This window comes from Mauremys mutica, chromosome 9, assembly GCF_020497125.1.
Source record: "Mauremys mutica isolate MM-2020 ecotype Southern chromosome 9, ASM2049712v1, whole genome shotgun sequence".
NCBI classification, from domain to species: Eukaryota; Metazoa; Chordata; order Testudines; family Geoemydidae; genus Mauremys; species Mauremys mutica.
The window spans coordinates 52699403-52770722 of NC_059080.1; the positions used below are offsets into that span (position 1 = coordinate 52699403).

The window sequence follows — 71320 nt, forward strand, 5'->3', positions numbered from 1 at the left end:
CCCAGGTTCCCATCCACTTTTGCTTCCTCTACTAATTTTTCCCTGTTTGTGAGCAGCAGGTCAAGAAGAACTCTGCCCCTAGTTGGTTCCTCCAGCACTTACACCAGGAAATTGTCCCCTACATTTTCCAAAAACTTCCTGGATCATTTGTGCACCACTGTATTGCTCTCCTAGCAGATATCAGGGTGATTGAAGTCCCCTATGAGAACCAGGGCCTGCGATATAGTAACTTCTGTTAGTTGCCAGAAGAAAGCGTCATCCACCTCATCCCCCTGGTCTGGTGGTCTAAAGCAGACTCCCACCACAACATCACCCTTGTTGCTCACACTTCTAAACTTAATCTAGAGACTCTCAGATTTTTCTGTAGTTTCATACTGGAGCTTTGAGCAGTCATACTGCTCTCTTACATACAATGCAACTCCCCTACCTTTTATGCCCTGCCTATCCTTCCTGAACAGTTTATATCCATCCATGACAGTACTCCAGTCATGTGAGTTATCCCACCAAGTCTCTGTTACTCCAATCACATCATAATTCCCTGACTGTGCCAGGACTTCCAGTTCTCCCTACTTGTTTCCCAGGGTTCCTGCATTTGTGTATAGGCACTTAAGATAACTCGCTGATTGTCCCGCTTTCTCAGTATGAGACAGGAGTTCTCCCCTCTTGCGCTCTCCCACTCATGCATCCTATTTCCCCAGTTACCTCAGGGCTTTGGTCTCCTTCCCCCGGTGAACCTAGTTTAAAGCCCTCCCCACTAGGTTAGCCAGCCTGCTTGCAAAGATGCTCTTCCCTCTCTTCCTTAGGTGCTCTTCCCTCTCTTCCCTCTCTTCCTTCCAGAGCCCATCTCTGCCTAGCAATCCTTCTTCTTGGAACACCATCCCATGGTCAAAGAATCCAAAGCCTTCTCTCCAACACCACCTGCGTAGCCATTCACTGACTTCCACGATTTGATGGTCTCTACCCAGGCCTTTTCCTTGCACAGGGAAGATGGACGAGAACACCACTAGCACCTCAAACTCCTTTATCCTTCTTCCTAGAGCCACGTAGTCTGCAGTGATCTGCTCAAGGTCATTCTTGGCAGTATCACTGGTGCCTCCATGGAGAAGCAGGAAGGGGTAGCGATCTGAGGACGTGATGAGTCTCGGCAGTCTCTCCATCACATCGTGAATCCTAGCTCCTGGCAAGCAGCACCCTTCTCAGTTTTCCCAGTTGGGATGGCAGATAGATGACTCAGTCCCCCTGAGGACGGAGTCCCTGACCACCACCACCCACCTCCTTCTCTTGGGAGCAGTGATCATGGAACCCACATCCCTAGGACCCCATTTCATGCCTTCCAATTGGTGGAATCTCCTTCTGCTCCCTTCCCTCAGATATATCATCTAGGTCACTCTCCGCATTAGTACCAGTGGAAAACTACAGCCTCTGTCAGTGATGGACAGCCACCCTTCACTGTCTCCATTCTTCTCTGCACCAGAGGACTCACTGGGTACTGTTCGGTAATTGTTGTGTGCCCCTGTCCTATGTGGAGCACCAGAGAGTTCTACTTTGTTGTCCCATTCTGTCCAGCATGTAAATGAGGCTGGCTGGTAGGGAGGATAGCACAGCTGTTTCCAGATGTGATGTCTCTAATCAAAACAAATAAACAATATGCCAATGACACTCACTTCTCTGTCTGTTTCACTGGGCCAGGCTTATGCAGTTGATTACCAGTTGAACCTGTCTTGCTGGGATTGGGCATGGCTGAGGGCAATCTTATCCAGACAGAGGCTGATGTTATGATGGCCCTAAAGTGTTAGCAGATGAATCCAGATCTGAACATACTACTTCTGGAATGTGGCCTTTAAACTGTTAATACACTGTTTGAAAGATAAAATCATAAGAGCCTTTCACATCTTTCTTAACAACATGGCAATTACTGGATTGTGACAAGTCACCTGCTGATTTTCTCATTGAAACAATTTAATTCATTTAAAGTGTGACCAGATACATATAGTGATGGGTGCCTTACAAATACATGTAATAACAATAACAATAATACATTTTTCTGGGACATCATATCTGGGCCATATTTCCCCTGTTTGAGATTGAACATGATAAGGCTGCAAGAGAACCTCCCATACATGTACAGATGGAAAAGGAAAAACAAGGACAAGAAAAAGTTACTTGACAAACCCTCTTTATAACTCAGGGAATATAGCCCTGGAGAATTCATTGCAACTTGGAGCAATGGCACGTAAGGAGGTAGGGCTGAATCTTTACATAAAATTTCCCCAAAAGTATGAGAGCTCAAAACAGAAAGAGGACTTTAGTTAGTAGAAAATGCAAGCATTTCTAGCCTGTTATAACAGATTAACCTGACTGCTTGGGCACTGAAGAATTTACCTGTGAACTCACTTATATGATAAACTATGGATGTAGCTGTGACCATGGCAGTGTATTAGATAGGATCCAATCTGCTGTGACCCCAAAGGATTTGGCTTTACCTGACACAGGACAAGTGGACTCTGGTGTACTCAACACATCACCAACAATGCAAGAAGAGAGCGCAGTTGCTTGTTTAAGACTTCCTGCTGATAGGACTGTCCCAAGTCCAACTTCTGTAAAAATGAGTAGTGGCAAAACTTGCAAGGAAAATCCAGAGACTTATGGGAATATGTAGACTTACTCTTTGTGAAACTATATGGATTGCTTTTCCTACAATAAAGCCTTTGTGGATTATATAAAAAAGGATGATGAGCAGCTCACATTTGTATATGCTGGTAAACTGGTGCATATGCACGTGGGATTAACTACAGAAGCTTTCATTTTAGACTGTAAACACACCCAGGAACTGTCTCATCAGGGTAAATAAATTACCCTGTCAAGTGGTTGTTTTTTCTTGTGCATCAAACAAGATGCCAACTTCCTGGCCCTCCTTGACAAGATATTTCTTTTTCTCTTGGTTGTTTCAATATTTCAAACACAATATGGAAAAGGGGATGAGGCTGTGAGAAAGACTATGAAGAATGCCAGCTTGTTAAAGTACTGGCAACGTTGTGTGATAATTCCCTCAACTCAGTCTGTGAAATACTTATTAAAGTAAGGTACAGTCTCATCACCAGTAAATCATAGAATCATAGGACTGGAAGGGACCTCGAGAGGTCATCTAGTCCAGTCCTCTGCACTCATGGTAGGACTAAGCATTATTTAGAGTATACCAGCCCTGATAGGTGTTTGTCTAACCTGTTCTTAAAAAATCCTAGTGATGGAGATTCCACAACCTCCCTGAGTAATTTATTCCAGTGCTTAACCACCCAGAGAGTTAGGAAGTTTTTCCTAATGTCGAACTTAAACTGCCGTCGCTGCAATTTAAGCTCATTGCTTCTTGTCCTATTCTCAGAGCTTAACAAGAACAATTTTACTCCAATCCGCTTGTAACAACATTTTATGTACTTGAAAACAGTTACCATGTCCCCTTTCAGTCTTCTCTTCTCCAGACTAAACAAACCAATTTTTTTCAATCTTCCCTCATAGGTCATGTTTCAAAGTAGCAGCTGTGTTAGTCTGTATCCGCAAAAAGAACAGGAGTACTTGTGGCACCTTAGAGACTAGAGATCTTAGTCTCTAAGGTGCCACAAGTACTCCTGTTCTCATAGGTCATGTTATCTAGCCTTTAATAATTTTGGTTATTCTTCTCTGGACTTTCTCCAGTTTGTCCACATCTTTACTGAAATGTGGTGCCCAGAACTGGACACAATATTCCAGTTGAGGCCTAATCAGAGGTTAAAGTAAGCCAGTACAGTCCGGTATGGCGTACCGGCAAGAGCCAGTACGCCATGCCGGACTGGACCGGCTTCCGTGGCGGTGATTTTAAGGGCCCAGGGCTCCAGCCACTGTGGGGAGCCCCGGGCCCTTTAAAGCGCTGTCGGAGCTCCAGCAGCCACGCTCAGGCAGGGATTTAAAGGACCCAGTGCTCCTGCCGCTGCGGGGACCCCCAGGCCCTTTAAAGCACTGCTGGAGCTCCGGCATCTGGGCTCGTGTGGGGATTTAAAGGGCCCGGTGCTCCGGCCGCTGCGAGGAGCCCCGGACCCTTTAAAGCACCACCAGGGCTCTGGCAGCTGGGCTTGGGTGGGGATTTATATGGCCTGGTGCTCCAGCCACTATGGGGAGCCCTGGGCCCTTTAATTTAAGCTGAAGCATGTAGGAATTAGCACCAGGATGAACCACAAGACTGTGGGGACTCAGACTCTGGGAGAGAGGGTGCTGGGGGACTCACTGGAGAAGATGAAGCAGCTGCAGGGGAGACTGCTAGCTACAGAGCAGGCCTTTCAGGCGGCTGTGCATCACCTGGAAACCTAGTGGAAGAAATTAAGAGATGACATGGGGGGTGTTTCTCATGAAGGGTGATATAAAGCAGGAGAGGGACGGTCTGTGTGCTTACTATGTAAGCAGCAGGGGAGATGATACTTGTTCCCTTCCCTCCCATGGGTAGCAATCTTGAGTGGGAGAGTATGTGATGGGGTGTCCACCCCACACAGACTGGAGGGAGGTAGGCCTATTAACTCCACAGCCGGCACCTGGAGGAAGACTAAGAGCCATGGAGCAGGGAACTGATTGCAAGCAGGTTCACCTGGGCAGGAACAGGCGGGGCCCATAAAGCCAAGGAGCTGGCAACAGAGGGGCTGCTGCTAGGAAAGGGCAGTCACGCCTTGGGAAGAGGGAGGAGTGGCTGGAACTGATCTACCCAGAGAAAGGAGGGGAACCAGGAGTTGTAGGAAGTAGTCCAGGGAAGGAGCAGTGAGGGCTGAAAGAGGAAAGCCCAGAACTGCTGGGTTGAGGGTCCCTGGACTGGAACCTACCCGGGTTCCCCTACCTGCCCTGTGGCACCGGCAGGGCAGTGAATAGGAAGACTGCCTGAATCACTGCGGAAGTGACAGTGATTTGCAGGACTGTACCCTGGCAGTGGGGGAATGCTGTTCGACCCGGCTGGAAGCCAAGTCACGAAGAGGACACTGCGGTTCCTGGAATGAGAGAGGGGCTGCAGGCCAGAGAGAGAGAGATGGTGTGACAGCATGCAAACTGTGGAAGGGGGCATTGACCTCAAGCACTAATCTCCAGAGTGATCAGCAGGAGGTGCCAGACAGGAGGTGAGTGGCGCACCCTGTGACACCCACCTTGGTCAGTGCCAGATGCTTCAAAAGGAATGAACAGAACAAAGTAATTTTGAGTGATCCATCCCCTGTCATCCCCTCTCAGCTTTTGGCAGTCTGTGCGTCCCTAAACCTCTGATCATGGGGTTGCATTCTTGATCATCTTGGCCAATAGCCAGTGATGGACCTCTCCTCTCTGAACTTATCTAATTCTTTTTTAAAACCAGTTATATTTTTGGCCTTTACAACATCCCCTGGCAACGAGTTCCACAGGTTGACTGTGTATTGTAGGAAAAAGTGCTCCCTTTTGTTTGTTTTAAACCTGTTGCCTACTGTATTCAATTCATTGGGTGACCCCTGATTCTTATATTATGTGGAGGATTAAATAACATTCCTCTATTCACTTTCTTCACATGTTCATGATTAGATACTACTTTATTTTATTCCCCATTTGTTGTCTCATTTCTAAGCTGAGCAGTCCTGGTCTTTGTAATCTCTCCTCATATTGCAGCTGTTCCATACCCCTAATCATTTTTGTTGCCCTTCTCTGTATTTTTTGCAACTCTAAAATATCTTTTTTTGAGATGGGGCAAACAGAACTGCCTGCAGTATTCAAGGTGTGGGCATATCATGGATTTATATAGTGGCACTATGATATTTGATGTCTTATCTATCCTTTTCCTAATGCTTCGTAGCATTCTGTTCGCTTTTTTGACTGCTGCTTCACATTGAGCAGATGTTTAGGGGACTATCCACAATGACTCCAAGATCTTTTTTGAGTGGTAACAGCTAATTTAGACTCCAACATATTGTATGTATAGTTGAGATTATGTCTGCCAATGTGCATTACTTTGCATTTATCAACATTGAATTTCATCTGCCGTTTTCTTGCCCAGTCACCCAATTTTGTGAGATCCCTTTGTAACATTTCGCAGTCAGGTTTGGACTTAACTATCTTGATTAATTTTGTATCACTTGCAAACTTTTCCATCTCATTGTTTACCCCCTTTTCCAGATCACTTATGAATATGTTGAACAACACCAATATCAGTACTGATCCTTCACCGGGTCCCTGATATTTACTTCTCTCCGCTGTGAAAACTGGCCATTTATTCCTACCCTTTGTTTCCTATCTTTTAACAAAGTACTAATCCATGAGAAGACCTTCCCTCTTATCCCACAGTTGCTCACTTTATTTAAGAGCTTTTGGTGAGGGACCTTGTCACAGGCTTTCTGAAAGCCTAAGTACACAATATCAACTGGATCACCCTTGTCCATATACTTGTTGACCTCCTCAAAGAATTCTAATAGTTCAGTGAGGCATGATTTCCCTTTACAAAAAGCCATGTTGACTCTTCCCCAACATATCATCTTCATCTGTGTCTGATAATTGATGCGCAGTACATGGTACTTTGTCTATATTCTGATCTGTTTAATTAGTTAATAAAAGAAGTTACCAGATAAATAAATGTGGGTGTATCTCCTAACTTTACCTGCCTCGCATGCAGCAACTTCTGATCTACTGGGATTGGGCAGGAATGCTGAATTTGGCCTATGCATTTATTTTTCACTTTATGCAGCCAAAATAAAATAGAGGGTGAATGGATAATAACCCTGGGTTCCACAGGGACTGCACAGCCAAGTAGACTGAGTTTCTTCTAATATTACTAATGACCTGCAGTGAGAATATACATACAAAAATACACTACCCCCTTCCTTTGGGATTTCATATGATCTGAAAGGTGTGAGTGACTGACTCTTCTGCTCCCTTATATGGAGCTCCCAAGACAAGAGAGAAGGTTGTTCATCAGGGCCTTTAACTGGGTCTTCTTCAAACACCCACTACCTTAGCTCAGGAGGGTCCGTTGCTTGTGTGCAGCATGCTGCTCAACTAGAGTCCAGGCAGTTTCTCCTTCCTGTTATGATCTAGGGCCCTTTTCGTTGCCACTGAATTCCATTAAGTTCAGTAAGCACATCTCTGGTTTGAGGACTGCAAACTTCAGAGCTCCAACCCATAGACAGTTGACAAGTCATTTTCATAAACTGCAGCCTGAGTCAAAGAGGCTGATGCCAGCTCAGGAACGTGATTGGTTTAACACTTGATTCCCCAGTTTTGTAATATGCTGTCAATCGCATAAGAAATAATCCAAGGTAATAATAATTTTGGAAATCCTGTCCTGAAACATTTTTCTCCCAGCGATAAAGAATGAACCACTGACATTGACTTTGTTTGTTTTTTATTAAAAGACAGATGTCCAAGGAAAAGCAAGAATGTTGAAGGAGACTCAAATAGTGCTCTGGTTCCTTTTTGTCTTTGTCTTAGCCATTGTCTATAAACTCTCCCTGCAGTCTGGCTGCATCTTCTCTTGCATGCCTATTACTAAGCGATTCCTGACACAAGAGGATGTTATGAGCCAGAGCAGAAGCATCATCTTTGTGGAGATCACAGATCGCCTTGAGCCTCCTCCACTGGTTTCATGTTCTGTGGAATCTGCTGCCAGGATCTACCACGACAGACCTGTTGTTTTCTTCATGAAAGGGCTGAACAATAGCACATGGCTGGATTCAAATTCCACTTACACAGCCTTCTCACTTTTATCTGCTATGAAGAATGTCTTCATTTTTCCTTTACAGATGGAAACTTTGTTCCAGGAGACACCTCTGCTCCCATGGTATCATAAGGTGAGAGGAAATGTTTTTGAACAAGATTTAAAATAGAGGTGGTGGAAAATGAAGCTGTTGTCGTTTTGTTGCACCCAATATGGACCCCTTGTTTATGACAGTTTGCCAGGCATTAGTCAAAATATTTATTGCAATTGTTATGGACATTTACCATCTCCTGATGACAGGAGTTAATGTAAATGGCATATTTCAATAATGATTTTGATTAACCATTTTGATAAAATATGGTTAATCACCATCTTTTAAAAAAAGGCAATGTATTGATAAAAAATGTTGTATTTGAAAAATTTCAGTCAGCATGAATTTAAAGTGAGCTTTTACTGTTTGCAAAAATGATTTCAGTGCTTCTTAAAGGTGTCAGAAACAGCAATGAAATGTCTGTGGACAAGCTCTAGAAGTGAGCGGGTCATTCAGAGGTCAGTTTTGGGGGCAAAAGGCAGTGATGCTCTTCCAAGCTCCACCCATGCTTCTCAGCACTGTGGTTCAGGGAGTTCACACTCCTTTGAGTTCTTGTTCCGAGTCCTTTGAGTCCTGTCTGAAAACTCAGGCAGGCATCACTGCATTAGTCTGCACTTGCTTCATGAGTCTATTGGCAACCATTACAGCTAAGGACATCTTTATTTTAATTATTTTTAAATGAAACTGGAGAATCTGGAGAATAAACAGGGAGCTGGCTGCTATACTGGTTCTCCAGCCCTCCGTGCACCAGCATAACCCAAGGCCTAAATTTCTCTCTCACTTTTTATCCTCTTTAGAGATTGCCAGGAGGGGCCTATTCCAAAACCTACTGAAGTCAATGAGAATCTTTCAATTGAATCTCACGGGCTTTGGATCAGACAGTGAGTGTGTAAAGTGAGATGAGGCAGGGTTGTTTTTGTGGAAATAACAGTTTGATTCATATTCTCATTATTTCATAAACACTGCATGTTTCCTTGGAGTTTACTGCACCTTGGAAACACTTGTAGAATCATGTTGAACAAAATCTACATCTGCTTTTGCCTTTTTCCAGCAAAGTTTCATAGCTAGAAAAGAAAAATGGCCATTAATTTTTAAAGGGATTAAAGTGAGGCTAGACACTGCTGAGAGTTTTATAGAATATATAGCTAATGGGATCAGGTGTTTAGAAATTTCGAAGTGGAGTCCATTGCATCTCTGTGATCCCTTTCCATCTCTGCAGGTAAAAGCAACCCAGGAAAAGCACTGGGTTCATATCAGCTCTGATGCCTGCAGACTTGCACTGATCTGGAAATACGGTGGGATCTACATGGACACAGATGTCATCTCCATCAGGCCTATTACACTGGCAAACTTCCTATCAGCTGAGGCTTCCAAGGTCTCCAGCAGTGGGGTTTTTGGCTTTCTTCACCATCACTGGTTCATTTGGGATTGCATGAAAGATTTTGTTCGAAACTACAATGGACGCATTTGGGGAAACCAAGGACCCATCTTAATGACGAGAAGGCTGCGAGCCTTGTGTAACCTGACCAATTTCCATAATGTGGAGGATCAGAGCTGTCAGAACTTTTCCTTCTTACATCCTCAGCGTTTCTACCCCATCCCTTACCCAGCATGGAGGCAGTACTACAAGGTTTGGAAGAGAAGCCCTGACTTCAACAACTCCTATGCTTTGCACCTGTGGAATTTCATGAACAAGGAACACAAGACTGTGGTTGCAGGAAGTAACACGTTAGTGGAAAATCTGTACAAAACATACTGCCCCACCACTTATAAGGACCTTATTCAAGGCACAGAAGGCAGTGGTCATATGCAACAAAACAAGACTGAATGACTGGATCTAGCAGAACGAGGTGTTCTTTCCAGCCCTGATAGTCTTTTGACTAAAATAAACTGCACAACGTGTATCTCCTCTTAGTCAGTGACGCTCAGCCATTTTCTGTCTGCAGACCACTTTGTAGGAGAGAACCTCTCAGAAACCACTTCTTTTCCCAAGTTTCCCCAGGACCTAATGAAATGTGTAGGAAGGTGTGTGTGTGTGGGGGGGGGTGTAAATATCATGTCATCACCAATGGTAAGTATATTTTGTCCTTTAGAGTAAAAGTTTCCAAAGCAGCTAAGTGATCTAGGAGCCTGAGTCCCACTTTCAAGTCATGTTGGCTTTGGGAGCCAAAGATCCACTGAAAATCAGTGGGACCTAGGAACCCAAGGGTCACATTTTCCAAGGTATTTGGTGCCTGCAGATGCAGATAAGTGCTTTTGCAAATCCCATTAGGCATCTATCTGCATCTTTAGGGGCCTAAATGCCTTCAACAATCTGGCCTCTTAGATGCTTTTGGAAATTTTGCCCTGTCATTTGCTGTGTGATTGTACAGCACTTTGCGCAATGAAGCCCCAAACTGGCTGAGGCCTCTTGGTGCTACTGTAATATCAATGTTCAGTAATAATGAATATAATGACAATCAATTGTAGCCCAAATTTTCCCCACTCCAAGTGTTCATTAGTGTTGTTTATTTTTCCTCTCTTTTTTGCTTCAGCTATGTACCCTACCTTGTGGCCAGTGACATTTTTAAATGCACATGTAAATAAAATATCTAACCCACTCCAATGGCACTGAATTTGTATTCCCTTCTAAGGGCCTCCTTCAAGCTTTTGAGATGGAGTGAAGAGAAAAGGGAGTTGTGTTTATTCATTGTTTCTTATGGCCCTATTCTTACAGCATTTGGGCAGCTCACTTAAATTATTGAATTTCGTCTCCCAACAACTTGTGAGGATGGGAAGTGCTATTCTCCCCATTGTACAGCTGGAGAACCAAGGCCTGGAGATGAAGGCCTAGATCCACAAAGGAACCAGGCACCTAAAGCCCAGTTTTAGGCACTACCACAATCCACAAAACCCCCATTCAGCTACTGCCTAACCCTGTAGATTCTGAACTCATGATTTAAGTTCCCTTGGCACTTAAGTTTCTTCCTCTAATCACATGCGCTGCCTGCAGGGCCCAGCCTGGTAGGTTTTTCTCTGAGTATACCTAACAAAATGGGTAGGGGAAGAAGCCTCCCTTATAACCTTTAGCCCCGTGGTTAGGGAACTCACACCAAGTGAAGAGGACACCAGTTCAATTCTCCCCTCTGCCTGCAAGGGGAAGGAATTGTAACCTGGGCTTCCCACCTCTCAGGGGACTGACCAAGCCTCTGAACTATGGGTATTCTGATGTGAGAGTCTCTCTTGCTCCACTTTTTATGAATAATTAAATATGCATTGTGGCAGAGAAAGCACGACCCTTGGTACATCCTCAGGCAGTTAGCATCTGCCAGGCTGTGGCTACATTGCTATTTTTAGCATGTTAGCTCAATCAGAGGTAGCACATGTATATTACATAATGTAAGAGACCAAGGCACAGGCAGTGTGGCCAAGCAGTAACAGCCAGATTGGGATCCACATGACAGGGACAGTGGTCAGCAGAATTGCTAGATCCAGGTTCAATAAACAAGATTTGGGATCAAAGTCAGCCAGGGTCAGAGACCAGAGATAGCGTCAGGATGCAGTCAGAAGTCAACTACCTGGGGCACAATCAATCAAAGGCCACAGGGTATTGTCACTCTGGGTCACTTCCTGCAGCTCCTACTCTCCACCGTGCTCCCTGGCTGTGACTTTGCATGGGCTCTGGATGGTGATGTCCCAGGCTCTGCAGACCTGGGTCCTCATCCCTAAATTCTTACACCTGTCCTGGAAATGACACCTCCAGCTGCAGTGTAGCTGCACCTTAGGAGAAGAATGACAAGATCTTTCACCCTCATCCCTTGTAATTCACCATGCTGTTTACCTCCACTTTGTGGTACAAACAAACCCTCCTCCTGTCTTCCATGTGGTATGATTTGCAAGCCAGGACAGCAGAAAGTCTTCCCAGCTTTTAGTCTCTTGGCCTTTTATTAGCAGGTTACATTTACTTAGAAAGAAATGTAAACTGGATTCTTTCCCAGTGTTAATTCAAGTCCTTTCAAGCCTAGACCTTGAACAAGTCTAAATAGCAAATCCCTTTCTGCTCTGCTAGAAAGGCTCTTTAGAAATCCAAAGCCCAGGGGATGGCAGTTTAATAACCCATTATCAAATGTTTGCCATCTGTGATATGGTGTCTTTTGTAAACACAGCCGCTAACAAGCAGACTGCAATCTGTAGCCTTTTCTATCCTGCAGCAAGTTACAGTAGAATTTACTAGCAGGAGTATGTACGCGTATACACACGCACACGCATAGTGAACCCTGAGCTCTGTTCCCTTAAATCATGGGGCCAGATTCTCCTCTCACTCACCACAGTCAATCAGGAGTAACTGCACCAAAGTCCCTACAACTACACCAGTGTCAAGAGGCTACATGGCAGAGGAGAGTCAAACCGAGTGTTTCCAGTTGCCAGAGCAACAGCTTGGCTTTGGGGAGCATTTTAACATTTGGTTTTCCCTGGAGAAGCCCTTTCGGGGGAGCGGGGGCGGCGCAGGCTGCTTTCATCAGCACATAGGCTGGGCTGTATTTTTCTCCTTGTGCTGAGACAAGGGAACTGGGATTTTGCTTGAGCTCAGCACTGACAGCTGCTTTTCCTGGGTGGTTTTGAATTTCCCGGTGGGAGATGCAGGGAGGGGTGTAGTGTTACAGCACAGGAAACCCTCCCTATTTTCCACGCAGCTTTGCATGGCCCCTCTGTGTTAGGAACCACTTTTTAACCCTCTGCATTCATCGCTCCAAGCCGACCTTTCTAGACTCTTTCCAAACTCTTCCTCTCTGGGGACAGGTAAGGATTTGCTTTTCTTGTGTCCTAGGGCTGGGATTTGCAGTCTCTCCTGCCCGGTTGAGTAATAAATACTGTATGTAAAAGTCTGGCTCGGAAGAGGACTCTAGGCCAATGTTTCTCAACCTTTTTGATACCAGGGACCAGCTTGCTGCCTTCCTAAACTGTGTCAGGGAGATCTCAGGGACTGGTGCCGTGCACGGACTGATCCTTGAGAAACACTGTGTCTAGTTGGAAAGAGCTTCTGTTTGCTCTCATGCACTGGAAAAGGAAATATTGCAGAGGTTCCGCTTGGTTAAGTATTAGCTGCTGTGTCATGTCTCTAGCAGGCAAAGGTACATCCCCCTCCCCCTCCACTTGGCTGTGTGCTAAGTTTGCAGACGATGGGGGATTTTTTACAACCAGCCCATGAGACCTGGGATCTGCACACAGAATCCTTGCCTTGCTCCAGCAGTTAGAGGGTGTTCCTGCTGCATCCATCCAGGAGAAAGAGAGTTGTGTGTGTGCGCCAGTGGCTTCCCCAGGAAGGGAGGTCTGAAGCAGGCATGCAATAGAGGACCCTCCCAAGAAAGGAGGCGACCCCGGCACACTGCTGTCACTCACTCCAGGTCTTGGGGAGGGCTGTTAGTCTGCTAAGCTGTTTCTGAACCAGGGCCCAAATCCTGAAGTCCACAATCTGGTTCTGAAGCCAGTGGGAGATTTGCCTGAATGAGGTGGGGTCACCACCTTTGAAATGCAAAAAACCCAGCACCCTTATAGCAAGCCTGCTGCAACCGCAACCCCCAAGGCAACTCTACAACACCCCCCCCCCCCCCAACAGCCATTTATAGTATCTGGAGAGAGAGAGCACATATAGATAAGATTGATAACATCACAAGTCTCCTCACTCTCCTGTGACTCAAACCCTCTCTCACACATATCGTTCGCTTGTGTGTTGGTGGGCAGACAGCTGCTCTCTTTTCAACAGTTTTGATCTGTTATCACTTAAACTGGGGAAGTGGGAACACTGCAGCATCTCTAGCTGGACACAGACACTTTTACATATCCCAGTGTATTGTCAGAATAATGCAAATCTTTAGACCCACGTAAAAAAAACCCAGCAGATTAAATTATTTTTCTGTCAATTGGCAAATCCATTTAAAAAAATGGCCAGGCTGGTCAAATACTGGCCAGGTAATAGGCCTAGAGCAGGGGCAGGCAACCTATGGCACGGGTGCTGAAGGCGGCACGTGAGCTGATTTTCAGTGGCACTCACACTGCCTGGGTCCTGGTCACTGGTCCGGGGGTGGGGGGGGGCTCTGCATTTTATTTAATTTTAAATGACGCTTCTTAAACATTTTAAAAACCTTATTTACTTTACATACAACAGAAGTTTAGTTATATATTATAGACTTATAGAAAGAGCCCTTCTAAGAACGTTAAAATGTGTTACTGGCATGTGAAACCTTAAATCAGAGTGAATAAATGAAGACTCGGCACACCACTTCTGAAAGGTTGCTGACCTCTGGCCTAGAGTGAGGGTTGAGAATTGAGAATACAACTGCCAGCATTTGGGAACTTTTTTCCAAGGGACAAATTTCCAAATGGGGTTCGGGTGGGGATGGAGGGAGAGGCTACTGTCTCCTCTGTGTGAATGGGGTGCATTAGTCTTCCCCACAGCTCAAGTGCCTTTCAGAAGGGAAAAAAAGGGCCATCAAAATAACCAGGACGTCCCTAGAATGCTCAGATAGCAGGGGAAGGATGAGGGGTGGGAATGGGAATGGAGGGGTAGGAAACAATGCTGGTGGAAGATTCGATAATAATTGATCATTCTTAACACTTACCTACACCCTTTGCATGTTCAAAGCGCTTTACACGCCTTAACTAAATAATCTGTGTATTGTAAATGCCCTAGTGCAGGGACTGCCTTTTCCTTGTGGGTTTGTAAAGGACCTAGCGCTGTGGGTGCCTAGGTGCTTTGGTAATACAAATAAGTGAGAGGATGGGGGAAGGCCCTCAGCCCCTCCAATAACCTTCCCCTAGTTTTCTAATCGTTAAAACAAACTGTCAAACCTCATATCACTATATACAACGTAAATATTATTAAATCAGAGCCTAAGAAGTTCTCAAGAAGCATTTCTCTTCCTTTTCCTTCCTGCATATTTTGATTATTATCTGTGGAAATATTTTTGTTGGTTTGTATGTGTACAGTGAAATGAACATTTGCTGACATTTACCGATAAAAATCAAATTCTTCCAAATCTAGTTGTAGACTTACAGTTAACCTCTTTTCAGAATAATACACTGGAGAGGCTGAATTTATCAGCTACTCCATCTCTCACAACGACTAGGTGGGGAGTGGTTTCTCAAAGTGCACAAGGAAACTACTCATTCAATTTCTAAAAGTCAGGGCCTTTTCTTAGCCTCATTTTATACTAACCTATGACCAGGTTTGTCCTTGAAATTTGAGGATGAACTCAAAACATTAACCCTGACTTAATGCTATGGAAGCCAAAATGATGGAACTTTTGTGGGGTTCAGATTTACACAATGGAGAGTTAATATCACTGTGCTGAGTTGCACAACACTCTAACATGCTTGGACGCAGGTGAGGACAAATAGTGAAGTCCTGACTCCATTGTAGTCCATTGGGGAAGGATTTCATGCAGAGATCCTCAGCTGGTGTAAATCACTACAGTGCCCTGGAAATCAAGGGAGTTGTGTTGATTTACACCAGCTGAGGATCTGGCCCCGATCTAGTGGCCTCAGTACCTGCCCCAGCAGCTGGGGTGGCTCTCCTTGGGTGAGGACAACCTTGCAGTGCCTTGTCCCTCCTGCCATTTAGAGTCCTCACCTGGAGTTGGGGTGTTGGACCATCAGTGGGCTCCCTTAGCTCAGCCTGACACGATGGGAAATAGAGTTTGATGGTACAAAACAAAGTTGTATTGAAATTTTGTTTGAGCCACCCACCAACGCCCTTCCATGCAGTGCTGTATATCAAGGAGCCTGCAGAAAACGACGGCAAAGGCAAACAGTTCACTGTCACCCAGATACATACTTACGGTAAGCAACAGCATGCTTAGAGCTGTATTGCCAGGCACCAAGTTCATGATGAAAATCAGGTTAAACACCATTCCCTTGGAGCACAAGGATACTATTAATATTAATGAGGTTGCACAACAGCACCTGCCTCCATTGTCATGGAGCAGCTCATTAGTGGCTTCTAATTAGTGCTCTGACAATACACAGGAAGTGCCCCCGGGCTGAGGGAACCTGGAGAGGTTCAGACTGTGTTGCTGGCTACAAAATTTGATGGGAGCCAAATTTACCGAATTTGGATTCAGCCCTAGATGCCTCTTTTTGTCTGTGTTACAGAGATGGGTGGGCTTCCAGAGGAGTTGGGGGAGACATTCTCCTTAGCCATACGTGCTGAGCCAGACAACCAGGTCCCTCCAGTCATCTTATGGCAGGGGAGGTCCTGGAACACAGGCAAACTGAATTTATAGATTCAGATCCTCAGCTGATGTAAATCAACGCCGTTCCCCTGTTGCAAAAAGAAATTGTGTCTTTTGCATTTTACACAACAGAAATACTACATAGAAACAACAAAGGCATGGTGAGATTCAAATAACTGTACTGACCAACTACACACAATACACAAGATCTAGTTACACATTACACACAAAAACTAATGTTAAAAAAACTATTTAGGTTGCAAAGTTGAACACGCAAAAGTCAGGAAATGCCAGAAATAATGTTGTCAGCATCTGTATTAGCATACAACCATGTAATTAAGGACAACACCATAGTGCTCAAGAAGAGCTAAATAAAGATTGTAAAACAACCTCAATTCTGACAGTTCTTAGCTTTTGAGTGCTTGCCTTTGAAAACTCAGTAATGTTCTTTTCATGTTGGGTTTGTGTGTGGATTTTCCCAGGTTTTTTAAAAAGCAAACGGCAAAACAGAAATTCTGGACTGTTAGAGATAAGCATCCAGGTCTTTTCTCCTTCTTTTTCCCTACCTCTCTTGTCCTACCCCAGGTTTGGGAAGATTTCGTATTCCCTGGGCTGGTTTCCCTCATGGAAGAGAATACCTCTGTCATCCCCTTTGACTGCAATGGGAGGAACTTAGGATTTCTCATACAAAACCAGTCCATCAATCAATCTAGTGCAGGGGTCGGCAACCTTTCAGAAGTGGGGTGCCGAGTCTTCATCTATTCACTCTAATTTAAGGTTTCGTGTGCCAGTCATACATGTTAACGTTTTTAGAAGGTCTCTTTCTGTAAGTCTATAATATATAACTAAGCTATTGTTGTATGTAAAGTAAATAAGGTTTTTAAAATGTTTAAGAAGCTTCATTTAAAATTAAATTAAAATGCAGAGCCCGCCGGACTGGTGGCCAGGACCCGGGCAGTGTGAGTGTCACTGAAAATCAGCTCGCGTGCCTCCTTTGGCACACGTGCCATAGGTTGCCTACCCCTGATCTAGTGTGAGACCCTGCCTTCAGGAGTGGCTAAGGCAGCACATGATGCTTCAGAAGAAGGCAAAAGCTCCCATAAGGAACTGAGCCAGTTTGAAACTGCTATATATTTTTTGACCCACACAGTGATCAGTTTATGCCCTGAAGTGACTGATTCCCCATCTCCTCACCAGCAGGACTATACTCACTCTTTCTTTCACGCTCTCTAAAATACTATAAATATATGTAATATAGAGAGCATTGTGTTCTCTATAATTCTGTATTTCTTCAGCAGCCCTGTGGTTACCTTTGCTATATGTAAACAGTGCAGGGCACTTTCGACACTGTTATTACCTAGGTAACCATAACAACAGGAGTCGATAACCCAAGGCTAGAAGCGATCCCTGCAGGTTTCTATTTCACAGAGTGCTGCTCAGCATTCCTGTCCCCAGATCATATTGCATGTCACATTGCATGACAGTCCCACTCTCAGGGCCCCCCTTGGTTTGTCACAGCAACAGTGAAATAGATGTTTCACTGCAGGACACAGAAAACTGACAGCAGTTGGCTGGTTAATCTGATTTTGTGATTAACTGTTTTGAGCCAGGGCTGGGGTTTGTGTCTGTTTTTTCACAGTGCCTGGCACACTGGGGTTCTGATCTCAACTGGGGCCTCTAGATCAGTGTTTCTCAAACTTGTTCCGCCGCTTGTGTAGGGAAAGCCCCAGGCGGGCCGGGCCGGTTTGTTTACCTGCCCCATCTGCAAGTCTGGCTGATCGCGGCTCCCACTGGCCGCGGTTCGCTGCTCCAGGCCAATGGGAGCTGCTGGAAGTGGCGTGGGCCGAGGGATTTACTGGCCCACGCCACTTCCAGCAGCTCCCATTGGCCTGGAGCAGCGAACCGCAGCCAGTGGGAGCTGCGATTGGCCAGACCTGTGGACAGGATAGGTAAACAAACCGGCCCGACCCACCAGGGGCTTTCCCTACACAAGAGGCGACCCCAGTTTGAGAAACCCTGCTCTTGATGCTACCACGGTGCAAATTCTAATCCATGAATAGCAGTCATTACTTCTGCAGGCCAGAAATGTGGTGCATCTGGGTATTAGTCATGGTAACCTTACAGTTAGGGTTGCCAACTTTCTAATTGCACAAAACTGAACACCCTTGCCCTGCCCTTTCCCCAAGGCCCCACACTGCCCCACCCTTTCTCTGAGGCCCCCCTCCCTCTGTCGCTCACTCTCCCCCACCCTCACTCACTTTCACTGGGCTGGGGCTGGGCATTGGGGGCAGGAGGAGGTGAGGGCTTCAGCTGGGGGTGCGGGCTCTGGGGTGGGGCTGGGGATGAAGGGTTTGAGGTGCAGGAGGGGACTCTGGGCTGGGGCCAAGGGGTTTGGAGTGCAGGAGCAGGCTCAGGGCTGAGGCAAGGGGTTGGGATGTGGGCTCTGGGAGGGAGTTTGGGTGCATGAGGGGGTTCCGACCTGAGGTAGGCAGCTGGGGTGCAGGTGGGGGTACGGGGTCTGGGAGGGAGTTAGGGTGTGTGGGAGGGTTCTGATCTGGGGCAGGGGGTTCAGGGTGTGGGCTCTGGCTGGGCAGCACTTACCTCAGGCAGCTCCCGGTTGGCGATGCAGCAGGGCTAAGGCAGGCTCCCTGCCTGCTCTGGTTCCACACCGTGCCTGGAAGCAGCCGGCATGTCCAGCCCTTCGGTGGAGGCATGGCCAGTCGGATCTGCGTGGTGCATGTTGCCTGCGCCCACTGCCCCTGCAGCTTCCATTGGCCACTATTCCTGGACAATGGGAACTGCAGAGTTGGCGGTGGGGGCGGAGGCACTGCACGGAGCCCCCCTGATCACCCTTGCGCCTAGGAGGCAGACATGCTGGCTGCTTCTGGGAGCAGAGCAGAGCCAGGGCAGACACGGAGCCAGCCTTAGCCCCAGGACCCCGCCAACCGGACTTTTAACAGCCCAGTCAGCAGTGCTGACCCAGAGCGGCCAGGGTTCCTTTTCGACTAGGCGTTCCGGTCGAAAACCAAATGCCAGGCAACCCTACTTGCCATCTCTATCCCAATGAGTGATGAAGTCAGGTTGTGCAGGATGGGCTTTTAAAGGGTTTTTATTCACTTCCAGAAAAACTATGAAGTAGGAAACAAACCTATCCCATTTTTTGGTCAAAAAACTCAATTGTAGACAGAAGTATGTTGCCCAGGTGCACACTGCCCCCCCTTGGAGAACTACTGGGGAGATACAACTGTAACAAATGCATGCAGATAGCTGATTTGCAAGTTCACCATTTCCTGTGTTCCTTGGATGCAGGACAAGTGTCTCAGCATTAGTCACTGTCAGCCCGATTCTTGTCCTGCTGACACCAGTGCAAATGAGGGGCAACTCCATTGAAGTCCATGTGGTTTCTCCTGTGTTAAATAGGTGTAGGTGAGATCAGGCTCAGGCTCTGGCCCAGGACATGCACACCCCGGATAGATAGATTATGCTTCAGTAGGTTCTGAGTGGGAAGAACTCTGGCCGAGTTCTCTCAGCCGGGCTGTTTGTGACTCTCCCTCTCCTTGTTGCCTTGTGTCACTCCGTTTTACCCCCTTGGGCACAACTCAGGAGAAACACACGGGATGGATCCTCTCCTGGCGTAAATCCTCACCTTTGAAGTTGATAAACCTATGTTGAGTTACACCAGCTGAGAATGTGGCCCATGAGTCTCTATTTAAGTGTGCTAGAGGCTGTGAACAAATGCTGCCTTATCTTCCTTTGGGAGTTCAGCCTGGACAGAAGCTCAGAAAAATCTGATAGAGCTCTGCATTCATGAAATGTACCCAGATCTGCATAAACTCTCACTCTGTTTCCTGGCCCTGTTAATTACTTGCATCAGACACATGCACCCTGCACCCTCAAACAATTTCAGACAATGAAATTGTCACATGTTTATTTTAACCACCTGGAGATCTCAGGCTGGCTGCAGTATAAGTCTACAACAGGCCGCCCTTAGGCATCTTGTTACTATTGCTCGTGACACACCTAGTAACACACTGTTGCTCTACACAACTCTCTGTGATCAGTCTTCTTGGTGTTCAGAGTTGATCTGAAAATATGGTATGTAACATTTTATAAATGGCAATTTTTCTAAATATCTTCTCTGTAGGAATAGAACAGCAGGTATCCCATCCCATTCAGGATGATTGTAAACACAGAGAGCAGAATTTTAGAATCCTGTAACAGATGTCCTGATTTTAATGGTTAAATACTTGTTACATTTTACAGTTTGTGGATATTAACCGCCAACAGAATTTCCAGCTACCAAGGCTAATGAGAAAGATTCCTTGAAATTATATAGAGAGGTTTACAGATTTTTTAAAATATCTTTTAAGCCTGGTTATCTAACTGCTCTAATATGTATGTCTATATTTTAGGACACAAAATGACCAAACACTGTGTCAGAGCTAGGTAACACAAAAAAGTGTTTTTGGCCTGTGGAGGGCACAAATCAAAAAATTTGCAATATTTAAATACAGTCAATGCATCTGTTTAACATGTGGCGTTTGAAAGCCGTCAGAACTGTGTGCTACCATGAAGAACTCTGTGTGTGTGTGTGTGTGTGTGTGTGTGTGTGTGTGTGTGTGTGTGTGTGTGTGTGTGTGTGAGAGAGAGAGAGAGAGAGAGAGAGAAAATTTAAACAGTTGTAACTCAAAAAGGATGGGTTTCTTTTTAAAGTTTCCACTTTGAAGAATTAAAAGCTGAAAAGTATCTTCAGCATAGTTACCATCTGTTGATTTTCCACATATCTAGTGATTCCTCCGTCTTCAATATATCAATAGCTGACATGTATTTCCCTGAAGAATTTAACAAAATCTACCGATACCATTTCTTCACAGAGAATCATTTTCTAATAGTCTGTTCTATTTATACGAGCTATTCTTTATATGGGTATGTGCGTCGCTATGCATGTGTACGTGTGTATGTATACAGTGTAGTTATAGCCATGTGTTATTGGGATTCATACACTGTGGGTGCATGCATATGTTTTAGGTGTGTATGCAGGCTTTAAGTATAGGTGTGCTATACAGAGGTGTTTGTATGATCATTAGATATGTATTTGTAAAATGTAGGTATGTGTATGCGTAAAGTTGTGAGTACTAAGGCCCCTATATTAAAAAGTGATTTTCTGAAATTGTCTCCTAAATACACATCTAAGCACCTAAATAAGTTATCTGATTTTCAAAAGGGTTGAGCACAGCAGTTTGCACTGACTTTGTATAGGCATACATGTATATGCAAAAACCATGGGTATGTAAAAGCAGCAAAGAGTCTTGTGGCACCTTATAGACTAACAGACGTATTGGAGTATGAGCTTTCGTGGGTGAATACCCACTTCATCAGATGCATCTTCAGTATATGAGTGAGTTCTATACAGAGTTGGTAAAAATGTATTTTAATTACTACAAAAAATTGAAGAAAATTTTCGTCAAAATAATTTGGTTTTTCATTTTTAAAAAAAAGAACCATTGAAGGGGCTGGTTGGGGTTTTTTTGGGACAAAAATCCAAAATATTCCAACAAAACCAGAAATTTTCTTGCAAAAATTCAGAAAGCCATTTTTTTGTTATGAAAAATGTTTTGACAAAATTTTGCGGACAGCCCTAGGATCACAGAGATTTGAAAGTATGCAGATGAAAGGCAGCTTTGTGTATGCACACAATAGATGTGCATGCTCAGTACAGCTCTGTGGGTGTGAAGAACGATAAACATACTTACCAGCCTTTTTTCCTTATTTTCCAGCCTTTCTTCCAAAATACATACTACCCATTGCATTGGCCTGTCTTCAGAACTAAGTGGCTGGGTATGCCAGGGCACACCACTTCCATGAGCTACCCTACTAGTGGGATTGTCTTTGGGAACATGCTGGCCAACTCAGGTGGAATTCCTGCCTTCAAATTCCAGTCCCGTCGAGACAGCATTGACTGGAGGCGGTTCAGTGCCATAGATGTGGAGCGGGTAGCTCGGGAGCTAGACGTGACTACGCTCCAAGAGAACATTGCCAGCGTCACCTTCTGTAACCTAGACTCGGAGAAGTGCCCGCACTGCCAGCAGCCCATAGATCCAGTTCTCTTAAAGGTCCTTAAGATGGCACAGCTGACCATCGAGTACCTGCTGCACTCGCAGGAGTACCTGACTGCCAGCATGGCTCTGCAGGAGGAGCAGCTGCAGACTACCCTGGAGGAGATGAAGCACACCAAGCAGGAGCTGGACAAGCAGGCAGAGGAGCTGAAGGGAGTGAAGGAGGAGAGCCGGAGGCGGAAGAAGATGATTGCCACCCAACAGCTCCTCTTGCAGGCTGGGACCAATAACTACCACAAGGTGAGCTCTGGGGCAGAGAACAAAAATAACCTTCCAGCCTTGATTGTCCTGGAGGTGTGAGAGAAAGGAGCCTTTTCACCACTGACTTCAGCGGCAATGGCAATTCAGTCCCCAGCAGTACTAGGTAAGCGTGACCTAGACCAGGTGCTAGACAGAACAATTTCCTGTTCAGCCCTGATCCAGCCAAGCTGGAACCTTGTGAAGAGTTCCATTGATTACTGCCCTTCCTCCAGGTAAGTGTGTGCTTAAGTGCTTGGCGGATCATGGCCCTGGTGGCTCGGGCACTCACCCAGGATGTGGGAGACCCTGATCAAGTCCCCACTCTACCTGCTGAGGAGGAGAGATTTGATCAGGGATCTCTCACGTCTCAGGTGAGCTCCCCGAACCACTGGGTTATGGGACGTTCTGAGGTGGGTCTCCCTCAGTCTCTCCTGTTGAAGCCTCTTGTGGGGGAGGGATAGCTCAGTGGTTTGAGTATTGGTTTGTTAAACCCAGGGTTGTGAGTTCAATCCTTGAGAAGGTCACTTAGGGATCTAGGGCAAAAATTGGTCCTGCTAGTGTAGGCAGGGGGCTGGACTCAATGACCTTTCAAGGTCCCTTCCAGTTTTAGGAGATTGGTATATCTCCAATTATTACCTTTTTTTTATTACCTATTAAATGTCAGCTGGGCCAGAGCCAGTGAGAATCACTCTCTAGCCCAGTGGTTGGAGCAGTCCCCCTGAGAGGTGGCAGATGCCTGGTCAAACCCCTTCTCCCCCCAAGGGAGTATGGGGCTGAGCTGAGCTGGGGTCTCCCACATCTGGGGTGAGGGGTCTAACTACTGGGCTAAAAAAATTAAGGGAGGAGATCCTCCTCCTTCTCCCCTTCCCCCAGGCTGTTTTGTGTGGAGTGAGGGAGGTACCTAAGATGCCCAGCTCCCGGCGAGGGGCCTCCCTACAGCCTAGACTTAGGTGCCTAACTCCGGGAGGGAGCGTGGCTTAGGGCACACCCCTCTCCTCAGCATCTCCCATTGGCTATCTTAGACGGCTGCCTGCCTAGAGTGCTGGCTTTGTGGATCCCATTCTTAGGTGCCTCTCTCTCCCCATTTGTTGTATGAGGAGACTAGGTGCCTCACTCAGGCTCTATGGATCCCAGTGTGTTCCTGTGATTTGCTAGGCACCTAAAAGTTAGGGGTTGCAATGCCGAAGGCCCTTTGTGAATCCAAGCTGAGGTGCTCAGATTCTACGGTCCTGGGGGACATATAAATACCTATGATAGATATATGACAGGAAATGCTAGGATCACTCTTTCTTTGGAAACCAGTAGCACATTTCTTTCCTCCAGTCTTATTGTACCTACCCACTTATCCATAATTATTTAAAACAAGTGATTGCCAATAAATCACCACATCGGTCAGCTAATTTCCTTACTGCTGTGCAATGCGTGTCCTACAAACCATCGGTTCTTCTTCGAGTGGTTGCTCCAATGCATTCCAGTTAGGTGTGCGCGCCGCGCGTGCACGGCTTCTCCGGAACTTTTTTCCCTAGCAACTCCGGCGGGCCGGCTGGCGCCCCCTGGAGTGGCGCCGCTATGGCGCTAAATATATACCCCAGCCGGCCCGTCCGCTCCTCAGTTCCTTCTTACCGCCCGTGACGGCCGGTCGGAACTGTGGAGTGCGCGTTGGCCTCCACTGCCCTAGCTCTCCTATCTTGTATATATATAGTTAGTTGTTTAGTTAGTGATTAGAGTTATTATAGTTGTTATAGTGTAGTTGTTCTAGGATCCGGGAGACTGGTTTGCCGCCCTCGACATGAAGGACGCTTACTTCCATGTCGCAATTTATCCCCCTCACCGGCGTTACCTTCGCTTTCTCGTCAACAACGACCACTACCAGTTCGCCGTGTTACCTTTCGGACTTGCCACGGCACCGCGGGTATTTTACAAAGTGCATGGCAGTGTGGTAGCGGCGGCCCTCCGTCGTCGTCAAGATGCATGTCTACCCCTATCTGGAACGACTGGCTGATTCTGTGGGCAGTCACAAGGGCTGGTGCAGCGCCAGGTAGCGGAAATCCTGTCCCTCTTTCAACACCTCGGGCTGCTTGTCAACGCCGAGAAGTCTACCTTGCTTCCGGCACAGCGGGGTGGAGTTCATTGGAGCGGTTCTCGACTCCTCTACGGGCCGCGCCTGCCTGCCGCGGTCTCGACACCTGACAATGGTCTCCCTTATCCGGGAGCTCGTCAACTTTTCCGACCACGACGGTGCGGTCGTGCCTCCGCCTCCTGGGTCACATGGCATCGTGTACTTATGTCACCGCATACGCGCGGCTCCACCTCCCGTCCGTTCCAGTCGTGGCTGGCGTCAGTGTACCGCCCGCATCGCGACCACATCGACATGGTTGGTCACGGTCACCCAAACCGACCCTCGAGTCCCTTCGTTGGTGGCTCGACCCGGAGATCGTCTGCGCCGGAGTGCCGTTCCACCTGCCCTCGTCCGTCCGCGACACTGACCACGGACGCCTCGGCACTCGGTTGGGGGGCTCACCTGGGTGGCCTTCACACTCAAGGCCGCTGGTCGCCCCAGGAGCTCGCTCTCCACATCAATGTCCGCGAGCTCCGAGCGATCCGCCTTGCATGTCACACCTTTCGGACCAACCTGCAAGGCCGCTGTGTGACAGTGCTCACGGACAACACAGCGGCAATTGTTCTACGTGAACAAGCAGGGCGGAGCCCGCTCGTCCCCCCCCCTCTGCAAGGAGGCGATCCTCCTGTGGGACTTCTGCGTGGCCACTCCATTCACCTGGAAGCGTCCTTTCTTCCGGGAGTGCAAAACACGCTGCCGACCGCCTCACAGCAGGTCGGTTTTCTCTCCCACGAGTGGTCCCTCCGTCCCGACGTTGCATACACGATTTTCCAGAGGTGGGGGTTTCCCCAGGTCGATCTCTTCGCCTCCAGGGCGAACAGGAAGTGTCTCCAGTTCTGCTCGTTCCGGGGGCACTCGCCGAGCTCCCTGTCAGACGCTTTCCTCTATCCGTGGCAGACTCACCTCCTCTATGCCTTCCCTCCGTTTCCACTCGTGCACAGAGTGCTCCAAGAAGCTTCGTGAGGGATCGAGCCACCATGATACTCGTGGCTCCAGCCTGGCCGCGGCAACATTGGTACCACCCTGCTGCTCGAGCTCTCCGTTCGGAAGCCCATCGCCCTCCCATTGTGGCCGGACCTCCTCACGCAGGACTTCGGCAGACTCCGCCATCCGAACCTGCAGTCCCTCCATCTTACAGCTTGGGTACCTGCGTGGTTGACCGACGCAGAGAGGCACTGTTCGGCGGCAGTACAGCAAGTCCTGCTAGAGAGCAGAAAGCCTTCCACCCGCACCACCTACATGGCGAAATGGAAGAGGTTCGCGCTCTGGTGTGACCAGCAGGGGCTCAACCCTTTTCGTGGTACCTGTCACTACCATCCTAGACTACCTATGGTACCTCAAGGAGCAGGGTCTGGCGGTTTCCTCCTTGAGAGTCCACCTCGCCTCGGTGTCCGCCTTTCGTTCGTCGGTGGAGGGTCGAACCATCTTTTCCGATCCGTTGGTCTCCCGCTTCCTGAAGGGCCTCGACCGATTATACCCGCCAGTGCGCCGCCCGGCACCGACCTGGGACTTGAACCTCGTCCTGGCCAGACTCATGTGTCCACCATTCGAGCCTATGGCCACGTGTTCTCTCCTCTACCTCTCCTATAAGACGGCCTTCCTGGTTGCCATAACATCGGCACGGAGAGTCTCGGAGCTCCGAGCGTTGACGGTGGGCCCCCCTACACCGTCTTTCACGCGGATAAGGTGCAGCTTCCGTCCTCACCCGGCCTTCCTACCAAAGGTGGTCTCGGCCTTTCCACCTTAATCAGGACATCTTTCTCCCGGTCTTCTGCCCGAAGCCCCATGCTTCGCCCCGGGAGCAACAGCTCCACACCCTCGACGTCCGTCGGGCGCTGGCGTTCTACATCGACCGGACAAGGTCCTTTCGGCGTTCCACCCAGCTCTTCATCGCAATCGCTGATCGCATGAAAGGCGAGCCGGTCTCTACCAGCGCATTTTCCTCCTGGGTGACTCAATGCATCAGGTCATGCTATGAGCTGGCTCACGTGACACCATGCCGACTCACCGCTCATTCTACGAGAGCGCACGCATCGTCCGCCGCCTTCCTGAGCCATGTCCCCATCCAGGACATCTGCAGAGCGGCTACCTGGTCTTCGGTCCACACCTTCGCCTCCCATTACGCGTTGGTACAGCAGTCTAGAGACGACGCAGCCTTCGGCTCTGCGGTATTGCACTCCGCCACGTCTCACTCCGCCCCCAACCGCCTAAGGTAAGGCTTGGGAATCACCTAACTGGAATGCATTGGAGCAATCACTCGAAGAAGAAAAGACGGTTACTCACCTGTAGTAACTGGTGTTCTTCGAGATGTGTTGCTCCAATCCATTCCAGACCCGCCCTCCTTCCCCACTGTCGGAGTAGCCGGCAAGAAGGAACTGAGGAGCGGACGGGCCGGCTGGGGTATATATTTAGCGCCATAGCGGCGCCACTCCAGGGGGCGCCAGCCGGCCCGCCGGAGTTGCTAGGGAAAAAAGTTCCGGAGAAGCCGTGCACGCGCGGCGCGCACACCTAACTGGAATGGATTGGAGCAACACATCTCGAAGAACACCAGTTACTACAGGTGAGTAACCGTCTTATTTATATTCATCTATTCCAAACTGTCTCAGCCGCAGCTCTTCTGTCTTTATTAATGGCTCCAGCTTCACTTCCATCTTTTTCCAGTTGAAGACCAATTTTTTTTTAAATTGCAGTACTTCAGCCATTTTTGAATCATTAATTCATCCTCCTCCTCGTTTGTTAATGAGCCTACTCTCTCCCTAGTACTTCTTTCCTCCTGAATATCTTTATAAAAGCCCTTCTTTTTGTCCTTCATCACCCTGTGGCTGATATTGACTTGTTTTGGTCATCTGTAGCCAAAAGATTTCCCTGCAAGCCTGAGCGGTCTCTGAATCTTCTTCTTGGATTGTCTCTTCTTCTCCAACCCTATGAGAGGTTCTCTTCTGGCCTCAGAGTAAGATGCTCCTGATAATCGTGCTGTGATAAGGTTCTGACTCAGTTATCCTAGTATGTTGGGAACTCTGCTTTCAACTAACAGAATGAAGTCTTTTTGTTTGGGGTGGGATGGGATAACCTGACCCTTTCACTCATTCACTTTTTCTAATGCCCAGTGTCAGCTGTGTGACAAGGCCTTCATGAACTACTCCTACCTCCAAGCCCACATTCAGCGCAGACACACTGAGGCCAGCGAAGCTGGTGAGTATGGGGCTGAGCTTTTCTCCTTCGGCTTCTTTTTGGAAGGGTTTTAGGCCTCCTAGCTGCAGGGGATGACAAGCCTTGGAGAGGAGCAACATGGGCATGCAGCACACTTTATTGTTTTTAAGACTGGCTTTCTCTGATATACTTTTGTTCTAAGTATATCATACTTTCCTTTAAGGAAGCTTCTGGGTCACTAATTTCCACTATCATTGCCCTGATTGGAGCAGCACTGCAGGGTCTGAGTCTAAGTCCAAGCCACTAAGGTGATCACAGTGTATTGCCACCCAGCTCAGTGGTTTGAGCATTACCCTGCTAAACCCAGGGTTGTGAGTTCAATCCTTTAGAGGGCGATTTGGGGATTGGTCCCACTTTAAGCAGGGGGTTGGACTAGATGATCTCCTGAGGTCCCTTCCAACCCCAATAATCTATGATCTGTAAAATAGAGATGATGTTACTGATCTCCTTTGTAAAGCACTTTGCTATCTATAGATCTACTTAGTCACTTATCAAGACCAGAATTCCAGTGCTTCAACTTGGCAGAGAAGAGAAGTCAGAACTGGAGCCACACAGACACTATATTCACCTGTTCCACTATCCACAAACAAGTTGCCTGAAGGAAAGAAATCACAACATTGAGTATAAAAAATTCAAGCTGAGCTCAATTCAAGGACGGCTCTCCAGCTGCTGTGATATACATTCTGTCCAGCAGAGGGTAGTGGTGTTATACATATATCTTACATATGTGTCTGATCCTTTTATTTTCCCAAGTATCTTATTTTAAAATTGCAGCAGCTGTTCAAAAAAACTTTCAGTGAAAAGCAAAAAATGGCTTGGCATTTTTAATTTTGTTACATATTTGAACATGTGCCACATTTTGCAAATGTTTTTCAATGAAAATTGAGCCCCTTTTCTGGGGCAAATTACTCTTGGACTGATCCTGAAGCTTTAAAGTCAACGAGAGTTTTGCCACTGGCTTTAATGAAAGCAGGATCAGATCCTAAAGACCCCAGATAAGTCACAGCAGAAGCCTCTGGCAATTCAGGCTATCGCTCACGGTTCCACGGTTTGAATGGCCTTCACAGAGAGACAGAAGAAGAAGCAGGTGGAGCAAATGGAGGATGAGATTCAAGAACTAAGAATGAAGCTGAAAGAGACCCACACCCAGCTAGAAATTGAGAGAGAGTCGGAGACTCAGCGCAGGGTTCAGGTATGAAAAAAAAGTGTATTTCCAAGGATTTGGGGGGAAAACGGGGGAGGGAGGGAGGAAGGAGGGACATTTATTTTACTTAGGGTGACCAGACAGCAAGTGTGAAAAATCGGGACAGGAGATGGGGGGTAATAGGAGCCTATATAAGAAAAAGGCCCAAATATTGGGACCGTCCGTATAAAATTGGGACATCTGGTCACCCTAATTTTACTTTGGCCTGAAACAAAATGAAAAACTCAGTGAACATTTTCCAACATCAAGGAAAAGTCTAATTTCTTTTGAATTTTTTCACAGAAAATCTGCAATAAAAGGCAAAACTGCTTGACAGTAACACAATTTTTGATATGTCCTAAAAGTAACATTCTTTTTAAAACAAACAAACTTTCATATAAATGTAGGCCTAATCTACACTAGAAAAGGTTTTCTGGTGTCATGATGATACAGGTATATACAGTCAGTGCTATATCAGCAAACCCTCCTACTGGAGACGCAGCTATTATTGCCAATGAGTGTTTTTGCTGGTATCGCTTATATTAGTCCCCCGGACTGGATAAGCCATACTGACAAATGGCCTTTGTGCCAGTATAACTACAGCTACACTAGGCCTTCTGCCACTATCAAAATGTCATTAAGTCATAGCCCTGACTGACATTATTATACCAGCAAACGTTTCCATCGTAGACCTGACTTTAGCCCAAGACTGTCTCCACATGTTTTTTGCAGTGGTGTAACTAAGGATATGTCTGCACTGCAATCACAGGGTGTGGCTGCAGCTGGTTGTAGACATATCTGAGCTAGTTCTCATCTAGCTAGCTAGGGTCCCAGAGCAGTGATGCTGTGGCTGCCTGGGCTGTACTAGCCAACTTGGAATTCTCGGTATTTCACACTGTTCTTATAAACAAACTAGGGAAAGCAACCTAAATGGAGTGGTTGGAAAACCATTCCCAAAGAGTAGTTATCAGTCATTCAAAGTCAATCTGGAAGGGCATAACGAGTGGGGTCCTGCAGGGATCAGTTCTGGTCCTGTTCTGTTCAATATCTTCATCAATGATTTGGATAATGGCACAGAGATTACACTTGTAAAGTTTGTGGATGATACCAAGCTGGGAGGGGTCACAAGTGCTTTGGAGCATAGGATTAAAATTCAGTATAATCAGGGCGAACTGGAGAAATGGTCTGAAGTAAACAAGATTAAATTCAATAAGGACAAATGCAAAGTACTCCACTTAGGACCGAACAATCAGTTGCACATATACAAAAGAAAATGACTGCCTAGGAAGGAGTACTGCAGAAAGGGATCTGGGGGTCATAGTGGATCACAAGTTAAATATGAGTCAACAGTATAATATTGTTGCAAAAAACCACAAATATCATTCTGGGATGTATTAGCAGGAGTGTTGTAAGCAAGATATGAGAAGTAATTCTTCCACTCTACTTCATGCTGATTAGGCCTCAACTGGAATATAGTGTCCAATTCTGGATGCCACATTTCAGGAAAGATGTGGACAAATAGGAAGAAGTCCAGAGAACAGCAATAAAAATGATTAAAGGTATAGAAAACATGACCTGTGAGGAAAGATTGAAAAAATTGGGTTTGTTTAGTCTGGAGAACACTGATAGGGGACATGATAACAGTTTTCAAGTACATAAAAGGTTGTTACAAAGAGGAGGGAGAAAAATTGTTCTTAAATACTGAGGACAGGACACGAAGCAATGGGGTTAAATTGCAGCAAGGGTGGTTTAGGCTGGACATGAGGAAAAACTTCCTAACTGGTGGTTAAGAACTGGAATAAATTGCTTAGGGAGGTTGTGGAATCTTTGTCATTTGAGATTTTTAAGAGCGCGTTAGACAAACACCTGTTAGGGATGTTCTAGATAATACTTAGTCCTGCCCTGTGTGCAGGGCAGTGGTTTAGATGACCTCTCGAGGTCCTTTCCAGTCCTTCACTTCTTTGATTCTATAATAACATACTCTTGTCAATTGGGGGTGTGATTTTATACTGAAATGGTTAGACTGGTAGAAGTGCTAGTGTGACTGCAGTTATAGTGGTATAACTATGCCTGATACCAGGATACCTTATAGGAATAAGCACTTCTATACCAATATAATCGCATTCACACTTGAATGGGAGGTACCACTTTAGGTATACCAGTATTGTCAAATCAGTACAAAATTTGGATGCAGATACGACATAAGCTCAGACAAGCTGACTGATCCATGAAGTGAGATTGTCAGAGCTTATTTCACTGAGAGCTGGGGTTGGGGGGAGTGGTGGGGGGGGTCTGAATCATTTGACAGGCTCTGTTTTCCTCTCAGCTCCAGCTTGGAGTTTATGTTTCCTTGGCAGGAAGCAGAGAAAGTTCGCCAGAGGGAAGAGGAGGGAAGAAGGGAATTTGAGAGATGGAAAGAGGAGGAGAGAACAAGGTTTCAGGAGGAAATGGACGGCCTGCGGCAGTTGTTCCTGACAGAATTCAAGGACATTGCCAGCAAGAACTCTGCCTTGGAAAGGGTGAGTGAAATGTGAGGGTTAACGTTGTTCTGTTGAAACAGATGCTCAGCTTTCCCCCTGGCATGTATGTTGGCTTCAATAAGTCCCATTGCTTTTTCTCTCTAATGCCGTCAGATCAGAGCAAAATATCAAAGGTTGGCAAGGATGTTTTTCATCCACAGGCTGATAAGTGTAGCTCCCCTTTATACCAATGAGTAAGGTGAAGGAGTGTCACACAAGGAAATGTCAGTGAAACTAGGAAGCAAAAAAATTGGCTTAAAATAGTGCTGAGAACCCAAACGAGTGACAGCAGGAAATGAGACTGCAAGGGGTGCTGAACATGCTCAGTGGAGTCAGTGGGATCTCAGAGCTCGGTGACCTGTGTATTCCAGCCCTGCAGTAGCCCTGGCATTTTAATTTGCCCCACTGATCCCCAGTTTGGCAATACAGATGAGTCTCTCTCGGAATGGGGACAAATATTGACCTGTTCAAGGAAACTCCCTACCATGCCCTGCCATGTCATGTACAACATCAAGTCGGGATTGCTTGTGTCTAGTTCAGTTGCATTGTTATTTTTATGGTAAGTCTCACCGAAAGGAAAACAATATTCTAAGGTCAAGCACTCCCATCTGACAGGCAATGCAGCAGTTTGATAAGTGAGTCGCAGGTGTCAGGGCTCGAGTCACTTCCCCATCAGATACCATTGCTAGCTGGTATCTGACACAGGTAGAAATATTTCCTTCCATCTTCTCCAGAAACTGCAGGAGCTGCAGGCCAAAAACCTGGTGGCGTCCAATCTGGGGGTCCTGCGGGATGATGACTCTGATGACAAGCGGCAGTGGGCACTGACTCAGAAAGAGCTCCAGGGCATGAGGGAGAAGACTGAATTACAGGTGAGGAAGTGCCTCCAGCTGCAGCAGCCCATTTGGTTCTGATCAGTTCCCCATTAGCCAGCTCTGGGGAACCTCCCCTATGACTGTGCAATATGGCGCAGGGAAAGGGAAAGCCAGTAACGCCCCTTGCATAGAATTTCATGGCACACTAGGGCTCACATTCAGGAAAGCACTGGGCACATGCTTAATTTTTAGCATATTCTTAATCTCAAGTGCTTTCCTGAATCTTGGCCTGCGTGTGTTTTCCAATCTGCATAGCTCTGCAGAAGGTTTATAAGCCCTCATGCTCCAGTGCATAACTGACCTCTAATTCATGGGGGAGAGAAACTTTCCATGGTGGCAGCTTAAGCCATAACCACCCCTTGCAGGGGTTCCTGCACCATCCACTGAAACAACTTGATGACAGGCTATTGGAGTAGATAGAGCCGTGGTCTGATCCGATCTGGCAATTCCTGTGTGCCGATGAGGTGAAATTTTAAGACGTAGCTCTTGCTCTCTACCCACGCAGAGGTGAAAGTAAGCCAGTACGCCGTGCCGGACTGACTGGCTTCTCCGGTGGTGATTTAAAGGGCCCAGGGCTCCAGCCTCTGCGGGGAGCCCCGGGCCCTTTAAATTGCTGCCGGAGCCCTGGGGCAGCGCAGCAGGACTAGGATGGTGATTTAAAGGGCCCGGGGCTCCGGCCGCTGTGGGGAGCCCTGGGCCCTTTAAAGTACTGCCCGAGCCCCGCTGCTGGAGCTCCGCAGCGGCTGGAGCCCCAGGCCCTTTTGAGAACTGCCTGAGCCCTGCTGCCATTACCCACGGTGATTTAAAGGGCCCGGAGCTCTGCGGCAGCCAGAGACCCAGCCCTTTAATTCACCCCTGAGCCCCGGGGCTCCCAGCCGCCTCTGCAGCTGGTAGCTCCAGGGTGATTTAAAGTCCTGAGGCTCTCAGCCACAGCCAGAGCCTCAGGGCCTTTAAATCTTGAAAGGCCCCGCCTCTTCAGGTTGAGGCCACACCTCTTCTGGTTGAGGCCACGCCCCCACTCAAGACTCCAGCATACCGGTAAATCCTTTAAGTTACTTTCACCCCTGTACCCACGGTACATGCACAGTGGAATGGTCCATTCTTCCTGCAGATATTATTCCATTGGACAAAGGGTCCATCTGTTCAAAGTGAGGATTTGGAATATCTGACCAAGCAAGCTCACTGATTAATTGGCCCCATTGCTCTCGTCTCTGCTCGATGTTTGTGTGTTGTGGCAAGGTTAAGTTTGATGGAAGACAATCTGAGCAGACAGTCCCTAGAGGCAAAAGACAGAGGCATGCATTGTATGGTTGACCATGCTTTTAATCTTAGACAGTCATGGGCCAGCTGAAATATAGAACCTCCAGTCTCCTGTCCCCTCTGCTAAGTTATGGGGCTGTTCATCATCCTTCCAGTTAGTGAAGCTGTAAATAAAGCTGGCTGCCAGTGGCTCCCAGTAGCTATTACAATATATTTGACTACAACTGTTTGACTACACGCATGGCTCATTCTTTAAAACATTCAAGAGACCAAATAACCAAATTTATTGTCTAAAGACAAAGGAGTAGAATACGAAACTGAGAAATACATGCCATTCTTCCAAGGAGCAAATTCTCGCAGCGGATTCATGTTACACAGAAGGTGTGCTTCCCCAATGGCCCTTTAAACTCGCCGTCTCTTATAGCATGGCTGTTCACATGTTACAAAGCACTATTCACATCACTTAAAGTTTAACTAGCCAGCATTGTCTTTGCTGCCTCATTGTACTTTTCCATCTGTCATTTGACTATTACATTCCAGACATTAAGGGGCATGAAGATATTCCCTATTACAATGCATTCATACATCTTACATTATTGCCTTGTACCTTTGTTTCATAATACTCGTCCAGCTAACATTTGACAGTTTTTAAATTTCCTTAAGCCAAGTACTGAACTATATTTGTCCCAGGGCATCATGGGATATCTGGCTTACCATAAGTGAGCAAGAATAAGCATAGTAAAATTTAACAATCTATACCCTGCACATAGTACTATTAATGTGGTGTATGGGTGAGTGTGTAAAAATAACCTATATGCATTGGCTAAAAAATAATGGGGGAATACAAGAACACAAGAATACTGGTGACAGCCCCTCTTACTCAGCCATGGTCTCTATGCCAGAGTGTGGTTGGAGGAAGAGCTCTATACCAGGTTTAAGGCTGCCCTGAAACAGTTGTATGAGGTCCAAAGGTCAAGCCAGAGAAAGCTAGGTAGCTTGGAGAATGGAAACATTGGGAAGTGCTCCGTATGAGCCTTAACCTCTGAAACTTTGGATAACAGTAATGGTGAATAATGGCACACTCATGGCAAACTGAAGTATTTTTGATTTGTCAGAAAACAGAATGGAAAAAGAAGCTGAAGGAGCTTCAGAAGGAGCACCAGATGGAAAAGGAAGAGGTAAGTACCACACGGAAGCTAAAAGCAATGACTCAGAGTTCTCCCATGGGTAGCACGTCAGTCATGAGCTCCTGAGGCACACAGTAAGATCCTGTTTGCGCTACCCAGACTCACATCTCACAGACGCATTTGCAGAAGGTTTTTTCTGCCTCAATTTAACACATCAGCAATATTAGACCACATCAGCTGCACAGAGCTCCCTCAGCAGAATTCGGCCCACCCACTAGAAACAAAGAAGACAGCCCTGCAATGTAGTGCAAAGGCTCAATAGTAACTTTTTTTTTTTGCCATGGGATGTTGTGAAGGCCAAAAGTATAAGTGGGCTCAACAAAGAATTAGATGAGTTCATGGAGTGGATAGGTCCATCAATGGCTGTTAGCCAAAGCAGATTGTATGCTCCATATGTCCCTAAAATCTCCAGTTCCCAGAAGCTGGGATTGGGTGACGGAATGGATCACTCACAATTGCCCTATTCTGTTCACTCCTTCTGAATCATCAGGCCCTGGCCAGTCAGAGGACACGATACTGGTCTAGATAGACCATTGGTCAGAACCAGTATGGCCGTTCTTATGTTCTTTTTCAATAGTAGCTTTCTTACAAAATAGCTCAAGGGGTTTTACAATGATGGGTTTCAGTAGGGTTGCCAACAGCCCCTTATTACAAGCAGCTTCCCTTATTTTTTCATCTCTGTGCCACAAGATTGGGAATTACTGAGTGCTGCAGAAAGCTGCAAGAAATAACCCTGGTGCAGGTAGGTGAGTACTTAATAAATAAAATAATAATAATAATATCAGGAGATGGATGGCGGGCAGGGGTACTTAGAAAACCATCCCTTATTTTTGAAATACAATGTTGGCACCCCTACAATAGAAAAGAAACACTTTACAGAGCTGGTCTTGGACTGATTAGGGTAAACAAAAATGTAACTTGAAATATAAGGGCCCAATGTGACTCCAGTTAAAGTCAATGGGAAGATTCCCACGGTACCGTCAGTTGTCGCAGTGGCTTTGTGATGCAGCCGTGTGTGCTTCCAGAAGTGGAAAGTGACCATCTGCCAACATTACACAGAGGACACTGAGCACCATCAGACAGCAGCAGCTGTGGATCACTTGCTACTAGAGCTTGTTGGAAGATAGAATTTCCACCTGGTGGGAAATTCTGACACTTCTGAAATGTCTTGTGAAATGAAAATTTTTGACCATTGAAATGTTTCATTTCAAAAATATTGAAACATGATAAAATATTAACTAATACAGATTCAACTTTAATATAATTGAAACAAAATCGATCAAAATGATACATATTAATTTCAATGATATATTTATCACTATAGATACATATAATATGTTAATTTTAATGTAATATAGACAAATTGAATCAAAATTGTAAAGTCAAATCTATAGTGTAGTTAATATTTTATATCATTATGTTTCAATAATATAGTGAAATATTTTACCTTATGGAAATATCAAATGAAACAAAAAAGTCAAATGATTAGTTATGACATTTTCCCATCAGAAACTTAGTCAAAATGACACTTTCCCTTGAAATGTTTTGATTTTGATGAAGCTGTATTTTCTGTATCTTCTCTCTACTTGGTCTTGATTTGAACCTATGATCAAGCAGGAAAAGAGAGCAGCAGAAGTTTATAAATATGCCACTGGATCTCAGTGCAAAATAAAATCTCAAGGCAAAGTGAAAATCCAGGAGCTGCCCCACTTAACAGTGGCCAGGAGAGCAATCTGAGCTACTGGGCAAAATGGTATTTTCACCGTATTTTATATTCGTCAACGCCAGGTCTCATAATTACCTTCCTTGTCTCTCTCAGTTGAAGAGTGAAAATGAGAGACTCCGGGCCTCCCTGTCTCAGGACCAACGGATAGCTGCCGACCGCTTCCAACAGCAAATGGGCTCGCTCAATGCTCGGCTCAAAGAGCAGACCAAGGTTATCAGGTCGCAGGAGAAAACAGTAAGCTTGCCATGTTCTTGTGGGCCTGTGCACACAGCATAGCTCTCTGTCCCACTCCAAAGGCTAATCCATACCTAGTTTATGAGTCTGCCATAGCCTTTGAGCTACAGAAGATGGCATCTTCAGCTCAGGCAGTAACGGTTATTTGCTTTAGAGTGCATCTGAAGTGTGATTTTTAAGCCACTCACTTCGCCTCAGTAAGGACCATTTACCTGAGGTATTTCAGCTTCCTACACAACTGCTGAAGTACTAGAGCTATCCAAAAATGAGTGAAGGATTTTCATATACAATGGGGAAAACATTGGGTTTTTTTACTCAGTCTCAAAAATGACTAGTTTTGAAGAGGGGGAAAAAGGGCAAACAGTTATAAGGAGGCAAGAAGGGTCCTTCAAGGCCCCCAACTGTAACTGCTGCTGGTGCTTGAGCTAAAATATAGTGATGATACAATTAAAGATGTAGGCCCTGATTCAGCAAAGCACTTAAGCACGTCCTTAACTTTAAGCACATGCTTAAATGTTTTACTAACTCAGGATAGATTTAAGCAGGAGCCTGTGCTAAAATGGTTTGTCAAATCAGGGTCTCAGGCTTGGGCTACACTTCAGTTTACGTCGTCCTAGCTATGCTGCTCAGGGGTGTGAAAAATTCACATCCCTGAGCTCTATAGTTAAGGCAACCTAACCCCTGGTATAGACATGCCTCAATTGATGGAAGAATTCTTTTACTGATCTAGCTACCGCTGCTTGGGGAGATGGATTAACTACATGGATGGAAAAACCCCTTCCATAGATGTAGGAAGCATCTGCAGTATGGTGCTACATTGGCATTGTAGTGCCTGTAGTGTAGAAATGGCCTAAGTCCCACAAAAGCACAACACAACACATACATATGGGAATGAGCAGGCATGAGCCAATTACAGAATAATAATGGGACAATATTTTGTATTGCGGCTTGGAAATTATTTTATTCTTTTCCAGATCTTTGACTGAGACAGTGTTACATATAATTGTATGTAATAAATAAAACTTTTCCTTTTGTCTGCTGGCAAAGTGTCCATCTAGGAACCATCTGGTCTATAATTCCAGCAAAAATGTCTCCCTTCCATGTATGATGAACTCAGCTTAGGGTTTGGCCTTTCATCAAATTATTTTGTGCATCCTTTGACGATGTGCCCAATGGTGCAAACTCCAGTTACAGATAAAAAAGTTACTAGACTTTGCAGACAAAAGAAGCTGGTCTTTGAATGGTGGATAATGATAGATAATTTCTTTGCAGATCAAGATACTGTCTGCAAGCAAAGCTGAAGGTAATGTTGTGTCTTTTGGGTTAATGAGAGTGAGAACTGATAAGATTTCCATAGCTGTGACCGCACCACCCAGCTGCATGTACAACTTCATCTCTCTCTTGACAGCCTTTACAGCATACTTTCTGGTTCAGGCAAGCAAGCAAGGAAAATATCTCAGCAGTGTAAAAAAGACACTTGAGTGACACAAGTTACAGCAACTAAGCACTGTCCACACTGGCGCTATGTCAGTGGGAGATGCTCTTCCACCAACATAGCTTCTACCTCTCACAGAGGTGGAGTAATTATGCTGATGGGAGTGTGCCTTCCCATCGGCATACAGCATCTTTACCAGTCGCGCTACAGCAATGCAGTTATGCCAATGTAGCGCGATAGTGTAGACCTGCCCCTAGGGTTTTAGATATAAATCAAGATCTGGCAAGAAAAGTAAGTGCTCCACCCAAATGATTCTTTGTTCCAGTAAACCAGTTGCACAATAATAAGGAATTTTTCCATCTCAGATTTTTTCATTGAGAGCAAAGTTTCCCACAATGCCAGTGCCAGGGCAAAGCAAGGACTTCCCTTCAGATGCTGTGGCTGCTGAGCTGCAGAGAGCCCTGGTCAGAAACCAATCTTGGAAGCAAAGAGATTTTAGATATTCCTGCCATCACTGTAACAGTCTCCTCCCCACTAGGCACTCTCTTGTGGCCTGGCTTGGTATTGCAGCTCTCACACTGGGCCAGCACCCCCTGCCAACCGTCATTCCAACACTGTGGCAGCTTGTTGGGTAAATTGGCAGTTGAGTTGGTTCAAGATTTTAAGGCCACCCCTTCCCGAGTCACAGCTGTCCCAACCAAAATGTCCATAACAGAAACAAAAAAATCCTTCCACCTTCTCTGGGGCTTCTTCTTGGCTCAATCTGCTGCTCCCTTGCTGGGCTCAGCTACCCGTGTAAAGGGTTTATGCCAGTGAGGGAACCCAGCCCCACCCTCAACTCTGGGTTCCATCGACTCTGGGTTGGATCTGTATTGCAGTTGTCCCAGGACCCCTTCCTATCTTGAAGGTCTCCCAATCTGTTCTGCATTTAGTCAGGGTCTCACCTGATTCCTCTCGGATGGGACCCATCCTGTAATCAGGGATGACTTAGGCCCGGGCTCTGCACCCATCTGTTACAAGCACAAAGTTACAGTACCAGACTCAAACAAACGGGGCAGACCTTCTCACCTCCTCACATCCTACAAGGTCCTAAGAGTCTGTGTGGAGAACTAGTTGAGTTACTAGCTTTGAAGACCCCACCGTTTTCATAGTGTTCATCAGAGGAGTGGGTCTTCCTTTTCTGGGGAGAAGGTCCCTCCCAGCAGATATGTAACTAATCGTACATAGGACTCTGAGTCATCAAGGATTTCTCTTCTCTGCAGTGACCCAGGAAACCCCCAAGGTACCAGATCTAGAGGAGTCTTCTGAAGAAGGTATCTATCATATAAATGAAAGTCCTTCTCTCCTGGTGTCACACAGGTGTTGGACTTTAGACATTGATCAGGATGTGCAAAAAGGAGGAATTTCGGGACAAAACAGGCCTTGGGTGAGGTACTCTGTCCCAGATGTTTTCTCCCCAAGGCTGAGCACAGCACGGTCACTTGATTGCAACAGCATCACAGCAAGCAATCTTCTGCATGCTCCTTGGGGTTAGATGTTTTCAACAAGGATGCCCTTCTTGCACTCAGGCCCACACTGTCTCCCTGTAAGAAAGAACCTGACTGTACCTCGACTCTCAACATCGTACAACCCAACAGCACCCAGAGGGTAATGCCACCCTGATGTCAGCATTCTACTTCTCCCTCAGAAGAGTAGTGCTGTCTGCAGGAGCAATCTCTGAGCTCAGAGGAGAGTTTAAGTGGAAGGGAAAGCCAAGAATCACTTACCGACCCAGCCTTATGGAGCCATGTACTGTGAGCTGGTCAAAAATGGGAAGAAGTTTTTGACAAAAATGAAAGAAAATAATCACCCCACATTTTCATTTAATTTTTCCCCCAAAAAATTTCAATTTTTCAGCAGAAAAAATAACTACCTAACAAAAAATCAGCTGAAAACCAAAGTATTTCAATTTGGAAATACTGCTATGGTGCCTCATGGAAGTTGTAGTTTGGGTGCCTCATGCTCCCGTTCTTCTCTATAACTCAGGCTCCTGAATTGGACTATATCTGCCAGGTTGCACCATGGAATCGTCTCTTGGAGAGAGGAGGTGGAACATCAGGGAATCCCAAGAGGAGACCATGGTGCATCATGGGAGATATATTCTGAGGAGTTTTCGGCAAAAACATTTCAGTTTGGGGGCATTTGGTTTTTGACAAAAAAAATCAAATAATTTCAGAGAAAGTAGAAACTTCATGAAAAATTTTGTTTAGATGAAAATCCAATTTTCCATCAAAATCAGTTTAGATGGAAAATTTGCAACCAGCCTGAGAAACGTAGTATGAATGTGTGGCAACACAATAACTGAACAATTGAGCACCTGATTCTCCCAGTGAAACCTGGGATGGGTCCCAACTTACTCATTAAATTAGTATAATCTGCCTTCCAACAGCAGAGTCAGGGATGTGGCCTGGGGTCGTCAGATATTGAGAAAGTTATGGCGGGGACAGATTAAGGCAAAGACGCAATAGACACGTGCCTAGGGCCCAGCTCCCAGGATCCTTTCGTGATGTTAGAATCTCAGCTTTTGTTTATATATGTCTTGCCCTTGTGATTGTGAAGAAAAACTTGAAAACATGCCACAGCTGGGGAAGAGGATGCTACCAATCCACCTTCTGCTACAGAGGAGAGTCCCCAGGAGGGACCAGGCCTCTGGTCCCAGAGTCTCTGGCTCTGACTTTGATATTGAGAGTTTGGTCCATCCAAACCCAGCCTTGTGATTTTGGGTTTTGCAGCAGACTTGGAGGACACCCTCGACATGAAGCAGAGGCTCCTGGAAGCCCTGCGGAGGAATCCCAACCTGCTGAAGCAGTTCCGCCCCATTCTGGAGGAGACATTGGAGGAGAAGCTGGAGAGTATGGGTGTGAAGAGGGTGAGTATGAGGAGAGGGAAAACCAAACAAGGGTGGGGAGAGACGTCTCTCTATTTGCAGTGCAACCCCTTCCCTCCTTGTCCCTTTCATGCCTTCCAGTGTTTCAAATGTTAATTAGCTAGCCGGGGTATAGTTAATATTTGGGAGAGATCATTGCATGGATATAAAGAGCACCTCAAATTTCATTTAAGTTACTGTGCTAAGTAGAGACCCTAACTGAGATCAGCATCCCATTGCAACAGGTGCTGTGTAGAGAGTCCCTGCCCAGTGCTTGTCATCCAGTTTCTGTGTCCTTCCTTCATGCTCCAGAGAGGGAGGGTGCACCCTTCCCAGGGAGACCTGGCAGAGCCAAAAGCAACTGAGACCTGCATTGAAGTGGGGCATGGCAGAGATGGGACCACCCCCAGTCTGCCTCAGGTCCTCCAAGGCTTGCATGCAGTCAGCATGTGAGTGACCCTGCAGGTGACAGAGCCAGTTCTCTGAGCTTGTTCCTACCCCTTCAGAGACGTGTGGGATTGCACTGGGAGGACTAACCGCACCATTGCAGCTGCTAAAGCAATGCTCGCTGTCTACACTGGCACTTCATAGGTGTAGAGCAACATGGTGGTGGATGGCATAGTGGGTATGACTACACTGCAGATGAAGGTGGCATGGGTAACACTGGTAGTGGGGACTAGCCCAGCAGGGACTCTGGGTATGTATTTACATTGTTAGCCTACTCCAGGATCCATGCCACCATGTCCTCACTGCTATTGCTACCCGTGCTAGCTAGATTAAAGCTAGCACAGGTATATCTATCCCTGCTACAATCACCCCTTCATCTGCAGTGCAGATGTACCCAATGGTTAGCCTTACTCAGAGCAGGTATAGTCCAGGCGTGTGTGCCCCTGTGTGCTACCAGTGACACTCTTGTGCGTGTGTGGTGTGTTCCGGAGAGGTGGGGGTTGAATGTCACCAGTCTCTAGTGTAGACAGGGCTAAGTGAGGAAAATCACTTGTCCACACCGGTCAGGGCCGGCTCCAGACCCCAGCACGCCAAGCGCGCGCTTGGGGCGGCATGCCGCGGGGGGCGCTCTGCCTGTCGCCGGGAGGGCGGCAGGCGGCTCCGGTGGACCTCCCGCAGGCGTGTCTGCGGAGGGTCCGCTGGTCCCGCGGCTCCGGTGGACCTCCCGCAGGCGTGTCTGCGGAGGGTCCGCTGGTCCCGCGGCTCCAGTGGACCTCCCGCAGGCGTGAAATTCCTAGAGCCGCCCCTGACACCGGTGGTAGGTACCCTGTTGCAGCGCACCTCAATGGAGCATACACCCCTCTGGGCTGGTACTCTTATTACATGTATTGTCAATCCCCCAGTACAAAGGATGGATGGAGTCTGATACTGGGTCACTTGATGGGATAGGAGTCTCTCCATCTTATGCTGATGACCATTCTGGGCATAAGGCCAGATCCAAAGCCAGGTGAATCTGATGGAAAGTTAGGTGAGATCCATAGTTTGCAGAAGGCCAGGTTCTCTTTCAGAGGTGATGGAGACCTTAGGGGAGAAGGCTTGTTTCACCATCTGAGGCAGTGTCAGAATTATGTCGGGGTGGTTATCATGTTACCCACAATTTTCTCTGCTTTAGGCTGCGAAGGGGATTCCAGTTCAGACCTATAAAAATCTGAGCTCCCTCATAAGGACTCAGCAGCAGCAGAAGGCCAAGAAATTTCCAACTCTCCTCAGCTTGAGGGACAAGCTAGTACGAGAGGTCACCTGGAAAGTCAAGCAGCACCAGAAGGATGATGGCGTTTTGCCACAGCAACTTTCAGTAGTCTCAGGTAAAGAGCTGTGATGCTGTCTTTGGAAACCTGTGCTGCAGACAAGAGTTCAATCTCAACGTAGTACTATTGTCACGAGACATTTCCGTGACCCATTGTGCATCCCCAAGGAAAACTGGGCAAGATAGATATTGTGTTCAGTGTCAAATAACCATTTGCAGTTGCTGTGTGCACTGCTTGCCTTGAATGAGCTTGCAAAAAATTGATATATATAAAAATAAAACACACACTTCTCAGCTCTGGGGAGTTGAGGGGAAGAGCTCAAAGGGAAAAGAGCTGCAAGAAAAGCCTGGTCCGCAAACTCTCTTCCTTCTGCCTGTTGCTAGAACATGCAGAGAGCCAATTTATCACCACTGAATGGAAGTTACAGGGAGCCACAATGCACAGTATCATCACACATTAGTGGAATGCCACACAGGAAATATCAGAAGGACAGTGCAGGTGGGGTGAGGAAAGGAAGGTGGTTCTAACCCACCTTTCTGCTTCTCTATTTTTGGACCAGCTAGAGACCAAAACATCCTTCAGCACAGTTTAGAGCAGCCTAAAAACAGCTCTCTGTTGCACCAGCTGAGTTACTGTATTGGCCAAGGATCAGACAGAGTCACATATGTCAACCTCTCATCCCAGTGTGAAGTGGATGTATGGGGCGGGGGGAGGGGAAGGAAATCACCTAACACTGGCTACATTGGCTGTGTGACATTTTAAGAATGTGAGATGGTAAAGCATGGGAGTTCTCATCAGCCACTCAATTTGTACATCTTTTTCTTTTCTTAAGCCAATCCAGTTTGGCAGCATCAATTTACAAGCACTAATCCTGTCTGCTGGGCAAATACCTGCCTGGGTCAAGCAGTTTGTAGGTGTTAAAGAACGTCTATATTGGGTCAGACCAAAGGTCCATCTAGCCTTTGCTCTCAGCGTGCCTTGTACCTTTCCAGCTAAAAGCCAGAAGAGCCCCCTGTCGCCTTGCCGGGTCGCATCTGCCCAGCCTAGAGTGCTGCAAGCTGAGCTACAGCCCTATGCGAAGGAGACGCCCAAACCAACTCCTCGGAGCAAAGCCAGCTATTCCCACAGCCCAGAAAAGGTTCCCAGAGTAATGCCACAAAGCAAAGCCAGCAGCCCACGACGTGCTGCCATCCAGCAGCCGAGGTGAGGCCCATCCACACCTTGCATCCTCACCACAGACATTGCACTCATGCCTTTCACTAGCATGCTTACTAGGGCGAGCAGCCTCGTACCGAGCTTGGACATCCTTATTGTATTATGATGTGTACTGCAGTAGCCCCAGGGCCCCACTGTGCTAGGTGCAGTGCAAACACATATCATTTGTTGTGGCAGGAAGCTTTGCGTGGGGTGCACCTGAAATGTCTGACCGGCAGGTCCTACTGAGGGCATGTCTACCCTAAGGATGGAGGTGTAATTTCAAGCTCAGGTAGATACACCAGCACTAACTCTGATTCATAAAACCATGGGGTGAGAAGGGACCGCAAGGGTCATCTAATCTAACCCCCTGGTAAGATGCAGGATTTGTTATGTCTAAACCATCCAAGACTATATAGCTTCCTTTTGAAAACCTCCAGAGAAGGAGCTTCCATTCCACATGTTGTAACATGACAATTTCCCAGAAACGAAATTCAAAAAATGTTCTGGAGGTCCATAGAAACATTGATAAAATCTAAGCATTGGTTCCAATTTGACCTTTACCTTTTTCAAGTTTTATAGAACATAAAATAAAACCCAATTAATTTTGTTTCCAACTGAAAAGTCTAAACATTCCATTCCAAGAATATCAAACCAGGACATTTTGACATCATCCAAATGCGTTGTGTTGGGTTTTTTCCCCTCTACAGGAAATGTCAACACTTTTTCAGAACATTTCTATTTTGACAAAAAAGTGACATTTTTCATCAAAAATGTTTTGATGAAAAATTTCCAAGTAGCTCTAGTAATAAAAGAGACTAGAAGGACAAGAATGGAGAGTCCATGCTGCTTAGGCAGAATGAAGAGATCAACTGGGAGGGGATAAGAGATGACAGAGGAGAGGTATGGAGTAACTGAGTTGTGTGGGGTTTTAAAAGTGAGAACAAGAAGGTCACATTTGCCCCTGGGAGGAAAAGGAAGCCAGCTGAGGGTTTTGAAGATGGGCTGGAATAGGGCCGCCCAGAGGATTCCGGGGGCCCGGGGTCTTCGGCGGCGGGGGGCCCCTTCCGTTCCGGGACCCGCCGCCAAAGTGCCCCGAAGACCCGCGGCGGGAGCCCCCCGCCGCCGAATTACCGCCGAAGCGGGACCCGCCTCTGAAGCGCAGCCCGGTCTTCGGCGGTAATTCGGCGGGGGGGGGGGGTCCCCGCCGCGGGTCTTCGGGGCAGTTCGGCGGCGGGTCCCGGAACGGAAGGGGCCCCCCGCCGCCGAAGACCGGGCTGCGCTGCGGCGGCGGCGGTGGGTCCCGCCCCGGCCCCAGCCTCCGCCTCCTCCTCAGCCTCTTATCCGAGCGCGTCTCTGGTGGTGCCTGAGCTCCGTCCCGCTCAGAGCCGCGTGGTGAGGGGGTGGGGCTGTGAGCTCCACGCCGAGCGGAGGCAGCTGCCCCGCCCCCTCCCCACGCGGCTCGAATCGGGGCGCGGCTCAGGGGTCCTGCCGGAGACTCGGCGCTTGATGCGCTGAGGCTCCAGGAGAGGGGCGGAGGCGGGAGCCTCCGCTCTTCTCTTGGGGGCCCCTGCGGAGCCCGGGGCCCGGGGCAAATTGCCCCCTTTGCCCCCCCCTCTGGGCGGCCCTGGGCTGGAAGTAAACCAAGAATTGGTCAAAATACTTGAGTATTTGTTGCAGCATTTTGGACTGAAGAGGATGGATTGGCAGTTGGAAGTTCCTGCTCCCCCTGATGGTAGGGAACAAGCTAGGTACTGAAGCTGTTATAGCCTGGCCCTGAAAGTGGTGTGGTGCTGAGGCCAAGGTTGAGGTGCATGGAGCAGCTGCTGCAGGTACCAGTGGGATTGGGGTGAAGGAGAGAAGAGGAAAACAGGCCCAATATTTGTTCCAGTACTCTACTTTGCTGTTCAGAGTTTCAGTACTGGTTGTACATATGCTCTTGCCCCACCAGGGGACTTGAACACACAACCTTCTAGCCAAAGCACTGCCACTCTGTATTTAATGACAACAGTCTTGGTCTCCTCATCACAGATTGTCTTAGATATTTCTGACCCAGCTGCTCAGAGCCCTCCACGTCCTCCATGTCCGACCTTTCCTTCTTCCATCATTTTACTTTCAGCACCCCACCTTTCAGTTCCGAGGAGGACTCTGGGGGGGACCATGCCAGCCTCACTCCTGTGAAATTCGAACATCCCATCACCCTGCAGCAAACGCAAACGCCTTTGAGGCTGACCCAGAATGATGAAACCTCATCAGACTGGTCTGACATTGATTCCTCAGAGGGAAAAGCCAGCCCAGCCATAGGAACCGCTCCAACAGGTGAATCATAAATAATAATGTTAATCTATCAGAATATAGTTAATGTGCTAAAATCAGAAATCTCCATCATAGTTCATGCCCTGATACTGAAGGAAAGAGGAAACTTGCATGCACATCTGTTTCTACATTTGACAGCTTAAGCCAACAAAAGGGGTAATTGTATGTTAGTGTCTATTTGGCCCCTGTTCACAGCCTGGGGGAAACTGATTGTGAAGACAATGGGGTGGTCATTCTTCAGCAATAGAATCCTAAGTGCACTAGTGCCAAGGCCCCAGAAAAGGACATTTCTCACCCTGCCTTTCCTAACACAAGACCCAGAGGTGCCAAGCTAAGGGTGTCAGGAGCAAGACTTTGTCCTGATGCATCCACACTCTTGGAAGTCAGTTACAGTGGCACGCTGCTGGTTCTGCTAAGGGGTGTTCACAGATAGGTAGCCTTCACTCTGCTCCGGGGTACGTACTCCTCCCCATGGGAAACAGAACCAGGTTCTATTTTCCTGCAGAGCCATTACTAAGTCACTTTGGCCCCAATCCGCATGAGCAGTCCCACTGAAGTCCAGGGGACTATTCACTGCATAAAGATACACATGTACACAAGTACCTTCCTGGATTAGGGCCTTTGTGAGGGGATTAACACTGATGTGCTTTCAAAATGCAGTCACTCCCCTCTTAACCCCCAGAGAGTGGGGTGCATGGTTCCTTCTCTATCCCTTTAGAATAGGCCTTGCCATTAATCCAGGGGATTTCTCAATATCTTCTCTAGGTGTAAGAAATAATGTTGTTCAAAGGGACCTCTCAGCTTGGCATTTTTAAATGGACTAAAATGCTAGTTTCTGCTAGCTCACCCTTGAAAGTGGGTGTGCTGTCTTTTTAAACAATGCTTTTGGGGAACAAATATCAGGGGTTTTCTGCTGCCCTACTGAGATTTATTGGCGGGGGGGCAAGCAAGATAGAAACTGACTATACAGGGAAACAATGAAACAAACTATATACAAAGGGCTGTCAAATGCACAGCAGAGAGAATCACTTATTTCAACTAGCTCCCTTCTACTATAGAAGCCTTAGGTGCTGTAGTAGATACCACAGTTTCCTGGCTGAATCCCCAGTGGGGAATAAATCCAAGGCTTTTAGCTCCAATGCGCCAGCTTCTCCTGCTTGAGCTAAATGATGTCCATTGCCTGGGAGCAGCAGCAGGCATCTTTCATCTGTGGAGCAGCCACTGCAGAGACAGACATTTGGCAAGTGTGTTACATTGGGTACCACATTTTTAGCCCCACAGGTTGAAGTTGTCCCTTTAAGCGACACTCCTGATGCACATTATTGGCAAAGGACTTGTGTAGCACCAAAGGTGTTTTAGCTGGCACTACACAAAGGACTTGTGTACACCAAAGGTTTCTCAGGCTAGTGTGAATGCTCCCCAAGCATTTGTTGAAGGCTATAAACCTTGTACACAGGTGAACCACAGGGAGAGATATAGTGTTGATCTCACCGACCATTCTCACAGTAAAAACTTTAGAGCCTTGTCTCCCCTAGGGCTTTCCAGCAGGATAATTAATGCGTTTTGGTTATCCCACAGTAAAACCAATGGGTTTTGGCAGTGAAAACTATTGCCTTTGTGGTTCACTCTGTGCCCAGCTCCATGGTCAACTAGAGGTGTTTTTATCCTGGAATAGGTATTTGGGGCATTTTAAGACTATTTCTTATACACATGCTAACTATGTTGGGTTAACTGGCAATCAGTTAACTGGAGGTCACTAGACAGGCCCTAAACCATTGGAGCAGTTTACAAAGGTTTGTGGTGGATTCTCTGTCACTAGGGTGACCAGACAGCAAGTGTGAAAAATCGGGGCAGGGGGTGGGGGGTAATAGGTACCTATAGAAGAAAAAGGCCCAAATATCGGGACTATCCCTGTAAAATAGGGACATCTGGTCACCCTATCTGTCACTGACAATTTTTAAATCCGGACGGGCTGTGTTTCTAAAAGCTCTGCTCTAGGAATTACTTTGGGGAAGTTCTCTGGCCTGTGCTACACAGAAGATAAGACTGGATGGTGCCAATGGTTCCTTCTGGCCTTGGCATCTATGGAAATGTCCCAGTGGCTCCACCCACCACGATGTCAGTACTTTGCACTGACATCTCCAATAACTGGGTAATCTCAGAGATTGGCCATGAGCCACAAAGCCTTTCATGTGTAGGCAGCAGTTCAGAGCTGAACCAGGCCAGGCGTGGACAAAAGTCATTCTTCCCTGGCTGCTAGTCAGCCCTGTCTATGAAATGAGTGAGTGGCTTCTATCCACTGCCTAGCTGCCAGCCATCTGCATCACAAAAATTGTCACCACAACGAGAGTCCACATTAGCTCTTTTTGGAAGGCCTGACTAGACATGGACTAGCAGCTCCAGTGCTTAGCAGGAGCCTTAGCAACTCAGGATTGAGGCACACTGCTGTGGTAGCCTGCAGCTGATTGTTATTTACCCTATGGATGAATTGAGGCTGGAAGTTAGGACTGTTTCTAACCATCAGGGGAGTGAGGTTTTGGAACAGCCACCTGATAGGAGCACTGAGGGTAAACATCTGAATTGTTTGAAGATGGAGCTTGGTAAGTTTGCAAGCAATATGACTGGGTTGCCTGAGAAAGCATGAGACTGGACGCAGAGACCCAGGAGGTCCCTTCCAGTCCTGTGTACTAAAAACTATAGTTGGCTTCTCAGCTCCGTCACTGACACCTTTCACCAGCAACACATTCCCTTTAAAACTGGAAAAGGGGTCTGGAAGGAAATCCTTTCCCATCCACTCTGAGTCCTGATGAGCAATTCAGTTGTGCAGTGATATTAACCATGTGACTGCAGGGCCCTGGATTCCAGTTCTAACAAGCTGTGTTCTGTGCAGGGACGCTGGTGTCTGCAATGGCTAAAAAACTGGAGCACAAACTGAGCATGCCAGCAAAGAAGCCTGCTGGTGGGAAAAAACTCCTCCCCGACTTGCCCTCTGACTCTCCTAAAGCGAGTCACTCAGACAAGAAACTCCAGGTACCTTGTGCAACAGGCAGTCTTTTGGAGAAAGCTGGGCAAGCCATGCAGAGAAAGGGAAATGTCTGGTATTCGGGAATGCAATGATTTAGTGTGGAAACCAGCATCATCTCAAACCATTTCCCAGTGGAAGCCACTGTATAGCCAGAGACTCAAAAAATAACAAGCCATTGGGGTAGGGGAAGGAGTTTTAGAGCGTTCACATTGGGGAGGAGGAATATGTGTTTATGCTCTGGGCTGACAATAGTTCAGTGATGTCTACAGAGCCCCATGGTTGGTTCAGGTAAATCTGGTGTCCCTGGTTCAGCTGTTCATTTGGGCCCCCCAGCTGCAAAGCCGAAGACTCAGCATGTGATTTTTTTCGCCCTTCTTCCCACACCTCCCCATAGAACACTTCTACCATATAAGCTGGGTCAGGGTTGAGAGTACCATGGAGCTTGAGGGGTGAGAATAGGGAACCTGTCCCAGACCACGTGGGTCTTTGTATAGGGAGTTAGGACAATTGCACGGAGGGGGGCAGAATATTCAATATGCCCCAGCTAGAGGAAAGAGAAGCCCAGAGTCCCCAGGCCAGTTCGTCCTGTACAGAACTTTGCACAGGAGCAACAGCAGTGGGTATCACAGCAGCATTTCCATCTGTCCCAAGGGTTCAGAGCCTGTGAAGCTGCAGGTCTGGCAGCATTACCAGAACCAGCCCTTGAGATCTAGATGTGGCCGTGCTGACATCTCAGTGTTTAGCCCAATGGGACTGATTGTCAGTTGGTGTAAATCGGCCCAGCGGCCTGGTCACATAGACAGTCTCTGCTGGGAGGAGTGATGGTAATTTACAGCTGTGGAGGATCTGCCCCATCATCCAGTTATTTTGTAGCCTATTCACAATTTGCCTATTCACAATCTTTGGAAAATGGAAATTCACATGGTTACAGACAGACATGAAATGCCTGGGAATGAAATTAAACAGAAGTCTCTGGAACATGTCCAGAGCTAATTGGGGTGACGTGATGAAAAAACTATCAGATTACTAAAATGGGACATATGTAACCTCAATTTTAATTACATTAACTATTTATCATAAATGGCTGCAGCACTGAAGTCCTATTGCTTTTTAAAATTACTTTCCCTGAACAGTTCCACTGAGCATACCAAAAAGTTTCTTCACAACAATGTGAAAGAGATTCTCTGCCTTCATCTGGCAAAGTAGAAAGCCAAGATTGAGATTTACAAAATGATTTGCAACCCATGAACATGGGGGGAAAGAGTCTAGCAAGCATCAAATTACATCATCACATTAAATCTTGCGCTTCTCATGCAACTTGGGCACAACATGGTATTGTGGGATAAATCAGAAATAATCCCAGCCAAGTCACTAACACAGGGGATTCCTTACTGAAATCACAGTAGGAACCTGAAAACAGTCCTCAGAGGCGGGGTAAATGAATGACATGCAAAGTAAGGCCAAATCTCGCCCAAGAAAATACAAAGATACCTCTATTTGGGTGTAAAGTAACCCGATCCTGCTATAAGATACTTGTGGGTACAAGGAACTATCCTGGCAAATCCAGCTTCAGGATTGGGTCCTTAGATCCCTGGGAAGACTGTGTTGTAGCTGTAATTTACATAAAGTATCAGACCTGTTCAATGAGTGAAATGTCATTGGTTTTATTGAAACAGATGCCGAGCCAAAAGTGAATGTCAGTACCCACTGGCAATAGGTCACGAGGGATTGTTTAGGAACAGATTCAGGGGAAGATTTTCTGCAACTAACTCAGCATTGTTCCCCAAGTATTTTTTTTCCAGTTTTTGAAATGTCATGAAAATTCTGTAACTTGACACACTTCAAGCAGCTCTGCCCAGTTCCTCTCCCAGATCAATTAAATCAAGACTGGATGTCTCATTCTAAAATATACATTTCAGTTCAAACCACAAGATGTAGGCTTGGCACAGGAATCCCAGGCTGATCCTCTGTCCTGTGTTATGCAAGAGGTCAAACTAGATGATCCCAACAGCCTGATCAGCCCCATAATTGTGTGTTTGAGTTTCCTAGGGAATCCTTGTAGTTCATGTTCCATAATCTGACCCTATAAGTAGTTCTGCTGTTGGGCAACAGTTGGCCCTGCCTTGCCCTGGGAAGTCCTGGGAAGCTGCAACAGAAAACCAATAGCTGAAAGAAGCATTTGATAAACCTACATTTGTATTTGGCTGATAAGGAAGATTTGTCACGTGCAAATGCTCCCATGAGTGCAGAGGGCAAGCACTACGCTAACCACATGCCAGCCCCCTGCAATCAGCCAGGCCATTATCAGCAAAGACGGCACCGGCTCAGGCTCACCATATTTGCTCATTCTGTCTCCTCTCATTCCCCATGCAGTTTGTGGATGAGAACAGCGACTTGGAGACTTCCTCCCTTGAAGAGATCACCCAACTCCTGGACGCCAAGAGCCAAACGAAGCAGCAGCGGCAACCAGCTGTGAGGCACAGTGGGGACTCGGCAGGGTCGCAGGGCACCAGCGTCTGGAGTTCCAGCAGCACGAAGACTGGAGGCTGGTGACTCGCTTGACAGTCCCCTTCGCCGTACCCTACAAGTGCTTGGATTTCAGGGCCCAGTCCCAAAGCTGGAAGTTCCTGCCATGTGGCCACAAAGCTTTGGAATCCTGCTACTATAGGAAGATCAGGCACTGGGCTCCAATTTAAAAACAACCCACCAGTTTAGAGCAATCAGAATGGGAATCCCTGTCACATGGCCCCAGGTGCTACCTAGCTATGATGCATTTTTGCAACGGCTGCCCAGGTGCCCTCTCCACAGTGCATGTGGGTCAGTGTCTCCTGGGCTGGTTGGAAAAACGTATCGTTCAACACCCCTGCGTGTGGAGGGGCACATTCTGCTGCTCAGCCACCAGTGTGAAGAAAGTAGTGGGCTGAGCACGTGGAGGGAAGAGTCTGGGTCAGCATTCAGGAGATACACAGGGCTGTAGGGGCAAGGCAAGGACATGGCTGCCATCCTTTGGACACTCTGGAGAGGGGTCGCACATAGTATGGAGGCCACTGTGACATCAAGGCTGCAGGTGCAGCCCCCAGGCTTCTCATCCCCTCCGCAGCCAAGTGGAGGAAGGAATCCCTCACTCCTCCTGCCCAGAGGGATCCCCAGCAGACAGCTTACTGTGCATAGATTCACAGGATCAGGCCCTAAAGGAGTCCGATTGTGCCCCAGGGCTCCATGCACAGTGGGGACGCTCCTCATGCAGATCAACCCCTTCCATGTGGCTAGGGGGTCAGCTGCCTCGGTGGCAGGGGCGGCTCCAGGCCCCAGCACGCCAAGCGCGTGCTTGGGGCGGCATGCCGCAGGGGGCGCTCTGCCGGTCGCTGGGAGGGCGGCAAGCAGCTCCAGTGGACCTTCCGCAGGCATCCCTGCGGAGGGTCCGCTGGTCCCGTGGCTCCGGTGGACCTCCCGCAAACGTGCCTGCGGAGGGTCCGCTGGAGCCGCGGGACCAGAGGACCCTCCGCAGGCATGCCTGCGGGAGGTCCACCGGAGCCGCGGGACCAGCGACCGGCAGAGCGCCTCCCGCGGCATTCCACCCTGCTTGGGGTGGCGAAATGTCTAGAGCCGCCTCTGCTCGGTGGCATCATCCCCCATTCCCCCAGGCCCTCTGGTGGGTGATCTTTGGTCTGCCGGGGGGAGAAGATGGGCCGGGGAGATAGGGCAGGGCCCTGGGAGGGATGGGGAAGCATTTTGGACCCCCACAGCCCTGCACACGTCTCCATGAAAAGATAATACAGGCCACAGCTAGGTTATTTTAATGCCTCCTCACTGTCTGCGCTGGGGAGCCCCCTGTAGGAGCGATCCTAGTGACAGCTGCTGGCTGCAAGGCCCCATCAGCTCAGTTCCGTAAGAGGCACTTTGCCACGGAGCAGGCATGGGAGGGAGGATTGGGGCACAGGGTCTCAGATGGACGGCTGGTCCTCCCACACTGTGGGATGATTGGGCTGGCTCCGTGGCCTGTTCTGCAGTGGGCAAACCTCCTCTCCCCACTGGAACACTCTCCACAAGGAGAGCCTCAGCAGGTTTCCATCCTCCTTCCCCACCTCACACTGGAGGTGTTCCCCTAGGAGTGGGAATCAGGCCCTGATTTTATAGCCGGGGAGCAAAAGATAAGATACAAGAAACTGGACTCTGTTAACCCCCTCAGTGCTGCAGGGACAGGCCCCTCAGCATTGGCCTGGCTGCAGCTACTCCCTTTGACAGAGTACACCAGCTCGGATGAGCCATGTCCTACAGCTGACAAAGCAATGCAGAGGGTGACAAAGGAAACACTTCAGAGTAGCAGCCGTGTTAGTCTGTATCCGCAAAAAGAACAGGAGTACTTGTGGCACCTTAGAGACTAACAAATTTATTTCAGCATAAGCTTTCGTGGGCTACAGCTCATTGCATCCGAAGAAGTGAGCTGTAGCCCACGAAATAAATGATGCTGAAATAAATTTGTTAGTCTCTAAGGTGCCACAAGTACTCCTGTTCTTTTTAAAGGAAACACTAATACAGCTGGGAAAGCTTGGCAAGTTCTCTGAGAACACACATGTACAGAAACGCGCACTTGATGGCGCCATAGCCTCAGAAACGAGCAGGGCTGCTATACTTAGTACTGACTCAGGGAGCTGCTGGAAACTCAGGAGCAGGTTGCAGGAACAGATCTGATCGAGCAGGTGCACTTATGTAAAGCACATTACAGAAAGCAGTGGAGCTCTGTCACATAAATACGCAGAGCCCGGCTCTCTGTGAGCTTGCACCTTATGCTGCTGCTTACACCAAGGAGCGTAAAATATTACCGGGTCAGAACAGTAGCTGCTTAGATCCTCCCCTTGGATGTGCATAAAGTGTTACACAAGGTGCAGTGCGGAGGATCAGCTCCACAGTGTCATGCGCTGAAGAGCACAGGAAGTGCACATGAAACCACATCCTGTGTACTGTGTACTCTGTGTATTGAGAATCCACAAGGTTCAGCAATGAACTCTACAGTGCCTCACAATCTCCCCAGCTGCACCAGAGGAACACGGCCCCTAGCCGTTACGGCCAGTAGCACTGTGAATTTAAGGTATATCTGCAAGGTGGCTTGTGGCTGTGCCTTATTCAGGTGCACAAAGGAGGAGGATGCAAACACTTTCCTAGCGTCCCACTGGCAAGGGACCTCTGCAGTCCGTGGCCACTCCAGAGTGCAGGAGCTGCTCCCTGCAAGTGCTTCCTGAATCTCAAGGGAGGTAGGGTGCTAGCTGTGCCTTAATGACAGATCTGGCCCCCTGTGTGACTAGAATGGCTGGATATGGTGTATTACTTACATAACAATCAATATAACAGCCTTCCCAAATGCTACCTCCGACTCACTTGAGGGTGCTTTTCATGGTACTTTTACAAGGCTGTGACATATTTCCACAGACTCCAAAGGGTTAACAAGGTTTCACTGCATTTGCTCTAGCTCCCTTTGTTTTACAAAATATCTACTACTGATTTGCACTGTCCTTCCTAATCAGGGTATTTTTCTTGTTTGTTGCAGAGTTCCTCTGTGTTGCTCTAGCAAGAGAGTTATTCTGCTTTCAGGCCTTGATGCAGCAAAGCACTTCAGCATGGGAATGGTCCCACTGTCTTCAGTGCATCAGTGCTTGATATTATGCTTGTGCTTAAGGCCCAGATCCTGAATGTATTTCAGTGGGAGCTAGGCACCTTTGAAGAGCTGGGCCTAACTGCTTTGCTAGATGAATGTTTCAGAGGCAACTGCCTGTGTTAAAGGGACACTTTCAGTTTGAAATCAGGTGTCTTTTTAAAACAGTTAAAAATTATCCCAGGTATTAACCCTGCCCCTGAATCCGCCTGCCCTTTTTTGTTGCACAATCAAATTTTCATTTTTTTTAAATATGATTTGTCTCCCCCCGCTAGGGGAAACTGACTAGACAAGGAGAAACACAAAGTGACTTGACAAATAGTGCTGTCAAAAGTAAAAAATTAATGGAAAAATAGGAACAAAAGTAGGTTTTCAGATTGGCATCACTGAAGAGACCGAAGCATTGCTTGAAAGAAGAGTATGTGAAAAAGCGTCAGACTTGGTGGGGGGATTAAATGAATTGTGTCCCTTTAGTATTCCCATCGAAAACATCTGTTAATTAGTTTAGAACTGGTTTTAGAAAGCAAAAGGGCTCTTAAGAGCATAAGAATGGCCACACTGGGTCAGACCAATGGTCCATCTAGCCCAGTATCCTGTCTACTGACAGTGACCACTGTCAGATGCTTCAGCGGGAATAGGGCAATTATCAAGTGATCCCTTCCCTTTCATCCAGTCCCCGTTTCTGGCATTTGGAGGGTTAGGGTCACCCAGAGCAGGGGTTGTGTCCCTGACAGTCTTGGCTAGTTGCCATTGCTGGATCTATCCTCTTCCTGTTATGTCACCCTCCATATGATGGGAAACAACCAGGGCCTTCCTGCTCTAGAATGGAGTTTGCCTGTACGCAGCTGAACAGAAATGCAGATCAGAGCTTTTCTCCCCTTATTTTTAAATTATTGGAGGACCCTATCCAAAGAATCAATATAGTCAATGTAAATAAGTTACTGCATAAAATGAGTGTTGCTATGTAAATTTAGCCTTAAAAATGAAGTAAGTGCCAGGAAATCTATACATTTTTGTACATCTACTTATATGCTGCGTCTGAGAGAATTTTGACAATTCAGATTTCTAACTTTTGTAAATTTGAAAAACAGGAAAATCTGTGACATTTTTACAATCTCCACGCCCCCCCTTTTTTCAACGAAGTGTAGAGCTGCTTTACATTTTTGTAATTTCACTTTTTTAAAAAAATGATCAAATTAAAAGCAAAATTCATTATATTTTCCCACTTTTTTCAACCAATTTAATTTCTAGGGCCTCTGTCATTAGGGAAAAAATATTTTAAGCTAACATTTTACATGTCTGGTCTCATCATCTGTGGATTGTAAAAGAGTCTGAGTTTAGGAGAATGGAAATAGAAATTCAATCCAAAATGACATTTCTGAGCTTTCATAAAATATCAAAGATACCTGGTAACCAACAATCTCAAAACAAGTGCAAACAAACCCTATTTGAAAACATGGAAGCGTGTTCCATACACCCCAGCACTAATTAATGTTCCCATTTTAAGTAAGAATTATGATTTATTTGTATTAATTATTTATTATGGCTACAGTGTCATAGCTATGCTGGATACTATACAATTACTTTAACAGATGTTATCCTTCTCTTTGGCTGATGATCAGCCTATTTTTGAATGCTTCGTTCAGTAAAACATGTTTGTTTCAGCAGTGGGGTTTTCTTTTAAGTAGTTCCTTTTGGAATTTTTGTCTGGGGAAAACAAATGAAGGAGTCCCACCAAACATGCTCTGGAATAGTAAATGAGTTTACACTGTCACAGGTCCAAGGTGTTAGCTGGAATGCTCCTGAAGCTAGAGTAAATACACATGGGCTAAGGAAATCAAATCCAGTTCCTAACTCATGAGCCACAAGCCACCACTCCCTAGCTGTAGCTCCCTTACTGTTATCAATGATTTCTGGTACCTCCAGCTCAGCACATCATGCTAGGCTCTGAACAATCACATAGTAAGAGATTGACCCTCCCCTGCAGATCTTCCAATCTAAAAAGCCAAAACACAGGCATAAAGAGGTGAAGTGACTCACACAGCAGGGCAATGGAATTGCTCAGCTGCTGCCTTAGTCATTGGACCACACTGGTTCTCTCATCTAGAGACACCACACGCAGTCCTGTAGGCTTTGGCTCCCATTGCCACTCCCCTGGCTCCGCCTGAGCCCAGACCCCTCCCCACACGTCATTGCTCTAGGAATGGTTTGGGGGCAGGTGTCTGGCCTGTGTTATGCAGGAGGTCAGAAGAGAGAATCACAATCGTCACTTCTGATCTTGGAATCTATGACTATGGATCCCATGCAGAAGCCTAACAATGGCCTTTAGATTGATGTCCACTTTGTAATAGGGATTCCAAGGCAGCTGTTCTCGTGGCCCTGGCCAGCATTTTTAACCATTTCAGTGAAGAGAGTCTAGAAATATGTGGAAAGAACCATAAAGACAACAAGGGCAGTCAGAGACTCCCAAAGTTCCATGTCCCGCTGACCCGGCCAACGGGAGAGCCAAAACTCATTGAAAGCAGAAGGTAGCCCAGCATTCACAAATGAGGGGAAGAAGAAAAGAATCTGTGCGCCAGCTAGGGATGGCTGCAAAAAAGAGATGCCACACAATGGGGGCCATCAGTGGGAATGCCTGGGTCCCTTCTATACTTGCTGGATTGAAAATAGCATCATATGCTTGCACTGCGGTAGAGTGCTAACTGGAACATGGATATTCTACAGATTGATCTATCTTTTAACCAGCATCCCAGGGCTTAGTAACCCTTAACACCCTCTGCTAGGAACCCTGGAAATTTATTTACCAGCCTCTGTTATTCAATTAGCACTCCCATGGAGCACGATACTGTATTAATTAAGCATCACCACAGGTTGCAATAGTCTTTAGATCAAAATCAATTAAGTTTGACCTGGATAAATCTTTTCCAACCTGCAAACAAACAATGCAGCCTCATGCTTGAAAGAGCCTCTGCCACACTTCAGCACATTCAATGAAAACAACCAGTTTTATCAGTGCACGTGTATGTATTCCAACTATCCCTATGCTGACTGGGTACATGTCACCTCAGGGCGGGATGCAGAGATGAAGTTTCTAGATGCTAATAATGACTGCTTCTTGGAGCAGCTAGTCTGGGAACCCACAAGGGGAGAGGCAATTCTTGATTTAGTCCTAAGTGGAGCACAGGAGGTCCAAGAGGTGAATATAGCTGGACCACTCCACTATAGCAACCATAATATAATTAAATTTAACATCCTTGGGGGTGGATGGCAAGATACCAAAGAAGCCCATCACAGCAGCATTTAACTTCCAAAAGGGGACCTACACAAAAATGATGAAGCTAGTTAAACAGAAAATTAAAAGGAACAGTCACAAGAATGAAATGCCTGCAGCTGCATGAAAACTTGTTTTTTAAAAAAAATCATAACAGAGGCTCAAATTCAATGTATTCCCCAAATTAAAAAAAAATAGTAAAAGGACAAAAAAAAATGTCACCATGAGAAAACAGAGTAAAAGAAGTGGTTAGAGGCAATAAGGCATTCTTTAAAAACTGGACATTAAATCCTACTGAGGAAGATAGAAAGGAGCATAAACTCTGGCAAACCAAAGTATAATTAGGCAAGCCAAAAAAGAATTTGAAGAGCAACTAGACAAAGAATAAGTGCCGCCGAAGCCCTGGACCGCCGCTGGGTATTCAAATCAGGCCCCGCCTTTCATAAAGCCAGCCCTGCATAAGGAAGTACTTTTTCACACAATGCACAGTCACCCTGTGGAACTTATTGCCAGGGGCTATTCAGAAGGCCAAAAGTATAAGCCAAGATGGTCAGGGATGCAACTCCATGCTCTGGGTGTCCCTAAGCCTCTGACTGCCAGATGCTGGGAGTCGGGACTGGATGACAGGGGATGGATCACATAATTGCTGTGTTCTGTTCATTCTCTTTGAAGCATTTGGTATTGGACAGTGTCGGAGACAGGATACTGGGCTAGCGGGACAATTTATCTGACCCGGTGTGACAGAATGCACCCCTGTATTCACACCCTACACACTATTATAATAATCTTTGTACAAAATATGCTCAGTAAGGTATTATTTGAAAACTAATAACTTGCTGGTAAATAATAGCACAGTGAAATGTATATAGCAACATTATATGTAAAGTTATGAACATAAGCTGAAATCATGACTGAAACATGTTTACCAGACAAGCCTTGGAAATGGGTACGCCTGTTTCTCAAAGACAAAGGACAAGTTGACTCCTCAGCCAGGTGTCATCAAAGCTGATGGGTCATCACCTATCAAGTGACTAGTCTTTGGCAAGGAAGGGGGGAAGGAACAAACAGACATGCATCTCAGCAAGCAATTTAGCAAACCTCTCCCCCACCAGATTCCATGTCTCCTTGCTCTCAGCTGGAAAGAACTTTATCTAGGGTCACTCTAAAGGAAATGCATTCCAAAATGTGACAACTATAAAAGTGAGGAGAAAAAACACCCCAAGTTCTCGCTCCCTATCTCTCTCTCTTTTCACCTGAGAAGACAAAAGAAACAGCCATTGGACTTGGGGAGCAGCCCCTGGCCTGAGAGTTTCTTCAGCAATGTACTAACAACATGGTAAGGGACTTCACCTTGAGACAAGTCTAGTTTGCTAAATTTAGGATGTGTTTTATCTTTATTTTTCTTGTAGCCTGTGGCAGCACAGAAGTATAAACCCCTTGGATGCTCTGCTAAAGGTGTGGCTCCTCCCCCCACTTCCCGGCAGAGTTGCTGGGTGTGGGGACCCAGACACTCACCGAGGAGCTCAGCTGCAGGCCCTAACGAGGGCAGGCTCAGGGGAATCAGCTGAGTCAAGTGGAACCAGCTGGGCTGGTGACTGGGAGGAGATATAAGCCTAGGAAAAGGCTCAGTGAGGGGATTAGTCAGGGAGAAGACAGGGGGATTGCAGCTCTGTTGGCTGCAGGAGGCCTTAAGAGCAAGAAGACCTAGGGAAGGGTCAGTGTGGGGATTGGTGTTGGGCAAATTGGGATTGCATTAAGCACTGTACATAAAGTGATGTGGGTGAAACACCTGAAAGAGGTGTTGGGACCCTTTTCTTTGACCAGCCTATGAACAGAGCACAGGGATGAGAGGGAGGGAACCTGTGCAGACCCTCTGACACAGCCATTTCTGACTTTAATGCCTCATTAGTTGTACTCATTTCAAATCTCTTTGTAAGTAAATAAACTTGTTTTATTCTTTAATTGCAACTAAAAGGACAAAAAAAGTCACCCTGAGAAAACTGAGTAAAAGGACAAAAAAAAGTTGTAGATTCTTTGGGTAATGCCATTTAAGGTAGCAGGCTGTTGTATGTTGATCCCCTTAAAGGGGGAACAGCCCTAATATAGCTGGACTGTCCAAGAGAGGGCTAGACAGTGAAGACCATGCTTTTTGGCGGGGGGGAGGTAGAGATGGGATTCAGGACTGGGAATGTGTTGGGGTCACCCTGAAAATAGTAACCAAGGGTGGTGGGAGACAGAGTGTGGCTGGTGTTTGCTGGGCCTGTGGCTTTACGCAGATGCTCAGGGTGTGACCTGCATGCTCTTTAGGTGTTTGTTAGGCAACCAGGTTGGGACCTATAGCAGCAATGCATGGTGAGGCACCCCAGGTTGCCTGGCAAGTGGTGACAGTCCCTCACTGGTCTGGACTGGACCCAGAATGTAATTTCTAGTCTGGCCATTTGCATGTTCTGTATTGGTTTTTTTTTCCAGTGCTGCTGATGAACATGAAGTTTGTGGCCAATGAGGAAATTCAAAAAGTTTTAATCATTTTGGGTCTCCTAGGACGATTGTTACACAGAAGTGATTGCCAAATGATGATCACACTAAGACTGGTTGAAAATTTTCCCATTGACTTGGTTTTTGGATGGAAAATTGGATTTTTGATTAAGTGAAATTTTCCATTGAGAGAGTCTGCTTTCCAGGGAAAATTGTCTTTGGGGTAAAAAAACAAAAAAACATTTTTGGCTCCAAACTGAAAATTTTCAGCCAGAAACTGAAGCTTTCAATTTGGAAATGCTGTTCTGTTGCTTCATGTAGTTCAGGTGTCTCATGGCCCAATTCTCCTGTATGAGCCAGGCTCCCCAGCTGACCTATGTCTCCCATGATGCATGTGGTAATGGGACTCCCATGATGCACTATCGTGGTTCAACAAAAGGGGAGTCTATCATGGGAGATGTTGACCACTAGATGTCAGGGGAGAGCTCATTCAGTGTCTTGGTAATTCCTTTTCACAAAGATTTACTTGTGACAGAATTAGAAAACAAATTTGGCTTCTCCCACAAGAGAAACACACAAGAACAAAAGTCTAACCCAAAATGATTTTCCCTCTTCCTGTAAAGATGAGATTCCAAAACAAAAAAAGACAATGCAATGCGGTTAACAGCAAATGCAAGTGGGGAGCAGGGCAGGCCAGCCTTCTACAAGCAGAAACCGTGCATGCAAATTGAAGATGTTATGTTGTGTGACTAATGGGATGCCTTCTTAGCACTCAGACCCCCTTCTGAGATCCTTGCACCTGGTCCTCAGCAAATGTAAACTGGGGTAACTCCAAATCCAGCCTCATTATTTAGAGGTGCTACTCACTCTGAACCCATTGTTTAACTTTCTAGGTTGTGCTGAGAGTTCTAGGGGCAGGTTCTGGGTCATTGGTCCTAGAGCTAAGTGGGCTCAGAACCCACAGCTGGGGACAGGTATCCCAAAGGTCTCAATGCCCAACCAGCCGAGCTCTTCTGAAAATCTGGCCTCTAGGCTTAGGGCCTGATTCTGCTTCCAGAGAAACTATTGACCGTGCTCTAATTTTGTTCAGACAGGCGCAGGACTGGTGCAACAATCAACAGCAGTAAATGTTTAGAGAGAAGAGTCACCACACCAGATTAGGACCCAGATCTGAGTCAGGTTGAAATGCTAACAAATTGTTTCATTAGGGATGTTAGCCTTGCAAAAAGCCCAGGGCCCAATTTCCTAGTGTAACTCCACTGAAATCAATGGTGAGATGTCAGCCACACAGTGGAGTAATGCAGGCCTAAGAAACACTCATTGCCCGGCCCTGGTTATGGCAGTCAGGGCCCTGTGTGCATCCCTTCCCGTATAGGCAGGACAGCAGTGTGTAGTACCCTTAATATCTGCCTCCTCAGCTGGGGTTTCCCTATTTGAGTGAAAACAGCACTGCACTGCTCTGTCCCTCCTGCCATACAGAGTCCTAGCTGTGGCTGGGTTGTTGGGCCCTGTTGTTGGGCCCAACTCCTGAAGAATGGGGTTAAAAGCAGCCCTGGGGAGGGCTCTGGCTGGGAGAAAGCAGCTACTAGGCTGATTGGGGAAGCAGTCCAGCTGGGCCATGCCCCAGTCAGGCTACAGCTGGCCCTAGAAAAGGCCAGTGAGCCAGGAGCTGGCAGAGACTCCCTCTAGCTTGAGGGACCTGGCTGCAGGGAGCAGAGAGAAGGTACCTGGAGTGGAGCAGGGCTGGGGGAAGGCCAAGGGAGCTGGGGAGCTCTGGCCTGGGAGCCTCCCCAGGCTGTGGTCTAATGGAAGGCAAATTAGGTACTGGGGTTGCAGAGGGTAGCCCACAGGTAGGCAGAGGCAGCAGGTCCAAACCCCACTTGCCTAGGATCAGTGGCTTTTACAGTGCAGTCTGTCCCAGTGAGCGGGGGCTAGATGGTGACTGGCAATAGCCCATTACTGAGGCAAGATGGGGCAAGAGGGTTTGGGGTTCCCCTGGGCGGGGAGACCCTGAGACTGTGGTGGTATTGCGAGGGGGCAGCACCCCAAAGACAAGGGGCACCGGGTCCTGGGAGGGACATGGAGGCCAGTAGCAGCAGGACATCGGCCTGCAGAGAGCGCTCTGGAGGCTGGAAATGCTAATTCCCTGAGATGACCAACAGGAGGTGCTGCAGGGGTGAGTCCTGCACTGTGACAGGCCCCCAGAGCAGGGGTCCTGGGAGTAAACACAACATTGAAAGGACTGGGCAAGACCCCACTCACAAAGCAATCATCTCAGGCTCTCTGCAGACACAGGCAGATGCTGCTGTGTTGCTTACACTACACTCACGTTTCCAGGCTTTTCTTCACAACCATGAGGGCTACACATGGACATTTTCTTTCAGTGAAAGCTGTGAGCCTCATGTAATCACAAGCCTCAACATGCTGAGCCTGTAGGCACAGGCCTACAGTGCCTATGCCTTAATCAAGCCTGGGCTTCCCTCACCTCTGCTGATTCCCATCAGTCCCAACAAGCAACCCCCTGCTATTCCAAGCTTGGGTTTGTCTGGTTCCTGCCATCCATCCCAAGCTCTGGTGATGCTGCTCAATACCAAACTGCAAAGCACTACTAATCCCAACCCCCGCCCCCCTACTAGTCCAGTACTACATAGCTCTGCTGACGTCCCTCCACCAGTCCCCTTATATTCTAGCCAAGGAATCCCCTCCAACTTGCAGACCGTCTTGCGAGGCCATTCCTAGGCTCCATCCCCATCCACCCACAGCTACGTCAAGGGCCCCTAACATCCCAATATGCAGCTCTCTCTACTATTCCAGCCTTTAGCTCCCCCACCCCAGAAACACAGCTCTGCAGAAGTCCCTCAATCCCAGCCTCCTGCTGATGTCATGCATGCTGTGTTGCTCAGATTTGTGCAGTTATTTAAAGCTGTGCAAAGTAAGCATAAATGGGTTGAAAACATTAGCAACATTTTATATCTCCTTTGCACAGGGTAAATGACTACAGCCGTTGCAATGCAGTGGAAAGTAAAGTTCTGTCCATATTTATGATACATCTTTAACAAACTAAATAGTATACAAAAGCATCTGCATAGGCTAGTCTCGTCTGACTCATGAGTTGAGGGGTATTTCAGAGAAAAATCAAATACATTTATAGTGACAGCAACAAAAAACCCCACAAAATTAGCAGAATGAAATATGGCTTTCTGAATGTATGTGAAAATGTACACATTGTTCAAAATTATCCACCAAAACAAAATTGTTCATTGCAATTGCAAACAAAATAAAAAATAGTTTTGATTCCATTTGATTAAAATAATATCAGTGCTTGTGGTCTTGTGAGTCTTCCCACCCCCCTATGCAAAACCCATAGAAACAAAATTCTTATTTGGGTCTATTTGAAATGCTTTGTTCCATTTCATGTTGATGGCAAATCAAAGAATTCTGTGCGAAATTTTGAACAAAACTAGGGTTTTTTTCCTGTTTCTTTAGAAGTTTCCTATGGAAGATACATTCATAGTTGACCAGCCCTACAAACTGTCCTTTATGTATAAGGCAGGGCATTTCTTCCTTTTTACTGCTTGGAATCACTAGAGACCTGATCCAAGGCCTCTTGAAATCAATGGGAATATTTTATCAGTCCCTAGGTTTTCCTTCTTTAAGAAGGACCTCACCAGCAACTCACTCCAAACAAAGCTGGAATAAGAAATTAGGAAGGAGTCTCTACTGGTCATCCCTCAACTATCCTCTCTTTGGGAAGATGAAAGAGATCAGGTTGTCCAATGACATAAACTCAAGAAGTACCTCCTGCCCTGATCAGACCACTTCCTCCCTCTATTGCCCAACCAGAGAAGCCTCCCTCTATGAAAAGCCATAGGCCATGCCAGTTCCACACCATTGCTCATGGAAAACTCCACTCACACTGTACGGGGAGCAGGGGCGGCTCTAGGTTTTTGGCCGCCCCAAGCAGTCATGCCCGGGAGGCGCCCCCGAGCCACGGGAGCAGCAGACCTCCCGCAGGCATGACTGCAGAGGGTCCACTTGTCGCACGGCTCGGCTGGACCTCCCGCAGCTGCGGGCGGTTCGCAGGTCCGGCGGCTCCGGTTGAGCTGCCGCAGTCATGCCTGCGGGAGGTCCAGCCGAGCCGCGGGACCAGCGAACCGTCCGCAGTCATGGCTGCGGCAGGTCCGCTGCTCCCGGGGCTCCGGTGGACCTCCCGCAGGCATGACTGCGGCAGGTCCGCCGGCCCAGCCTGCCGCCCCCCCGGGAAAGGGCCGCCCCAGGCAGGTGCTTGCCCCGCTGGGCTCTGGAGCCGGCCCTGACGGGGAGACTTTGGCAAACCAGTAAAGTGCCTGAAACCACTATGGCTTATTGTTAAAGACAGCCTAGTCAGCAAGCTGTTAAAAGCAAGTCTCAGCTTGACCAAGGCAGGAGGGGAGGGGGGTTTAGGGTACTACTGAAAGGGCAGCTTGACCCTGCATCCTTCCTGATAAGAATTGTGTTAAAATTGCTGATACATGCATTTGAAAAGAGTACCCTCGTTAATGTCTATTGGGGTCTCAAGGCTGCAGGCTCTGGAAAGACCCACACCTGGTTAATCAATAATCAGAAGGAACCTCTTGCTCGATCATTAAAACTGCTTACTTAACAAGGTTTCTTTAATTACTAATGTATAAATAAGGGGAAAAGTTTGAGATAGGTGGGACTCATTTCGGGACTGGTCTCTCCCTCTAGATGCATCTTCTGTTCCCCAGCAGCAGACGGGATGCTGCTGTATCACTCGAGAGCCACACTCAGCTTTGGTAATTATCAAGGGTTGGGGGTGTTTTACTAATCTTGTTGTGGAAGTGCTTGAGACTAGTAAAGTTTAGCTTTAAGTGAAAGCACTCTTGTGTTGTCCTGTTTGTGCCAGCCATCTATTGGTCGGATGGCCGTGTCTCCCCTGATTTATTTCCTGACATCTCCTCACACAGAGTAAAGTTACCAAGAGCTTTGGGTTGAAAGAACCCCGGGTAACAACACAAGAGACCAAGAAATGGAAAAATTACTGAAGCACTTACCACTCCCTGATTGCTGCTATAGACATCCTGGTTTAACCATAGCCAGACACAGAGAGAGACTGGGAGGCAAAGGATTCCTTAATATCCCCAGGTGCTGTAAATCAGCCTAGTTCCATTGGAGTCAATGGACCAGATCCCCAGCTGTGTGTCAATCAGTGTACCTCCATTGAAGTCAAAATTTTTAGAGTATTTGTGCATGGATTTTGTTTTTCCTGTTGACAGTTTCCTGTCTAGGGCTGGATCTATCGGTAATACCTTTATAGTCTACAGAAGTGCGTGGAAAAGCTAACAGGTAATCAAACAGCACCAACATCTGCCTTTCAAAATGGAACACGGTGCACCCAAAACACACAAAAGCTGAAAAATAAAGGAAAAGAAAAATCCTATCACATTTATGCAGCTGGAGTATCTCACCCAGCAAGCTACACTCCTATAATATTTGGGCAGCACAGTGTCATAAATCTTAGCGCTATTAATCCTCAGCCTCATTCATTTCTGCTCAGCTATATAAAAGCAGTAACCTTGTCACTATAGGCAGGGAGATAGGGCTTTTAATTGCATATAGATTTCAGGAGAGTTCTTATCTCACAGTCCAATTTGGAGCTCCAGATATGGGTTTTTGCTTCCCTTGGTCAAAGTCAATACAAATTCACAGCACTCCATAAAGTCAGAAATGTCTCAGGAGCCCAAGGCCCTTCAGAAAGAACCTATAGCAAGCTCTATTTGTAGGTAACACCGGCAACCTTTTAGTGTGTCTTTCATTAGATGAGCCTAAAACAGTTGCACAAAGAGCTGTACACTAGCTGACTAAATTGTATGAAAACAAAACCATTCAGTGGCTCCCAGGGGCCCCAACTGAAGGTAGGTGAGAGACAGTCCCTGCTCCAAAGAGCTTACAATCTAAAGGGACAAAAGAGATACAAGGAGGATTATTATCTCCCTTTTACACATGGGGAACTGAAACCAAGAGAGATTAAGTGATTTGCCCAACGTCAGACAGGAAATCAGTAGCAGAGCCCAGGTCTCCTGAGTCACAAGCCTAGCCAGCCTCCATAGCAGGCTCACCTGGACTTTGTCTGTATATTCTGACTGCACCTCCATTTCTGTTCACTACCTTCCTGTCTTTTGTTTTTGATCTCCCCATGTCCTCTCTACTTGACTCTGAGTCCCTTGGCAAACACTTTGCCCAGTCTAACCCCTTTGGTGACCTACATTCACCCTCCCACAGGTGTGATGTTGGGTTTCATGTCCTTTGCAAGCAGGTTCCCTTAGATCTATCAGCAGAGTTCCCATGGCAACCACAATACTGGGCCATGATATATAATTAGCAAACTATGGCTGGGTAAATCTGCAGGATTTGGAATTTTCTCCATTTTCTTTTAAATCTTGTTCTATAAAACATATTTTTTGAATTCAAAGTGGATGTGGAGAACAAGAGGGCTCATTCAGGGCATGCTGTCAATCTTTTCTGTGCAACCATAAGGGCTAGAAATTGTCTTTTTAAACTGAAAACGAAGATTTCATAATCACACGACTCCCAAAGCTGGGGTTTTGAATAAAGCACCAAATATTGTGAGTCCTGTGATAAAATCACCACAGCTAGCAACACTGAGATATGTTAAAATCCAAGTCCCTTATCCAAAAGATTCTAAAAGTGCCTGATTATGAAGCCCTTATTCATGTTGCTGTTTAAAAAAAAAAATCCACCAAGAAAATCTAAACAAAACGTTTTGTTTTACATCAGTTTGACCCAAATTGACTATTCTGGTTTGTTGAACTGGACAAAAAACATTTTGTTTCAAATCTGTTCAGCATTAAACTGCTTCTGTCTACGGAGCTGCAGTGTCTCATGGGAGTTGTAGTTCAGGTGCTTCATGCTCTCATTCTCCTTTCTGAGCTTCTTCACTGAACTACATCTCCCTTGATGCAGCCCAGTTGCCTTCTGGAATGGTGCCTCATGGGCACCTGGATCCCACCTATGACACCCAAGTCCCACTTTTGGCTCCACTCTGACCCACAAAACTCCCGCTGAAATGGCTAGGTGCCTAAATTCACTCGGCGTCTGAGTCTTCAGAGTAAAAGAACCCTCGACCTCCATGTTTCTGTTTGCAGGCATGCACACTGTGTTGCCTCCACGGTGGAATCTGGATGCCTACTCCCCACCTAAGTCCCAGAGTGAGTCACACACCAGGGCCTGCTCATGTGCAGCAGTGGCATAGCTCGGAGTGGAAATTTGGGTGGGCCCTGACTTTTGGGTGTGTGGGCAATGACAGACTGCGCTAGCTGAGCTTCTCTCCTGATGTCACACCCTCTCCCTATTACTGGTGCCCCCAAACACAGGGCTGCACCTGCCGAGCTGAGCACGTGCATGCCTCACCTTGGGCAATCACCGCCAGCAGCTCCTTCTCCACTGGGTGCAGCTCCCCTGTCCTATGGGGGCCATTGCGCCGCCTCCTCACGCCCTAGTCGCAGGGGCCGGACATGGCACTGTGCGTTGTTGAACCCGGTAGGGACCCGGTGCAGCACCTCCACGTGCCCGCTAACCCCCTCCCTTCACAGCAGCTGCCAGTGGTGGTCCAACCATTCCCCCTCAGCGTTGTGTGGGGGGGATGTGTTGGCCACCCCTCACCATGCATGGGGTTGATTTCCCAACTCAAACGGCCCACACTGCGTTCTACATGGAAGAGGGGCCAGGCCCTGTGCTCCACATGTGGAGGGGGTAGTTCCTGTCGCCTCCTTTCCAATCCCCCGCCACACATTAGCACCCCGATAGTATGGCCGAGTGGAGGAGGGGGTGGTAGAGCAGCTGGGGTGCTAATGTGTCTCTGTAGTGCTGTCCTTTGCCGCTTTGTTGTGTGTGGCTGCTGCATGCCGGTGTGTGCTCCTGCTGCCGGGCAGCCCTGAGAGGTCAGACTGGCAGGGACCCACTGGCCCACGGCTCCGAAAATGGCAAGGCAGAGCTGCTGGAGCGTAGCTTTCTGAGGGGTGGGCACATAGCTCTGTCCTGGATTTCAGGTGCCTGAGTGATGCTCCGGGCTGCTGTGGCAGCACTACACCCCTGCTGCATTTTCTTTTAAATCTTGTTCTATAAAACATATTTTTTGAATTCAAAGTGGATGTGGAGAACAAGAGGGCTCATTCAGGGCATGCTGCCAGCCCTGCTGCTGCAGCCCACCCAGGCCAGCCCACCCAGGAATCAATTCTGAAGCACTTAGAGGAGAGGAAAGTGATCAGGAACAGTCAGCATGGATTCACCAAGGGCAAGTCATGACTGACTAACCTAATTGCCTTCTATGACAAGATAAATGGCTCTGTGGATGAGGGGAAAGCAGTGGATGTGTTGTTCCTTGTGTCATAAACAGATAGTTAAGGGTTAATGTCTCTTTTACCTGTAAAGGGTTAACAAGCTCAGTAAACCTGACGGACACCTGACCAGAGAACCAATCAAGGGACAAGATAATTTCAAATCTCTGTGGAGGAAAGTCTTTGTTTGTGTTCTTTGTTTTGGGGGCTGTTCTCTCCTTGGATCTAAGAGGGGCCAGACGTATATCCAGGATCTCCAAGCTTCCTGAAATATTCTCTTCTATGCAGTATAGTGAGTATTAGAAAGGCGAATTAGTCTTTTGATTAATTTCTGTATTTGCAAATGTGTGTTTGCTGGAACAATATTTTATCTCTTTGCTGTACCTGTACTTATGCTAGAGTCCCTCTAGTTTTTATAAGCTGTACCCTGTAAACTTCCATCCGGATTTTACAGAGCTAAATTTTACTTTTTCTTTCTTTAATTAAAAGCTTTTCTTTTTAAGAACCTGTTTGATTTTTCCCTTGTTTGAGACCCCAGGGAATTAGTCTGACTCACCAGGGATAGGTGGGGGAAAGAGAGGGGGGGGAGGTAAATCCCTCTTTGTTTTAGATTCAAGGAGTGAATCAGTGTGGAGCCTCTCAAGGCAACCCAGAGAGAGGCAAGGAGGGGGCGGGGGGGAATGGTTAAGTTTCCCTTGTGTTAAGATACAAGGAGTTTGGATCTGTGTTCCCCAGGGAAAGTTTTGGGGGAACAGAAAGTGTGCCAGACACTAATCTCTGGCTGGTGGCAGAATTACCAGATCTAAACTAGGATTTAAGTTTAGAAGGATCCATGCAGGTCCCCATCTTTTGGACGCTAAAGTTCAAAGTGGGGAATAAACCTATGACACCTTGACTTTAGCAAAGCTTTTGTTATAGTCTCCCACAGTATTCTTGCCGGCAAGTTAAAGAAGTATGGGCTGAATGAATGAACTATAAGGTGGATCGAAAGCTGGCTAGATCGTCGGGCCAAACGGGTGGTGATCAATGGCTCCATGTCTATTTGGCAGCCGGTATCAAGTGGAGTGCCCCAAAGGTCAGTCCTGGGGCCGGTTTTGATCAATATCTTCATTAATGATCTGGAAGGTGGTGTGGACTGCACCCTCAGCAAGTTTGCAGATGACACTAAACTGGGAGGAGTGATAGATACGCTGGAGAGTAGGGATAGGATACAGAGGGACCTAGACAAATTAGAAGATTGGGCCAAAAGAAATCTGATGAGGTTCAATAAGGACAAGTGCAGAGTCCTGCACTTAGGACGGAAGAATCCCATGCACTGCTACAGACTAGGGACCAAATGGCTAGGAAGCAGTTCTGCAGAGAAGGACCTAGGGGTTACAGTGGACGAGAAGCTGGATATGAGTCGACAGTGTGCCCTTGTTGCCAAGAAGGCTAACGGCATTTTGGGCTGTATAAGTAGGGGCATTGCCAGCAGATAGAGGGACATGATCATTCCCCTCTATTCGACATTGGTGAGGCCTCATCTGGAGTACTGTGTCCAGTTTTGGGCCCCACACCACAAGAAGGATGTGGAAAAATTGGAAAGAGTCCAGTGGAGGGCAATAAAAATGATTAGTAACAGAGGGGCAACTGTGTTAGTCTGGATCTGTAAAAAGCAACAAAGATTTCTGTGGCACCTTAAAGACTTATGCTCCAATAAATCTGTTAGCTTTTGTGGGTGCATATGTGTGCATCTGATGAATGGGGTATTCACTCATGAAAGCTTATGCTCCAATACATCTGTTAGTCTTTAAGGTGCCACAGAACTCAAAAATGATTAGGGGGCTGGAGCACATGACTTATGGGGGGGGATTTGATAGCTGCTTTCAACTACCTGAAAGGGGGTTCCAAAGAGGATGGATCTAGACTGTTCTAAGTTGTAGCAGATGACAGGACAAGGAGTAATGGTCTCAAGTTGCAGTGGGGGAGGTTTAGGTTGGATATTAGGAAAAACTTTTTCACTAGGAGGGTGGTGAAGCACTGGAATGGGTTACCTAGGGAGGTGGTGGAATCTCCTTCCTTAGAGGTTTTTAAGATCAGACTTGACAAAGCCCTGGCTGGGATGATTTAGTTGGTGTTGGTCCTTCTTTGACCAAGGGATTGGACTAGATGACCTCCCAAGTTCCCTTCCAACCCTGATATTCTATGGTTCTATGATTCAGGCCCACTTGTGGCTATGCCCCTGGTGGGCAGGGCCTGATCCAGTAGGTGTGGTCAGAGGTGACCTACCAGAACGGGTTCCATTCCAAAT

General features: G+C 47.1%; 2 protein-coding genes across 2 annotated transcripts; both read left to right on the top strand.

Moving 5' to 3' along the window:
- The first annotated feature begins 7397 nt into the window (after positions 1-7397).
- LOC123377567 (alpha-1,4-N-acetylglucosaminyltransferase-like) lies at positions 7398-9600 on the top strand. The gene is made up of 2 exons (XM_045030612.1): positions 7398-7811; positions 8989-9600. The coding sequence occupies exons 1-2, from the start codon at positions 7401-7403 to the stop codon at positions 9598-9600; spliced, it is 1023 nt and encodes a 340-aa protein (XP_044886547.1). The 5' UTR covers positions 7398-7400.
- A 2734-nt stretch (positions 9601-12334) lies between these two features.
- On the top strand, positions 12335-52550 carry DZIP1L (DAZ interacting zinc finger protein 1 like). Its single transcript, XM_045030779.1, has 16 exons — positions 12335-12548; positions 21757-22335; positions 27562-27646; positions 28732-28856; positions 31205-31366; positions 32101-32238; positions 34617-34679; positions 36508-36648; positions 37921-37951; positions 39346-39396; positions 40855-40991; positions 42607-42799; positions 43735-43945; positions 46056-46255; positions 49143-49282; positions 51651-52550. Exons 2-16 carry the CDS (start codon positions 21820-21822, stop codon positions 51828-51830), a joined length of 2373 nt encoding a protein of 790 aa, XP_044886714.1. The 5' UTR covers positions 12335-12548; positions 21757-21819; the 3' UTR covers positions 51831-52550.
- Positions 52551-71320: the final 18770 nt, after the last annotated feature.

Coding starts and splice junctions, on each gene's coding strand:
- LOC123377567 (XM_045030612.1), top strand. CDS start 7,401: ATGTTGAAGGAGACTCAAATAGTGCTCTGGTTCCTTTTTGTCTTTGTC. Junction 7,812..8,988: donor TGCTCCCATGGTATCATAAG/GTGAGAGGAAAT, acceptor CCATCTCTGCAG/GTAAAAGCAACCCAGGAAAA.
- DZIP1L (XM_045030779.1), top strand. CDS start 21,820: ATGCCAGGGCACACCACTTCCATGAGCTACCCTACTAGTGGGATTGTC. Junction 40,992..42,606: donor AGAGTATGGGTGTGAAGAGG/GTGAGTATGAGG, acceptor TCTCTGCTTTAG/GCTGCGAAGGGGATTCCAGT. Junction 42,800..43,734: donor GCAACTTTCAGTAGTCTCAG/GTAAAGAGCTGT, acceptor GTACCTTTCCAG/CTAAAAGCCAGAAGAGCCCC.